General features: G+C 47.6%; 1 protein-coding gene across 1 annotated transcript; it reads right to left on the bottom strand.

Moving 5' to 3' along the window:
- Positions 1-47,687: 47,687 nt before the first annotated feature.
- Positions 47,688-71,708, bottom strand: LOC119401204 (cysteine-rich and transmembrane domain-containing protein 1). The gene is made up of 3 exons (XM_037667891.2): positions 71,529-71,708; positions 54,636-54,905; positions 47,688-48,066 (listed from the first exon to the last, which is right to left on the bottom strand). The coding sequence occupies exons 2-3, from the start codon at positions 54,887-54,889 to the stop codon at positions 47,976-47,978; spliced, it is 345 nt and encodes a 114-aa protein (XP_037523819.1). The 5' UTR covers positions 54,890-54,905; positions 71,529-71,708; the 3' UTR covers positions 47,688-47,975.
- Between the last annotated feature and the right edge of the window lie 381 nt (positions 71,709-72,089).

The following is a 72,089-nucleotide window of genomic DNA, read 5'->3' as shown; positions in this document are numbered from 1 at the left end:
ATGCTGTCGATGTTGGCGAGTTTCTTCGAGAGGCCGATCATGCACAGGTTGAAGAGTACTGATGAGATGACGGCGCCTTGAGGCGTCCCTCGGTGTCCCAATGTGACCTCTTCCGTGTGCAGGTCTCCGATGCGTAGTTTTGCTTTTCGCCCCGACAGGAAGGACCTGACGTAGTCGTAGAATCTGCGTCCCAACACGAGACTTTCGATCGTCGCTAAGATGAATTCGTGCTTGACATTGTCGAAAGCTTTTTCTAGGTCCAGACCGAGGATGGCCTTGGTGTCCCTGGAATATCCGTCCAGAATTTCGTGCTTGATGAGTTTCATCGCATCTTGCGTTGAGAGGCCGGCTCTGAAGCCGACCATGTTGTATGTGTAAACATTGTTGTCTTCGAGGTAGTCGTTTAGCCTGTTCAGGATCGCGTGTTCTGCCACTTTTCCCACGCACGACGTGAGGGCGATCGGTCGCAAGTTGTCGATGCTGGGAGCTTTGCCGGGTTTCGGAATAAGCACCGTGTTGGCAGTCTTCCGTTCTTCCGGCACGTGGCCCCTGCTCCACGCTTCGTTGACAAAGTCGGTGAGCCGTTCGATAGATGTGTCGTCGAGATTTCTTAAGGTTCTGTTTGAGATCCCGTCCGGCCCCGGTGCTGATTTTCGGTTGAGCGCTTGGACGACGCGTCTGACATCGGCTACCGTGAAAGCTTCGTCCATTTCGGGTAGCGGTGGGCCTCCGTACTCGGGGAAGACCACCCTATCCCCTTCTTCTTCGATTGGCATATACTTGGATACCAGTTGGTCAATGACTTGTTCCACCGGTTGGTTTCTGCAGGCTTCGTGAAGCGCTCGGGCTAGGTTATGATTTTGATTGGATCTCGATCGTTTCTCGTCCAGGAGGTGTTTAATGAAGTTCCACGCTTTCCCGTTTCAGAGTTGGCCGTCAATCGATTCGCACAGCTCGTCCCATTGTTGTTTGCAAAGGGTGTCGCAGTGCGCCTCGATTTTTTTGTTTAGGGTGGATATCCTTTTACGGAGTCTCCGGTTGTGTCTTTGCTCCTGCCAGCGTCGAGCGATAGATTCTTTGGCCTCCAACAGGTGCTCCAATCTGCTATCTATCTTTTCGATGTTGAGGTCTGTCTTGACCATCTTGGTGGCCGTCTCGATGTCCCGACGAAAGCTCTTGCACCAGCCTTGAAGGTCATCGGGTACGTCTTCGTCTGTTCGCTTCCTGCGTATACTTCGAAACAAGTCCCAGTCGATGACCGTGAATTCTCGACTTCTGCTGCGCTCGACCGTGACTCGCGTTTCCAGGATGTAGTGGTCGCTGCCAAAATCCATGGCGGTGTTGGTCCATGCGACTTCTTCGATGTTTTTGATGAAGATGAGGTCAGGTGTCGTGTCCCTAGCCGCCGAGTTGCCCGTACGGGCGGGAAAAGCTTTGTCGGTGATCAAGGTCATGTCCAGCTCGTTGGCATCCAGCCAGAGGTCCCGGCCTTTTCTCGTCTCGTACACGTAACCCCATATGCCGTGTGGAGCGTTAAAGTCTCCGGATACGACTAGGGGTCGGGGACCGGCAGTCCGGGAGGCCTTCTCTAAGAGTCCTTTGAACTGTTGTTTTCGGTGTCGGGGGTTGCTGTACAGATTCAACACAAAGATGCTGTTTCTGCGTTGATTCTTGCGTGGCACTTCTAGCAAGATTTCGACCATTGCGTATTCAATGCCGTCGCCCCTGATCTTCAGATCGTGGGAGACGTGCGTTAGCTTTCTGTCGATTAGTGTGCATACGCCCCTGCCTGCGGTCGACCCAGTTACGGCGCTGAAACCCGATAAGGAGGCTGCGCTGACCATTGTTTCCTGTAACGCGATGACTTTTGGTTTGGCCGAAGCCGTCCTGAGGTATTGTTGCAGGGGGGCCCTTTTGCCAGCATATCCCCTGCAATTCCACTGCCAAATGCGAAAGACTTCTTTATCGTTGGCCATCTTGAGTTCTATTTTCTTCTCCACCGCGGGAGGTCAAAGCTGAGCGAAGTAACTGCCCACCCCTCGATGAGGTCACCGATCTTGCTATGATGGAAGGGACGTTCACTCTCGCTGCGCTTGCGGGTACGTCGCCCGTTACGAATACGGGTAGTTCTTCGTAACGCTGCTCGAGCGCGGTGATGCGATTGTTTATTGCTTTGAGTCCTTCTTTTGGGTCGCCAAGTGCCACCTGAATTTGCTGAACGCTGGCCGTGAGGCTGGCTACGATGTCTGCAATCGTCTTGACGCTATCGGCAAGAGTGCCTAACGTTTGCTTCATTTCTTCTATTTGGGATTCCGTGTTTTTGAGTTTGCTTTCTACAGCTCTGCGTTTGGTGGCCATGGGGCCTTCACCAGATGAGGCGGGGGCGGGTTTGTCAGTCAGAGCGCGTGTTTCTTCCCGGCTTTCGCCGCTACGGAGTGCGACGAGAGCTTTCCTAATTTCCGCTAGTTCGTGGGACGTTGCATTAACCGTTTCTTTAAGTTCTGTGTTTTCTCTCTTGAGCTTAGCTATCTCGTCATCTCTATTCTCCTCTGGAGGCAGGTCGCAATGCATAACTCTGTCGTCGTCAAACTCGGTGCTTTTACGAACCGTGTTGGCCCAGGTTAGGGTCGATTGTCTTCCTCCCCTGTCGGCGTTGGCCTCGTCCGAGTGGTGCGGCTTGGAGCCGGCGTTGGCGGTGGTGGGCCTGCATGGCGAAACCGGAGTGTGGCCCGGTTGGCCGGTAGACGTTGCTGCCGCACCTCTTTCCCCCAGGCCATGACCGGTGCCGGGATGGGTTCGCGACCTGGAACGAGAGCCGGGACCGCGCCTGGTTCCGGCGTGGGTTCTGGACTCGAAGCGAGCCCTCGATCTCGATCGGGAGCCCGAGCTTGGTCTTGAGGCGGCGCGGCCACCCTTTCCGCCGCGTCTGGTCCTGGACCTGGAACGGCCCCTGGTCGCCGACGGCTGGTGATGCGGTGGTGGTGATTGACCTGGCCTGGCTCCACATTCTTGTGCGGTGTCTAATTTTGCGGAGAGGTGCTCGTCCATCAGTGGGAAGTCTTGCTCTTGGGTTGCGCGTTCTCTGAGTCTTCGCCTGCGTTTGACGACGTATGGCGTTTGGTACCTTTGCCTACATTCTTTGGCTGCGGTGCGATGCCTTCCACCGCATAGGTCGCATTTTGGCGTGCACGTGTGATTGTCTTCCCCTTGTTGCAGCGGGGCCTTGCAATCTTTGCATATCGCTGCATCCGGTGTTGGACACACGTCCGAGCGATGTCCGATGTTTCCACACACGTGGCACACGTCTATTTTCTTTCTGTAGAGGGTGCTCCTGATTAAGGTTCCTCCGTACGATACGTAGTTGGGAACTCTGTAACTGTCGAACAGCACAATCAGTGTGCTCGTTTTCTTGATCCTCTTCGCATCGAGGGCTAGCGGATTCCTTTCATTGACGATTTTTCGCTCGATGGTCTTGGGATCGTTGTTGAGCGAGATACCTCGGATGACGCCTTTGCAAGTGGCGTTCAGCGCCGCCACGTATGCGCTGACTTCGTATTCTTGGTTCGAGATGGTGATGCTTTCCACGTTGATGTAACGATCGGCGTTTTCCTGGCTGGGAGTGCTAATGACCATGATATTTTGTACTATGTTGGGGCACTGTGATGTGATAAGTGGCCGTGTGTGAAGGGCCAAGTGAACAGTGAAGCGCGGGAAACGCGTTTGAAAGGCGCGCCTCTGAGACCATCGAGGAAGACGACAGGTGGAATCGGCGCGAGACGCGGTGGCGCGAGACGCGGTGGAAGGAGACGGGAAAAAGAAGGGGAAGAAGATAGGCAGACGTGGCCGGCGATCGAAGGACCAGGGCGCGGGAACAGAGACCTGTCGGGTTCTGGACTCAAGGTAGCAGCAGGTTCCCACCTGGGGCCAAACCAGCCGTCCAAGCACCTGTGGCCAAACCAGCCATCCAAGCACCTGGGGCCAAACCAGCCGTCCTCGTACCTGGGGCCGACCCGGGACCACCTCGGGCCTGGCGTGGTTGAAACGTCGCCAGGACGTTCCCGCCAGGCAAGCCACGTGTCTACCCATGCAGAGCCTCGGCCAGCATTCGTGAGCAGCGTGGCAGGAGCCATGCGCGTTCAAGGTCAACGACCCCGGTGGTGAGCAGCGCTGCCGACCGCAGCTAGCAGCGCAGCTACCACGCTACCCAGGCATCGAGTGCCTTCGCTCAACGTCGTTGAGACGTCAGCCCTCTCCCAGGACTTGACCTCCGCTATGCCCCGGTGAACTCACTCATTGCTTCGTTCTATCGTTGACTTTTCGTTAGCACTCTTAGCACTTGTTCTATTTCTTTACTATCATTAGAGTTCCCTCATCCTCTGTAAATACATTAATTTTCTTCATGCATAAACGGCCTCGTTATTGTCCCGATGACTGTTAAGTCATCGTGGTTCTTTTCCCACAAACACGAGCACGTCGTTTAGAGCTCTGTCTCGCCATTACAGCTCGTTACAGGCACATCGTGTCCGCACTTCTTCGGACGCTATCGAAGCCCGCCGCTTCCCAAATGGCTTCAGCCACCGTGGAGGGGCCTACCCTGCCGATGCACAGTCCGCCTCTCGGTCTGACGATTACTTTGATTTCGTCACGAGGTAGCGGTGGCATTTTGCTGTTCTTCAGAACGTTTCGCTTGACTTCTTCAGGGCGACGGCGGTGGAGTGCCGAGTTAGGTACACTTGACCTGGCTGCCGGTGGTTTGGCGCCATACGTAGCACCGGCTTTCTTGCTCTCCGAACGTTTTCTGGTTACGGCAATCCATCCGGGATCTCTGTCGATATCTTCGGGATCAACCGGAGTACCTTCTACTTCACATTCCATCTCTAGAATTGAGGAAACGTGCTCTTCGTTAGCGCGGCGGCGGCAGCGCGCCGCTGTGTCGTGGTCGCGGCTGGGCCTCACGGGGCGTTAGTGTTAGCTCTACTCGCGGCGTGGTCAGCCCCAAAAACCCACGTAATTTAAAAGAGTCCACCCACCGGTGCAATTTCGACGTTCGCAGAGTCCTCACGACGTTAGGAATCCGATGTGACAAGAATTTGTCGCACACAACTTCACAAATCACCAAGAAAAGCAAGAAAAACAGGAGCCGATCGGAGTGCGTCCTCACAGCTCGGTGCCATTTTTCACACCCCCCACGTGTGAAGAAAAAAGCTTTGGACGCGGCGGTGGCAGTTGCTTACTCCTATCGACGTCTATAAACGTTGGGACGCGGTCTTCGTTCAAATCCGATGATTTAGAAAATATATGCCGCTCTGTGCAGTCGCTGCTTCACTCACAGGAGAACTGAATTTATTAATTCCACAAAAAATCTCGGCGCACAAGCGTTTTCTTTTTTTCTTCTGAAAAAAGCTGCTGCCGGCATGAGCGGCTCAGAGGAGGGCGCCTTTTTCTAATTCTGGTTACCGGAATGCAGTATTTTCTCGACCAAAATGCATGCTTTGAGAGCTTATTTTGATTTTTTACTGCACCAGCTGTTCAAGCCAAACATAACTCGGCAAAATTAATCAGGGTAGCTTAATTTCTCTGTGCGAAAATGCTACTTCCAGCGTGGATGAGCTCAGCTCGTCTTCGGTAGGGAAAGGTTTAAAAAGTAAACTGCCCCGCCACGGTAGTCTACTGGTTATGGCGCTCGACTGCCGACCCAAACGTCGCGGGATCGAATCCCGGCCGCGGCGGCTGCATTTTCGATGGAGGCGAAAATGTTTGAGGCCCGTGTACTTAGATTTAGGTGCACGTTAAAGAACTCCAGGTGGTCGAAATTTCCGGAGCCCTCCACTACGGCGCGTCTCTCATAATCATATCGTGGTTTTGGGACGTTAAACCCCAGATATTATTATTATTATTAAAACGTAAACTATAAACTAAACAAAAGCCACGTGCACACCACATTCTTCTTCTTTAGCTCTTCACTCTACTCTGATGGCTCTCCGCAATTTCGCATTCGCCAACCGCTCGCGCGATGTCAGCGCGACGGCATATGCTCGCCAACAGTGCGTCCCACTTCACTGCTGCTAGCGGTTGTTTCCGGGAGTTGGTTGAACTAGAAGACTAGGTTGAACCCGATAGAGTTCCGAACAGTCAGTGTTGCGCGGTAAAATGAATAATGGGCTCAATCTGCACCCGAAAGAGAAACTTGAGGCTAAATATTGTTCGTTTAGGCGGCAATTTTGAAAATAGGCATTTATAGGCACTTATAGGCATATAGGCACGACCGCCAAAAATAGGCATTCATAGGCACTATGAAAACACTATAAAAGCCCTCCTTACCACCTAATTTCTGCTCATATATCAAAATGGCGCGATAGGAGCGTAAGGAACAAAAAAATTCGGCAGATCCCACGCGTTGTGGGAATTGGTTTTATGCGAAGCATTCAGCGAGTAATTCTGTGCTGTATTTTATGGCTTTGAGCCAAGCGTTACGAGGTGCATCGACGTGTTTTTGTAAGTGTAGTAGCTTTGTACACATCGTGGGCTTACCAGGCACGTCGACAACACTAGCGTTTAAAGGGTAACTTATTGTACGACGTAACGACAGCCCTCCTGTTAGAGTACGTACGTCAGTATTATCGAAACTAAGTGCACTTTATGGTGCAATCATGTGAATATCATACGTAACTTTCGTTAATATATTCCTCCGGGGTCGAGCAATGCTTCAATATAGCTTGCTGTATCATAGGAATAAAAATGCGATGTTTATTAGACTGCTATAAAAGCGGAGCCAACACTGGAACCACAGACGTTGATCTGATATGACGCCTGTATCGTAAGAGTACATATGTAGTGTTTATTGCTTTCTTGTAAAATTAGATAGCCAGCACCACAAACACAATTGACGTTGCACCGACATTACGCCTACATAGGCTGTTTTTCCAAACCAGTTTACAGACCAGGCGTGGCTCTCTGAATACCTGATTGTCACGCAGAATGCTTGGGTTCGATTCCTGCTGGGATCCTAATTTTTATTCTTTCCTTTCGGTCGAGCCAACGCTGTCGACGTCCGTTTTTCTTAACGCTCTCGCATTTAAATTACCAATGTCTGTTCTCACCGTTCCTGGGTAGATACAAGCTGTCAATCACCTGTGGTGCATACCTGTGCACTACGGCCCGTGGTAAACGGGTATGTGCCACACGTGTCTGGAAGAAAGGGTTTGACGACGTACGCGACAGGATTTTCAGGTTATTCATGTCATGGCCCGACAGTCATATTCGTCAAATACTCTTACCCTCCCCTGCCAATCTTGATCTACACCAAGTTAAGGAGGCGATCATGAGAGCACCCAGACGTAGGCGGATAGATAGATAGATAGATAGATAGATAGATAGATAGATAGATAGATAGATAGATAGATAGATAGATAGATAGATAGATAGATAGATAGATAGATAGATAGATAGATAGATAGATAGATAGATAGATAGATACGCTCAAAGTGCGAAAGGTTCGCTAAGAAATGCTTCGCATTTAATAGGCATTTGCCTAAAATCCGGTCTCTAGTTATGCCAATATTCAGGTGTAGTGGCCAGAACACGCCAGCATGGCATTGTGTACGAGGCCGAGCACGTTCACAAAGTAGTGCGAAATTATTAACACAGCCACCGACATTTATGGGGAGCCATTGCCAAATTAACAAACGTCTAAAAAAACTCTCAGGGTCCCTTATGCATTCGTCTAAGACGACTCGAAGGCGAAAGCCATCTTCTTTTCTTCTCAGTCGATGTATTGATCCTGCCGCGCCACCCTCCGAAAGCTTCCCGCACCTAACGTGGTTTTCCCGTGCCTCCAGGATCAAAGCGAATTCGAATACAGTATTATTCGTTCGAATATTCGAAGTGCTCGAATATTCGCACAAGCCTATTGCCAACAGTAAGAATCGGGGTTCAATCCGGAATCGAAGCGAGGCACTCTATGTGGCAGTCATTTATTCCACCACAGAGGCACGCCAGGTATTGCGACTGCTTCGGAAAAAGGCCCTTTACAGGCGTCACGTCGGTCGAGGAGTTGCATTAACAGACGTAGTATTGCGAGGCAGAAGTGCAGAAGAAAATCGCAACAGGCGCCACACCCGTGAATTGCGTAACGAGTGGGTGGTTTAAAGATGCCCGCCAGTTACGAAGGGCACAGCCACAATTCATTATCATCATCGCCGTCAGCCACATCACCAGCAAAGTGTACAGCTATGCAGGTGTGCGTATTGCCTTACAGCCGCGTAGTGGGCGCTTCGTTACTTTGCAAAATGGTGAATTAGGGGTAGAGGGCACTTCGCAACTGTACTTGCAATATGCGCCCTAGGAGAGACTACAACGGCCAACGTCACGCGCACAGACGTTCCTTCCCTAACGGCACGGTTGTTGGGGTGTAAACCGAGAAGCGAAGTATTAACAGCGAATAAGAAAGTGACGCGAACAGGGCCTGATAACGCTATCTCGTTCCTCTCTTTAACGCAAGCTTAACTTTCCTCCAAGTTTATGGTCTTGTCCCACGATTTGCTGATTCAGAGAACAGTAACTAATGCTAACCAAAGGGTAAAGCGAGGGAAAAAGGGGTAACAAGTGCACGAGATGGTTAGATGGTATTCCTCAGGTCGCGGGGAAACATCTCGGCGAGCTTAAAAAACTCGTTAAATAGCTCTCACTGGCGCTCGTGTGTTCAAGAATGCGGATTATGAATACGTAAAGAAAACTTGAGTTTTTGAACAAATGAGCCATGGTAGTTTGCTGGTACAGTGTGTAGTAGTTTCTACAATGCTTATGCCGGTGATCCGTGATGAGAAAAAAATGTCTTGGAGTGATTGTTCATATTAGCACGAGTGAACTAAATCGCGAAGCGTGTTTGCGTACATCTCCTGAGTAAATAGAGATGCGCAGTATGGCTATAAAGACAGTGTTTTCATGCTTGAGTGCTGACTCCGCGTATCTGCGCTGTTCTTTCATAATACATGAATACGTGAGTAGTTTTGTTTTTCTTTCTTCTTTTTTTTTCTTTTTGAGAGCCAAATCCACCTTAAGCGGAAGTGAGAAAAACGCAGTGGTTAGCTATTGACAATATTGTCTGACCTGCTTCAACGATTTTTTTGTGTCTCCACCTCATCGAAGCACATCGAACCAACATTGAGGTTGAAATGTGGACTACTACACCCGGCATTCAGGAATAAATGTTGAATTGGACACATTGATATGTAACTTATAGTAATTGAATCATTCTCATTGGAACATTTCATCAGAGCCTGCTTTGAATAGACAATGAAAAGAAGCCAAGTCGCAGCGTATGAACTATTTCACAATGCTTTGCGAGAAAATTAACGACATTAGTGTTCTTTCACCGGTATTGGCCTCGAGGAGTTACGGAGTCGCCCTCTATCGGACGCGCCTCGATTGCGTGCTAGGCAGGATACCGCCGGCGCGCTCCCCATAGGTTTTTGCTGTCGGCGCTCTACAAAAACACCTCGCGGAAGCCCTCCAGGGCATTTCTGTAAGTACTTTCGAAATGAACGGTGTTCTTTAATGTCAAAATAATCATTTTCGACGAACTGAAAGCACAAGATAGCCTACAGTCGCTGTCTCTTTGCAGAAAACCGAGCACCCGCTTCACGCTGTCACCGCGTTGGAGACCCCTGAACCGGCTTCTTGCGTGAAAGGTAGTCACTCGCTGAATGCAAACTGTGTGAAATATCTCGTTAGAGTAGACTGCCTGTATAACCAAACGGAGCATAACAGAAAGAAGCCTCAAGCCAGCGATCGCACTGGTTCGCGACGACTGACGGTGCCTCTGCATGTATGAGCGTCTGCATGTATGTTCGTACCGATGGTTTCGCTTTTGCTACGAGCGCGTTTTGGCACCGCGCTGTGAACTTTAGGCCGCCAAATATGAGAATTTGTGAGTAATCAAACAACTACTGTTGCGCGGACGCTATCAGAGCATTTCAAAAACAATTTCGTTACAACTACGGCTTCGGTGCGCATGGCAACTTTGTGATCTGCCGTCCCGACGATTCAGTGTTTTTTTTTTCTTTTTCGGTCTAAATTCGGGGACGTTTCAATGTCATTTGACAAGTTGTCTCGCACTGCGTTTTGATCTGTGTTCTCAGCGGGCAAATGCCGCTGCTTCTGTTTCTTTGTTCAGTGCATTCGTTTCGTGCTCGCACAAAACGTGAGCAAATGCGACGCCTTTTTTTTTTTAATGCTCCTTAATTATCGATCCCTTTTCATTCCAGTGAACTTGCCGCTCTCTGTCATCAACAAATTCATAGACCAAAGCTTCACCACTTAGAAATTGCTGGTGGAAGGAGAAGCAGTCTACGAGACCGAGCATGTAGTAGCATGCAACGCCAAGGAAAAGAAAGAAAATACAGTAACGTTTGCCGGACTTGTTCTGCAAACGTCGGCTGTGAACTAGGACCCATATGAACTTGAAATAGCGGTGAATAAAATAGAAGTTATTGCAGCAACCAGCAGCCGCAAAACAGAATAGTAATTATTTGGCGAGTACGTCCCAGAAATTTTGGCAGCAGTGTCGTGTCTAACGCCAAGAGGGTGGCATCTTTCCCACGTAAATAATGGCATCTTCGACAATTCGCACCGGTGTGCACCGGGGCGCCCAGGCGCTACGATGATTGGACTAAACGGCGTACCAGGGCGCCCCGGTGCGCACCGGTGCGATTTGTCGAAGATGCCATAAATGAGGCTCCAAGAAAATACATGGGGTTGGCCGGTGGGCCGATCACGGAGGCAATGCAAAATTTATGTATCTTATGAAGCAATGCATGCCTCATCAAATGGGAAAGTTGCCCGTCGGCGTCCCGCGTCGGCGGCGTCAACACGAGTGATGCAAAAAATAATCGTCACGTGATGGTGTCACCATATGACGTCATCATGACGTCACAGATCGCCAAAATAGTAGCGTCATTATGACGTCACATAATGTGACGTCACATGATGACGTATTCACACGTCATGGTCGCTTTGCATTGCCTCCGTGATCGGTCACGGAGGCCGTGCAAAACCGCGTTAGGCGCAGAACGCTTTTGGAGGGGGGCGCGGGAGAATCAGTACATCGACTGACAAGAAGAAGATGGCTTTCGCCTTCTAGTCATCTGTAACGAATGCATGAGGGACCCTGTGCGTTTTTTTTAATTTAACGTATCTAAAACAATGACTTCCGCATCTGCAGCCGGTTTTGTGGACGCTGAGCTCGGGGCCGACGATCAAGAGGTCGCATTGGAGGGTTCTGAGATGGCATCGCACGTGGTAAAAGGTAGAGCTTTTACCATCCTGTGGCAGATAAGCATCGTTTGCCGGCGGGAAGCGCGCGCGAGCCATCGTCTCAGTATGCGCTGTCTGCTACTCACCGAACATCGCAGGCCCGACGCGGTAACAAAAGTCTTCGTCGCGGAAGTGCTTGTTGCACACAAGACTCGTAGCGGATGGCTACTTGCCGGTTCTTAGCTTTACAACCCATGCTTCACGCTGTTTCTTGTCCCGCGGTTACCAGTGCAGGCTGACACTGGGCTCCTTTGCGTAAGCGCGGCACTGCGGCACCGAGCGGTAGAGCCCCATGTTCGTCGCCTTCGGAGGCAGCCACTCTATTACAATGGTTTCAATTGAGTAGAAAATGAGAAAGACTTCCGAATTTGAACAGACCGCAGCGCATGTGGGACTTGAAACTCGCTTTCAAAGCACGCGGCAGTGCGCCACAAGCAGCCGACGCGGCCGCTGAGACCACGTGATCCTGCCAAGCACGTCACGCCGACGGTGGCGCCGGCGTTTCCAGTGGTGGGCCTCGAGGCCAATACCGTCCATTGTTGGAATGAGAAGGGTCATTGGTAGTACCGATAGTCATAGATATCGCCAATAGTCAATGGCGAGAGCATGTGTTTTCTTTAGGCATTTGTAGCGTGACAGGGCTGGGCGTCAGTACAAAGCACCAGAAAGTGCCACGCTGCACTTTCGGAAGTGCTTATTTTTGCCATCAGGCGTACTATGTTGATATTTCAATCACAAGAGCACCGTTTAGATTTTTCCTCGTGAGCGCACTTGTGAATTCGTACGTCCTTTGCGGGTTTATGCGGCGCAGCTTAGTAAAACATCTTCGTGCGGACCTGACCTAATCTTCTTCGTCGCCATCGTCGTTCATTTTAAGTTCACAGCATTGGAACAATTGCACACTAGCAAGGTAGCCGATCAAACTTGAAACGTACTGGTGGCGGCTGCTGTTGGTTGTTTTGACACGAGCTGTTCTGGTTAAAAGTGAATCTGACTCCCTTCGATTCAAACAAGTCCAGGATTCGACTCATTTTTGTTTCGAAACTGACCTTTTGAGTAGGCGTTTGAATTGTTTATTGACCAATCTTTACTAGAACTGTCTTTTTTTTTTTAGACTGAAAAAAAAAACCTGTCCGCCGCGGTGGTATAGCCGTTACGGTGCTCGGCTGCTGACCCGAAGGTCGCGGGTTCGATCCCGGCCGCGGCGGTCGCATTTCGATGGAGGCGAAATGGTAGACCCGTGTACTTAGATTTAGGTGCACGTTAAAGAACACCGGATGGTCGAAATTTCCGGAGCCCTCCACTACGGCGTCTCTCATAATCATATCGTGGTTTTGGGACGTAAAACCCCAGATATTATTATTAATTGAAAAAAACCTAAATGTGCCCCACTGCACCATCAAATTTAGGCCACTTCAGGTTTATGGCTTAGGTTAATTTTCAACAGAAAACTTCAGGGCGCTTCAGTTTCACCTTCGGTAGAACGCGATAGCGTGATCAGGCCCCGTTCGCATAGTCTTCTGATTCGCTTGCCAGCCTCCGCTTCTCAGTGGAGACGTCAACTATGTCGCGACGAAAGGAATGTCGGTGGGCGTAACACTGGCCGTTTGAAACTCTCCTAGAATGCCCGCCTACTGCAAGTACAGCTGCGAAGTGCCCACTACGCCATAATTCTTCCTTTTGCGAATCAGCAAAGTGCCCACTACGCGTCCATAAGGCAATACGCGCAGGTGCACGCTTTGTTGATGTTGTTACTGATGATGATGATGATTAATTATGTCGGGGAGCTTTGTAACGTGTGGGCCTTTAAATCACCCACTCGTTGCGCAGTTCGAATGGTGTGACGCCTGGTGTGATTCTACCCTTTCGCCACGAAATACTGCATGCGTTACCGGGAATCCTCGCACTGCATTACGCCTCTATAGGGTTTCTTTCCGAAGCAGTTTCAATCACTGGCGTCGCTTTCTGGTAAAACCACCTGAATGCCACGCAGAAGGCCCGAGTTTGAATGGCACTCGAGCCGAAGATTTTTATTATTTATTTATTTGCATCAATCTCGATGTTTCGCTTACGGACAACGCCGATTTTTTGCTCAAAACCAACGACGCCGCCGCCGACGTCGACACCGACGCCGACATCGGAATTTCTGCTATATGGGCTATTTAGTGCTATCGCGTTACAACCTCCTCGTGTGTACCAACCTGACCTAAAACTTATTTTTACGTTTTGTAGAGGCAGTACCTTACACAAGAAATAATTTAATATGGAAGCTGCGAGAGACGAAGCTGCATTGCAGCTTAAGCGTGCGTTGACCAAACTACACGTCTGCACCACAAGTGCGGACAGTCGGGCTTGTTGATCGTACATACTTCAAGGAACAGCGCAAAAAACGACAGGACATACAGAAGAAGACAAACACAGCGCTAACTCGAGTTGTTGAGAATCAGCGCTGTGTGCGTCACCTTCTGTATTTTTTTCTTTAGAGTTAGTGCTGCGTGTGTCTTCTTCTGTATGTCCACTCGTTCCTTGCGCTGTTCCTTGATATCCGAACCATGTACGACGGCACACGCGCCTGTCGTCAAGACGCGCGCCACGCGCGTGCTCGCTCGCTCTTTCTCGGAGCGAGCACTGTCCAAGACTGCAGAGGCAAGGCACCAAATCACACACGTTATGCTTAAAAAGCCATGGGCTGCCAAGGGTTGCCATGCTGTATTAGTATATTGCAACTAATGGGTGTACGCTTTTTTCGCAAAGAATGTACGACTTCGTTCAGCAAGTATAACTGTGGTGGATCATCCCTTGGTTTTTGTTTGTTACGCTTGCAAAAGGCTATTTCACCTCCACTTTTCTTTGTACTATACGTGTCATAGATTAATGACTAAACCAAGTGCGCAGAGATGCCGCTTAAACTGCTACATCTAGTGGTTCCATGCTACATGGTTACTGAACAGTGAATGTTATTTATACGGGTGCTTCACGCTCGCGTAAACGGACTTCGTTCATTGCCTTCCAGTACACCCTCTTCCACCTAGTAGCAGCAGCATGTTACATTTGTGGTGGAGTCTCCACTATTGGAAATTCATCCGTCATCGACGGGGTAACTCACACGAGATTTTATTCGGATTTCAAGGCTCGTATGTTGATGCGTTGTTATGAAAGAACAACGACATTTTAATGGCAAGAACAATATTTACTTCACGGCACTGATATTTTGATAGGTGAAAACAGGAGCTAAACTTTTAGCATTATGCTTAATAGTGACTGGTTGCATGTTCGCAGAATATTCAAACAAAAAATTTCACCAGCCGTGGTGGCTTGACGGCTGTGGCGTTGCGCTGCCAAGCGGGAGGACAACGGAATCGGCTCCTAGCCGAAGCGACGCATATCGATGTTGGCGAAATAAAAAAAAAAAAAAAATACCCGGGTACCTAGATTTAGGGGTGCGTTCTAGAAGCACACAGGTTCAAAATTAATCCGTAGTCCCTCCTCCCTAGCACGGTGTGCCTCACAATCATATCGTGGTTTTGGCACGTAAAAGCCTAGAATTATATTTTAAATGTTTTTGCTCGCTACGAACTCGTGGTCAGAGCTTTTTGCCAAGTAATTTGTAACATTACCCGTACCATTACGTTTCATATTGACTGCAACATTGACAAAATAAATAAAACTAAAAAATTGCCATATGTACTATTATATCCGGTGCGTGCGTATAGATAGTCGCTTTCCGTTTCACACTGCACGCCTATGCGTCAAATGCGTCAAATGTCGCACTTTTAATTGATTTCGTCTTTTCCCTTTTTGGTCTCACAGATCATCGCGATAGTCTGCGGAGTATTTCATTTGGTCCATTTCATCTATTCCATGATCAAGAGCTGAGACCGGGTGGAGAGCGGGTCACATGGGCAAGATTACATGTGCTGTGACATTGCATGAACTAAGCTGTGACGAAATGAAATTGGGCCTGGTGACACGCTAAGCAGGGGCCTAATAAATTTTCTACATGCTTCTAAACGCAGTCGACAAATATAACGTCAAAGGTCACCTGAGTCTTTTTATTTGTTTTTTTTTTTACACGAATGTGTTTTATGCCGGGGTCCGCAAAGACTACACTGACGTATTTGCGTTACGGAAATGACGTAGGTGAAATGCACACGATCAGATGCCAAAGGAAAACTAGAAGAAAAAGTTCCGTTGGCGGGAGTCGAACACACGACCTTTGTTGATGTTGAATTGCTAAATTACTGGATTACTAAAAACTGGAATTTACTTGCTGAAATCGGCTTCTCCGTGCATTTTTCTCAGCAAGTGGCGCGTCTGCTGAATGACCGCGGACCCCATGCAGCGTAATCGTGCATAACAATGGCCGCTTGCCTTTATCTTACTTCTTGTAGACACCTTAGAATTCCGTTATTCCTTGATATTCGAAGAGAAGCGAATAGTGGACAACTTCAATATGGTGTGCCTATGCGCACCATATTGAATGTCCGAGTAGCCGATCTCGGCGACAGCGGAGGCAATGACGAAGAGCTAAGATAGTCCAAGAATTCGAAAAGCCGAGGGAAATTTTCCACTCGCGAATTAAACAAAAGGGATTCTATTCTATTCACTTGCGTCTTTATAAAATACAGCCTATGGCATTTCAAACTAGCACGTTCGTTGCTTATCACAGGAACAGCATTTGTTATTGCATGTGTATATACGTCCCGCGACGATGGGGCTTTGCCTCTCCACCCCACCAAAAATAATCTTCCTCCAAGCATGTAATATTCAATGGAAACAAGCCGACATGTTATTAGAACAGGATGACATGTTTTCCATCCCTCTAGTCTGTCTCTGTGCGTAGAGTTTGTCAAAGTAATGTTTTCGCAGCACGCCTGAGCGACATGAAAGGCTAAATAAATAAAAAAGCGTCACTTTGGAACATGCATTCGTATTACTTTTGACTCCTGTACCGAAGCATAGTTTGTTGGCGACAGTGCTGAAGCCCATTTATGGCGAGTATCCTCTAAAATGGACGGCCCATGAATCGGTAAGCAGGAGCAAGTGGCTTACGAAAAATTGTTACGCTCAGACGAGGGGCATAAAATGAAGACGGGGCAGTCGGGCAAATTTCAAAATTCACAAACTATGCAGCAACATAGGAGAGAATAAAGGTGCGAATAGCAAAAATTCGTCGATAGTCAGTTTCGCCGCAACTGAGTAACGAATAAAGCCACGCAATGTATCGCGGAAATTGTATTGTTTCATTTAAAAAAAAAGTCACAGTTTCTCCGCAACGGCGAAGCAATGAATGCGATAGCAACAAATTGGAATGTAACGCGAAGAACGGAAAGCAGCTCGAAATTTCCAGCGCGTCGCTCAAGCGCAAAGGATGCTCGAAAAGAACACACACAGGATGAGCGCGAACTAACAACTCTCACAGTTGTTACTTCTTTCTGTTTGAACATTGCGCTCCTTTCACAAACGCGGCCGCTGCAGCGAGCGAAGTGACTTTCGTACGCTCTGCAACTTCAGCGAGGACATCACGGGTAAAGCACAAGACATACAACCCCTCCCCTCCCCCGAGATAAGCGCGCGCGCAGGCGACCACGCCCTGTAGGGCGAAGAGCACTGGAGGCGCGCGCGCATCGCATCGAGCAGGGCAACGACCTTTAAAGCGCACCCCTCGCGCACTTCGCGCCATCTCGCTAGTGACTAAGAAAGCACGCTGAAGTAAATGGTGTATATAAACAGCTCGCCTTCAGCATGCTAAAAGACATACTTCTCGTGGCCTAGCCGTCTAACGCCGCGCGCTGCGGAGCGAGAGGTCGCCCGTTCGATTCCGAACTTCGAAAAAAATGTTTCTGATATTTTTCTTTGTGGCTTTTATATATCTACGTATACATATACGCGACAAGACGTCGAGGGCGCAGGACGACAGCGACTGCATAAATCAGCTGAGAGTGCCCATATCATTGCTATCACAATAATACAACACAGTACAACACACACTCCTATGGATGCAGCCTAGCTCATGGCAGTGTCCGAGTACCTATAACTTAAGTTAATGGACACGACGTCTTGTAATGTAGAAATCGTTACCCCTAACGTGTCTCAATGTAGGTCGCATTCGGATTTTACTCGATAGGGCTGACGTCGCTGCAGCGAGATATAAATTTTTAATATATATATATATATATATATATATATATATATATATATATATATATATATATATATATATATATATATATATATATATATACCAGTCTATATTGCAGCATTGGGAAATCAAGGTCCGTTTTCACAAAAGCGTCTTGTTGCTCGTTACAGAGGACTGAAGTCAATTCGTACGCTGTACATGTCATTAGCGAAGCCAGTTTGCCAATACAATGAGCGCTCGCTTATAAAAGGACAGCTTTGTAAATGCTGCTCTATATATTCATATGTAAAAACTGTTGTGATGATGTCCGCCTATGGTTATGAAACTGAATCGATTGACCATTTTTCATTTCACGTTCTCGCAGACATCCAAATGGAGAAAGAATGTTGGAAGCTTCGCTTTGCCAGATCCGACTATAGCTTCAGCATTCCGGTCATATTACTTGAGGACTCGGGCCTATATAGGCGTTATCCCCACTGTAGTACTTTTGGCGCTGTATTTGATTTTTTTTCTTGAAGCAAGACGATTACAGCTTTTTCTTCATTTCTGGTTTTTTATTCTTGTTTTCTTATCACTGATCATTTCAATATAAGTAATTTATTCTGAAATCATTTATTATTGCAGCCCTTCATATACAGCTTTAACACATTCGATTTAACGTGTATGATTCTCGGTTTGTTTTGTTTCTTTCTTTCGTCTTTCTCCTCTGTATTTTTCCTTTGTCCCCTTCGAGCTTCCTCGTTGATCTGTGCCCCGTGGTACATTCCATAGATGAGGATCGCCGTCGTCATCATTAATGTCATTATTATTATCATCACCACCACCACGTCCACGGACGACACCACCAACATCATCATCACTTCAGGAACTCTCTAATACAATCAAGGAGTATTTGGGGCGTCTTTCTACCACACAACAACAATCGTCATCTATCTCGCGTGCTTTCCTTGCGTTGTCATCGCGCGCCCAGCATTTCACGGTCACGAACGGCGCGTGGCTATCAGCGTGACATAGCACTCTGGTTAGGAAAGTAGCGAGCACACAGAAGGTAAACGCAAGCACGGCAGATGACGATTGTTGTTATGAGGCAGAAAGACGCCCGAAGTACTCGCGTTTGCCCTAGGGTGAAAGGTCACGTTCAGAAGAACGATCAATGAACAGGCATACTACACAAGATACAAAAAAAAATGTTCGTGAGACCTTTGTAACAATATCTTCACATCGAGTATTGGTGGGCGCTTCTTAAGCCGCTATGGCATGCAAACTGATCTGACCCGCCGCGGTGGTCGAGGGGTTATGGTGCTCGACTGAAGACACGAAGGTCGCAGGATCGAATACCGGCAGCGGCGGCCGCTTTTTGATGGAGGTTGAATGGTAGAGGACGGTGTACTTAAATGTATGAGCACGTTAAAGAAACCCAGGTGGTGGAAATTTCCGGAGCCCTCTACTACGGCGTCCCTCATAATCATACCGTGGTTTTGGGATGTAAAACCTGAAGAATTATTGTTATTAATTACCATGTGAACTGTGAATTTGTTTTCTGATATGATAAATGATTGTTCCCTGATACTTTTTTTTCGCATAGGTTAAACCTGAGCTCGACTACACCGACGTAGCTTAATATTTATGTGTTCTTGAACGGAAATATTTAAGGCCGACTACATATGCTTCGAGAACCGAGGTCGCCGTCGCCTTCTGCAGACGCCTATTTGTTTGAGCCTAAATGGCCAAGCCCTGAGCACTGTATCCACTATCCGTGTGCTCGGAGTCGAACTGGACGCATCTGGCTCCGCGAGTGCATGGGTTCGCTCTGCTCGTCGAAAGAGTGCTAATACCCTTCATTTCATTCGACGTATTTCTCAAAAAACCGGAGGTGCTTGCTCTCGAATAGCCCGTGTTTTAGTGCGGTCGATCCTGCAACCTCGGCTTGTTTATGAAGCTCAGTTTCAACGCCTGACATTGAGAGATTGGGACTTGCTCGCAACCGCCAACCGAGATGCCATGAGGGCGATCACATGCCTTCCTCGGATAACACCTATCACGACCCTCCAGGCGGAAGCGCAGCTCAATACCATCGACGAAATCGTACACCAGCGTCGAATGGCTCGCCACCTAAAAAGTCAAGCTGTCCCTGCGGCGGCGGTTCTAGCTCACTACTATAATTCAACACTGCCACAGCCTGCCGCACCCTTGCCAGAAATTCCACCAAGGCTCAAGGCACAGGCCAGCGACAACCGACCACTGACTCGCCTGCGACAATCCAACCGACAAGTGGAACAGGAAGCCGTCGTAACTACCATCGATGACTCACTAGCGGTATACGTAGATGCAGCTATCGATAGCTGCGTTTGGCACACCAGCCTCGTATGCCCCACGCTACCTGAAACGCAGCATACATGCTCCTATGTTACAGAGGCACCATTCCCATCAGTGTTGGCGGAGCTCGCAGCTATACGGGACGGCTTAGCATTAATTATACCCGAGAAGGATTGCTTGTCACTTTATAGGCTGCTTGTCTATACGGACTCCACGCAGGCAGTTCGAGAGTTGCGAAACGTGACCAGCTCCCTCGATATAGCTTCCGAAGTGCACCGACTAATTCACTCGTGCGCCTGCCCTGTCCGCGTATTGTGGACCCGTCGGTCTACAAAGGCTCAAATGGCCGCAGATGCCGCTTGCCATCCAGTGGAAGTTCAACACCCGCTGCCTCTACTTCGTTTGTCCCCAAAGGACAGCTTGCTCCTGCACAAAGAAACCCTCCGGCGCTCCACGCGTGCACTCATTCCTCCGCGTGGATCAGACCTTCCCGGCGGCTTAACCCGCCGAGAGTAGGTTGCGCTCAGGAGGATTCGTGTGGGCGCCGCGTTGACTCCTGCCATCCGGGCTGCATGGACATCCGGTGCACAGCCTACCCCAACGACATGCCCCTTCTGCGTTGCTCCAGCCACAGAGGCAACGATGGATCACCTACTTGGGACCTGTCCGGGCCTTCACAAGGCTCATACCCGCCACCTATGAGGCCTTGACTACCGCCCCGCGGTCGACCACCTGACTTAACGCGCTGGACGCACGGGCCTTTGCATCGACCGCTCCTGGCCTTTATCCGCGAAACTGAACTCTTTATTTAACTTATGCCGTAGGGCATACTGACGTCAATAAAAAAAACGAGCTTGCTTTCCTGTGGTGGGGTTGAGCTACTAGCTACATGTACTACCTGTAGTCAAGTGCAACTTTAGATGGCAGCAGAGCTTCCACCTCAGAGGTGGATGCACACAAGACTGCACAACTAAGCACGCTCTAGAAGGACGACATTATCAGGACAGCGAGTGCCTCCGCCGTCGGAGGACATCGCTCAGTATATGAGCGGGACGATTTCCTTAGCTGCCGAGGCAATCGGTGGCCGCGCTTCGTTCATCTGGGCGAGCCCTTTCCTGCCTTCTCAAGTTGTATCCGACTATAAAAACTTGAAAAGCGCCCGCCCAAGCGCGCGCGCGCGTGTGTGTGTGTGTGTGTGTGTGTGTGTGTGTGTGTGTGTGTGTGTGTGTGTGTGTGTGTGTGTGTGTGTGTGTGTGTGTGTGTGTGTGTGTGTGTGTGTGTGTGTGTGTGTGTGTGTGTGTGTGTGTGTGTGTGTGTGTGTGTGTGTGTGTGTGTGTGTGTGTGTGTGTGTGTGTGCGCGCGGGGCGGGGGGGGAGTGTTGAGCGAGCGCGCGCGCAGTTTCAACGCGCCATTCAGATATGTGAAGTAGCAAAACTCCAGAAAGAGCACTCAATAGACTTCGTTTCTTTGAAGGCGCTTCCTCTCTGTTAGCATTGCATGCACCACATCTCTAATGTTAACGCAAACGCGTAAGCTGCGACAATATTTAAAGCAAGTTAGCTGGAGTATAGGTTGGGCGTCTGGGTGTGTACACAGCCGGCACACTTTTCGAGTTTTCCGAACTATGCGACTGCCTTCCCGTCTGATGCAAGAAGTACGGGCGTATGCATTGTAGAAGAATGATGTGTGTTGCTCCGAAGTGATTCTTAGTGAAGAATGTACGGGCATTGTCGTTAAACAAAGCCAGGACCCTTGTTCTACTTCCAAACTTCGAAATAAGTCAATACAGTGGGTAACTTTTGACGAAAATACACGCTGTTTGAACAGGGCCCGCATCTCGTTAACGGAGCGTTCGACTTATAGTTCTTACAAGCGGTGGAAGCGAAGTGCACAGCAAACCTTCTAGCCTCATTCGGGCGAATCGTGCAACGCACATTTATGCTCTAATGATGCTAGTTAGATAAAAGCGGCTCCTCTATTTACCGCTGTACGTCTGGTATCTCAAAACAATGCTACGTATACGAAAGCACATGCACTACGCGGACAAAAACAAGAGCAATTTGTTCATGGCACCTAGACCACCACGCACTTCTTTCTGCGCGAACTTTAAACAGTACCTCGGGCATGAGTTACCGTTTACAATTTAAATGAAGAGATTTTAAAAAGACGCGCTAAGCATCAAAATCTATGTCTGAAGGCTTATTGTCTAGTGAGCATATTTCATCCTAACATTGCTTCTTGATCAACGCGGAACGCATAACTACACGCTCGGGTACATTGAAGACTCAGTCGCTTTTGTCTGATAGCTAATTCATGAATATACGGGCCGGTGCCTACAAAAAGGTGCACAATGTCGCTTGGCTGTCAAAGTTAGTAGTGTAGTGGTTCCTGATGAAGGAAAAGGCGCTAACTTCCTTCTCCCAGGTTCGGGGCACGGCTAAGCGCCCAAAGTTAGTCATGCAGTCTGACCTCGTCATATCGCCTTATATACTCGTTTATTACAATTACACGCACCCGCGCACACGCACGTACCTACTTTATAGATCGGGGGCCGAATCCACAAAACTTCATTTCGTAAGTGGTCTTTGCCATTGTCTACTGCATGCATTCGCTAGTGATGTGCCAAGCTTCAAGATTAGCTGAAATTTTCTGGTACTAACAATGCTAGCGCAAGTGCTTTTAAATGCGAAGCATTTCTTAGCGAACCTTTCGCACTTTGAGCGTTTCTATCTACGTATCTATCTATCTATCTATCTAGCCGCCTACGTCTGGGTGCTCTCACGGTCGCCTCCTTAACTTGGTGTAGACCAAAATTGGCATGGGAGGGTAAGAGGATTTGACGAATATGATTGTCGGGTCATGACAAGAATAACGTGATAATTCTGTCGCGTACGTCGTGAAATCCTTTCCACTAGACATGTGTGGCACATACCCGTTTGCTACGGGCCGCGGTGTACGGGTATGCGCCACAGGTGATTGACAGTTTATATCTACCCAGGATCGGCGAGAACAGACATTGGTAACTTAAATGCTAGAGTGTTAAAGAAAACCTACATCGGCAGCGTTGACTCGACCGAATGGAAAAAATGAAAATTAGGATCCCAGCAGGAATCGAACCCAAGCATTCTGCGTAGCAATCAGGTATTCTACCACTGAGCCACGCCAGGTCTATAGACAGGTTTGGAAAAACAGCCTACGCAGGCGTAATATCCGTGCACCGTCACTTGTGGTTGTGGTGCTTGCTATCTAATTTTACAAGAAAGCAATTAACACTACACGATACTCCTACGGTACTCCTACGATACCGACGTAATATCAGATTAACGTCTGTGGTTCTAGTGTTGGGTCCGCTTTTATAGCAGTCTAGTAAGCATTACGTTTTTATTCCTATGATTCAGCAAGCTATATTGAAGCATTGCTCGACCCCGTAGGAATACATTAACGAAAGCTACATATGATATCCACATCACCGCACCATAAAGTGCACTTCGTCCGCCAGAACGACGCAGTGTAATCTTCATTTCGTACGAGGCTGGGCGATGGCCTCATGCTGACCGAGCATGATGCCAGATTGATTGACAGCCGCTTTGTAGACTAGACTACGTAGGCCATATACGCCCAGGTAATTTACGAATACGACAAGCACCATCCACTGATGTTGGTCTACGCAGCACTATCCAGGCCTATACCAGCCTCGACGGCCTATACCTCACCAACGCGAAGGGTGGCCTCAGGTTCCGGCATGTCGCTGGCTTTGTCGACAGACAGTTTGTCGACGAAATGACCGAGGCATCCACGAATTCCAACAGCTCTAGTATACCACATACCTCACTACACATGTTCCCCTCGTCACCATCATCACGACAGGATCCTATAACAAGTCATGACCAGCTGCTGGTGCTCTCTGATGATGCTGATTATGCCCTTGTTCAAGAACTGTCAAGAACTTCTTCCACACATGCACACGGGTTCGTGAAACGTGCGTGCGTTCTCGGGACACGTATAAGCACTACATATCAGCTTACCGCTTCTGGTTTAGGTAATACCCACGTTGCCATTGGCAGTGTTACCTAACCGTAAACAACTGATTATATAACACATATGCGGCTCTTCAACATATATGTGTGCGTATAAAATTTATACAAATCTTTAGCGTCATTTTGTAACGTGTCGATCAGTAAAAAAAAATTACGCCACAGTCACCTTCCCGCCATATGCTTCGCATAACATCGACTCCCACGGTACGTGGTATCCGCCGAATATTTTGCGAATACGTGCCCTGCAATGCATGCGAGAACGTTCTCTCTCTCTCGTTCGCTCTCTCACACACAATGCACATCTACATTACGAGCGCGCGCGTGCTTGCGTGCGTATGTTGGTGTGTTCCCCACGAAGCGAACATATATATACGTAAAGCTCCCGATCACACAAGCATTATCATCACGTTCTTTTTCTGCACGCCAGCTTGCACAGTCCAGCCAATGCAGTTCGCTTTGTACGCCTCCGCAACCTTACCAAAAATCTGGTCGCCCCAGATGATAATAATATCTGGGGTTTAACGTCCCAAAACCAAGATATGATTATGAGAGACGCCGTAGTGAAGGGCTCCGGAAATTTCGACCACCTGGGGTTCTTTAACGTGCACCTAAATCTAAGTACACGGGCCTCAAACATTTTCGCCTTCATCGAAAATGCAGCCGCCGCAGCCGGGATTCGATCCCGCGACCTTCGGGTCAGTAGTCGAGCGCCATAACCACTAGACCACCGTGGCGGGGGGTCGCCCCAGATGGCTAATGAGCACTTGCACAGGGTCCTACATCTCGACGCCGCTAGATCTGACGTCTGACGTTGACCTCCAATTATTTTCATTTCCCCTCAACTGCCGATGGCCTCAAAGACCATTACGGGCTATTTTATTTTCTTCGTTGTAAATATTATTATTATTATTATTATTATTATTATTATTATTATTATTATTATTATTATTATTATTATTATTATTATTATGTTGTTGTTGTTGTTGTTGTTGTTGTTGTTGTTGTTGTTGTTGTTGTTGTTGTTGTTGTTGTTGTTGTTGTTGTTGTTGTTGTTGTTGTTGTTGTTGTTGTTGTTGTTGTTGCACAATGACAGCTGTTACGAGATCACTCCATTACTTTCATGTCCGCCGCTGGCACCAGCGTCCATCACAAAAATATCCGGAAGCCATATGCAACAAGTGTATAAAGAAATATACACCAGCCACGCTGCATGCAGAACGTGCACTTTCGATTATCTAATCAATTTTGTCAATTTAAATGAAAGCATACAAAGCTACAGTTGACATCTACGTAATACTAAGCTTGCTTAGTTTGGTGGAGAATTCTCCTTGTGAATCATGAAAAATTTCCCGTGGACAAGTTTTGTGACGTGTTTCAAATCGATGCAGAGTGCCGCGCATAGTGCTGCTTGTTGTAAACTCAAGCTGGCGTCAATGTGGTTCACTAGAGCCTACTTTACCCAGTGGGCATGTACCCCTGGCATATGTCCACGGCAACGGCCAAATCACAGTCGCAGATTTTACATCTCAACCGCTTTTCTTCTTTAACATTGGCTTACGTTACGCTCTACAACTTATCTATAAACCAGCACAAAGCTGAAATCATTGGCAGCTGTGAGAAGAGAAAAGTGGGACATGAAAGCGAAAAAAAAAACGCGCATCTCAACTACAAACTACAGGAAGCGCCTCCGCCACAGACAAATATGACATTACGTAGTTACCGTTGCCACTGATATAAAACCAGGTATATGCAGGGGCGTAAGCCAAGGGGGAGGGGGGGTTCAGACCCCCCCCCCCCGAAATTTTTCAGTTTTGCTTGCGTATATATACACGCACACATACAAACGCACGCACGAACATACAAAAAGTATGGTTGAACCCCCCCCCCCCCTCGAAAAAAATTTCTGGCTACGCCCCTGGGTATATGGTTGATATGAATTGTATGCATCGACCAAAAGTCGCGTAGGTCCTTTCAAGCGTTATGCATATAAAGTTCCAACGAAAGCAGTTTGCTTTCAGCCATTTTATTTACATTCGTTCTGGCTCCTTCTACGTCTTCCTCTAGCCTCCTCTTTTCCGTCTTCTCCAACCAGTTCTTTTGGAGCACTACATACTCCCAGGCTCCTGTTTCCATCTCTCTGGAGATGGTATGGAAGTATATTTGAGAGAGACGCCTCTTCGATCTTGCCGCGAGGTTCCTGGTAATGTACTGTCTTCAGTATGCCTTGTTGTTTCGCGATCTTCGTGACGAAGTAGGGACCCGTAAACGGAGACTTCGAGTCGAGACCTTTGCGCACAAGAATCATGCTTCCAGGCTGCACATCGGGTATCTCTGATCGATGACGCTTATCGAAGTTCCTTTTTACCGTTTGGCGATATCGTTGTTTCTTTTCTTCTGCCATAGGATTTTCCTTGAGAACGATCTTGTCAACCAAACCAAGCTCTTGATCAGCAGGCAACCAGCTTGATTTCCCGAAAGCTGCAAAGTTGGGGCTGCATCCAAGTCGTGCAGTATAGGAGCGATTGTGATGGGATACAGCCGCCTCCAGAGCACACTTCCACCCGCCTTTGTACACATCAAATGGTGTAACGAATGCCGTAAACTTCTTTGTGTCTTCCCTCAGAGGTACCTGCCAATATCCTTTACACAAGTCTATTATGGAGAACCATTCACACCCGCCGGTCTCATCAATTATCTCATCGATTCTTGGCATTGGGAAAGGAAACAGATCTGTCCGCTGGTTGATGAGTCTGTAATCTGTGCATAACCGGAACGATCCATCCTCTTTGGACACGATCGTAACTGGTGACGCAAACCAGTTACGATCGAATGATGCCCGCGGTCGAATGATGCCCGCGTCTAGCATGCCTTGAAGCTCCTGTCTTAACCAAGTCTTCTCGTGACTCAAGGCATATGGCTTCTTTCTTACGACGTTTTTGTCGCGTAGTTCGAAGGGAACTTCGATTGCTGTGGTAGCTGTGGGATAAGTGCCAACAAAAATGAGCTCCGCGTACGTCGACAGGACTTCGTCGGCGAACTTTACAATTTTAGGATGCGTTCCTCAAATATGGGAGCAACTTTCGACATTGTCAGTTGTTATGACATCGTTCCACAGTATGTTTATCTTCAGAAGTTTCATGTCGGGTCGGGACAGAAGAAAATCAAAATTAACACCCGACATTACGATGCTTTTCACCCGTACTGACCGGCCTCTGAAGCGAACTTCTACCTCGGTCCATTTCGTGAACTCCCTGCAAGTTCCGTCCTAGCTACACACCCTGATTGGTTTTCCTGGACAGATGTCTTCTTTAGGTACCATCTCCTCAATAATCAGGCTCACTGAAGCACCCGTGTCGATCAGCGCTGAAATGTTGGAGCCATTGACGACCATATCAGCGAATAGAATGTTTGGGCTTACAATAAAAACGGTCTCTTGCTCCACTAAATGCATCTGCAAACAATTATGCGACAATTCTCCAAGTGATGTGTCAGTCTCATAAATTCATAATGAAACAGCGCAAAAGACGAGCACACAGAAAGACTAGACAACACAAGCGCTGAACTGACAACTGAATGCTTTATTCAAGCGAAACATAGAAAGGGAGAAGAAGAAAGAACAAAAAATGCGCACGCAACCTATGCACATGACAAAGGATTACTCTAGTACCATCATTATGTCTTCTCCAAGTACGTTAACTCGCAATCAAGTAAAGAAATCGACGCTGCGCTGACACACGTGTCACCGTTTTTGCAGATAGCGAAGGCTTCAGCTATCTCTCTTATGCGAGAATCCGTGTGTCTAAATATGGTGGTCGTGCGGCAGAATTCTGGGGTGCAACCCCAGAATTTGTCTGCCCACTGTGCCGCCTGTGGTTGCACCCCAGAATTCTGCCGCACGACCACCATATTTAGACACACGGATTCTCGCATAAGAGAGATAGCTGAAGCCTTCGCTATCTGCAAAAACGGTGACACGTGTGTCAGCGCAGCGTCGATTTCTTTACTTGATTGCGAGTTAACGTACTTGGAGAAGACATAATGATGGTACTAGAGTAATCCTTTGTCATGTGCATAGGTTGCGTGCGCATTTTTTGTTCTTTCTTCTTCTCCCTTTCTATGTTTCGCTTGAATAAAGCATTCAGTTGTCAGTTCAGCGCTTGTGTTGTCTAGTCTTTCTGTGTGCTCGTCTTTTGCGCTGTTTCATTATGAACGCAAACCAACTAGCCCAACTCTCCCTTTTGCTGCAGTCTCATAAAATTGATGTGATGGCTGATCTGTCACGCAATTCGCGTGCGGGAAAACACCTTTTCTAGAGGATCCTGCTTCATTTGGTTGCGGTGGTGGATCTTTCAACCCGATTGCATCTGTAGAGTCAGAGCTAATGTACTTCAAACCATGAAGCAGCTCCTCAGACGTTACAGGTGCCTTGAGTTCCATTTGCCTTCGACTTCATTTCTTCATTCCCTGTATAATGAGTGGTACGATGCATGATTCTGGAAGGTTTGGATCAGCGTTATACAGCAATTGTTGTTTTACGAAGAAATAGCCGACTACGTTCTCACTGTTTTGTTCATGCTTGAGGGCTTTATCCCATAATTCTACTGCATTCTTTCTGAAGGCACTGACACAGCTGTCCTTCCATGACTGCCATGAATCTTCTTTGTGTTGGGCAAAACGCAAGTCAAACCATTGTTTGGCATTTCCAGAAAGGCATGCTCGCATATTTCGTATTTTGTCGCAGTCCGTGTGCCAATGATTCTGCTCATATGCACACTCGAATGCGTTCAACCAATAATCTACACCGGAACTGCCGTCAAAGATGTCGGGGTTTACTTTCATGTGACGAGTCCTGTCTGATGCCAGAACCGCCAAGAGTGCTTGCTGGTGCTGTAGTTGCTGCTTTTGCAACCAAGTGAACTGAGAAAGAACGTTCGACCAGCTTGACGTATCTGTAATTGCATCAGAATGGCTCGGCGGTTGCTCCTTAATGGTGTTTTGCTTTTTCCAGGCTTCGAACTCCGAAAAAGGTACATTTACCTTCACAGTACCTCTGGCGATGACATCGCTGATTGGCTCTTTGGCAGTGGTGGCGACGGACTCGATTCGGCCAGGTGTTGTCATCTCTTCTGGCGCCGCAACGAAGTTCTCGCCGTCTAGCTCGTAGCCTGCGATCAGTGGCTCGCCGTCCCGCTGTGTGAGGTATAAAGTCACCCACATCTTTCGGATCCTGTCAAAGGCTGCGCCAAATATAAAGTTCCAACGAAAGCAGTTTGCTTTCAGCCATTTTATTTACATTCGTTCTGGCTCCTTCTACGTCTTCCTCTAGCCTCTTTTCCGTCTTCTCCAACCAGTTCTTTTGGATCACTACAATGCAAATAAGGTTACTTTCTCGCACTTTTTTATCGAAAGCTCAATTACACCGCGCATTATCGAATGTTTTGCTCGGGTTAATACCGCACGAAACAGTGTAAAACTTATCACGTTTAACATTGCACCAGCTATCACGCAACGGCTTCGTTTCGTGGGCTGAAACTGCAGACTTATTTTTCTATCTTAATCATGTCTGCTATTTTATTCACTATGCTTGCCTCTCTATGTTCATGCTGTTCTGGAACTCGTTAGCTAAATCTTCCTTTTTTTATCGTCACGGAAACAGCATATATTTTTTGACGAGTAAACACACTAGGCCATTCAAAAGTTTTTTTTTCCTGTTATTTTTAACGACTCGACCGGTCTACTAGAGTTTGCAGGCTACGTATGAGTTCCTCGTCAGCCTCTACGTTGTATTCCCGAGCCGTTTACTTATTGCCACAGTAGATTAAAAAATGGCTGTTTGTGTCCACAGCAGATAACAGCTTGCAACGCGGCTTGCAGTGTCCGTCTTTGCAAGGGGCCTTACAACACTTTTTCACCATAGTAAGAAAACGCTGCCGATCGGTAGTCGAGGCTCCTGAGAACATGTGAGCCCAGTATTATAGCGTAGCTCGCGGCCTGGAACTTACAATTAATTCTCAAAGTCAGCTAGAAATCGCCCCCTCTTCTCTTGACAAATTATGGCATAAACCCAGATGAGCGCACCATAAACACAAAGTCCACGGCCATTGGCTGATTTGAGCATCGTGAGCTGCATAGTTAAAGCGGCCGCCGCGGGATGCCGCGACGTGCCCGCGCGCTCGCTCGCGATCGCACTCAAAGCCGCGCGATCGAAGAAAAAAAAGGAAAAAGCGCTCATGGTCACGACGTGCGCTGACGGACGGACGTAGCATTGGCTTCTTTCAGCGAGCTCGCTGGTACGAAAGGAGAGAGAGGGCTTAAAGCGTGCGACAAATCCCTGTAACTTCGCTCGCACTCCACTGCCTCTAAACATTTTTGCGGCAGACTATTCACGAGGCAATGAACTCATTTAATGAAGCCATTTGATGATTACTTGGGAAAGTGTCGCAGGGCCCCTTTAAGTGCATAGCACATTAGGGGTCCGGCTTGTCGTCCAGTGTGTCATGTCGCATGGTCACGCTCAAAATCGAGTGATCAATACAGGCCTAAAACAAGGCTAGCAATGCTCAAAACCTGGTTAACATAAGCTAACAAGGTCTAATAATTAACAGAAATAATCGAGAAGTAACCGCAATAATTAACTTTAATTGCTAAAAACGCTTCGGGAACATGTGTCTAAAAGCCGCCCTGTGCAAGAGAGGGCGCCACCACCTCGACAAGTGCGCGATTGCTCCTCCCATCGGTGCACCTCCGGTGCCTTCGTCGCCACATCTGAATGGGGAAATGGTACTAGCTGCAGAAGACAAGCATCTCAACTGCCGTAACAAGCAGGAAGTCGATAGAGCGCAGCAAAAAGTAGCGCGCTCGCACCCCGAGTTTGCGAATATCCCTAACAAGATCCTACTCGTGCCGGGGAAACCCTACATGTTTACTTCGAACATTGACGTCATCGATGGTTTGGTAAACGGAGCAGTGCGAACTCTACGAATAGGAATCGCTGGGTGCTCGTGCTACGCACTTCCTCAGGTTTCACAGTAGTCGAGCTGCATTCAGCGCAGGATTTAGAACTACAGCAATCGCTACACAAGAACGACATTTTTAACACAAAAGTGTTTTATGCCAGGGTCCACCAAGACTTCATTGACATGAAAGAACGTGAGCTTGGACATGTTGGTAATCCATCTTAACCCCTATAGCGCACCGAAGGGACAGGAACACAAAGAAACGACGTGGACGCAGCGCTAACTTCCCAACAAATGATTTATTTACGAATAAGACACATGAAAATATAGGAAAAACCAAGCAACGCACGCAGGCGCATAAGTACGATATTATTAATTATCATGACACATGTGAAAGACGTGTAGCCAACGATAACATGAGAGTACAAAAATGTATTTTTACAAGATTACCAGGCCATGTGGACGCAACCATCCTCCTAAGGGCACCCTTCCTATCACCTTTAAAAAATCAAATTCCTTTCTTGTCAGCTCGATTGACGGCGCGCTCACACACATGTCCCCCAAACTCGCGATCTTCGCCGCCTCGATGATTTCCCGTGTTTTCTGCGCTGTGCTTCGCCCTATGACACTGCACTGTGAATGCATGGGGACGCACCCACAGTTTCTGCAATGAATAGCGAGATGGCCCGCACTTTCAGTGCGCACGTTATTTGCGTGCTCACGCAGCGCTAACTTCCATCAACAGCTAATGATGCCTGTTGGAGCATCATTAGAGCTTCCAACAGGCCTGTTGTTGGAAGTTAGCGCAGCGTCCACGTCGTTTCTTTGTGTTCCTGTCCCTTCAGTGCGCTGCAGCTGTTAAGATGGTTCACTGACATTATTTCCGTCACGGAAGTGACGTCGGTAAAATGTACATGAAGATATAACAAAGACGAACCAGACGAAAAGGTTTCCTTGATTTGGATGACCTGGGAATCCACGACATATCGGTCCGCGACGACAGGTTCCCGGCGCTCTACCCACTGCACCACCTATACACATGCACGAGGCTTTACAAGCGCCCTTATATCCCCCGCACCTCCCTCTCGCAGTGATGTTGGCTCAGTGAGTGTTTTGGTGCAGGGAGAGAGACGCCAGCGGAAAGCGGAACGCCTTCCCGCGTTCACGGCTGCAGCTACGAACTCAGCCTCTCGCGTTCCGTAAGTGCTGTGTCGTATATTCATCAGCACAGGCGTAGGTTACCTTATTACTGGTTAGCGCACGCCTTGGCGTTTGCCTCGTATGATGACGACGCTTTGAATCAGTGCATATCGAGTACCAGCGTTCATTACGTGTTTTTAATGCCAGCTTTCCGCAGGATTCATCCTGTGCTGTTCCCGGGTGTATGTTAACTACTTCAGCTACAACGCCCCGCCACGGTGGTCTAGTGATTATGGCACTCGACTGCTGACCCGAAGGTCGCGGGATCGAATCCCGGCCTCGGCGGTTGCATTTTCGGTGGAGGCGATGAGGGCCGTGTACTTAGATTTAGGTGCACGTTAAAGAACCCCAGGTGGTCGAAATTTGCGGAGCCCTCCACTACGGCGTCTCTCATAATCATATCGTGGTTTTGGGACGTTAAACCCCAGATATTATTATTATCATTACTTGAGCTACCACAAGGGTTAAGTTAATATCATGGACGTTCGTCCGGGATGGAGGTGTGCCACTAGACGTCAACGTGGGCGCATCCACGTCCAACGGGGCTATAGCCGCCAAACACTAATATACATTGTGGAAGCTCTCATACATCAATGTACAATAAACAGTCAACTGCCGCTCAAACCGATATTTCTGCCTCCCTGTCATTGTACTCTCTCTCTCTCTCTCTTTCCCCGGGCGTCTTAACTCTGTGCCATCCCGCACTTTCTACGCTCGGTGATGGAGACAGATACACAGGTGGTTGAAAGGAGACCTACACTGGGCATACACGTCGTTCAGGCCCGTCAATGCGAAGCGTGAGACGGGCAAAGAGTACGATACGCTCTGCGATACGGATCAGAACGCAAACTGTACCGTCTGTGAGGCATCCAGCGCACGGTTTTATGCAGGCCCCTACCATGATATGCTTCGAAATGATTCTACCAAAATGCGGTAAGTCACAGTCTTCGTCACGTAAGCTCTCCAGTGAGGACAGCAACACGTGTCACCTAGTATGTCCAGCGTGCTCGCAGAAACAAGTAGTCCATACTAGCATGCGGGGCGCCTCAATGCTGAAACACTTGAAACAATATAAAATTGCACTGAGCAGTGAGTGTAGGACACCGAAAGAAAATAATGTGCGGTTTCTACCCGAGCCTTAATGGCCACGCGGTAGTGTGATCCTGTTTAGCCAGGTTGGACTATTGCGCTGACCCCGTGCAGGAGGCGCCGCCGCGGTGGCTCAATGGTTCCGGTGCTCGGCTGCTGACCCGTAAGCCGCGGCTTCGATTCCAGCCGCGGTTGGTCGCATTTCGATAGAGGCGAAATGCTTGAGGCCCGTGTACTGTGCGATGTCAATGCACGTTAATGAACCCTAGGTGGTCGAAATTACCCGGAGTGCTCCACGTCGGCGTCTCTCATAGCCTCAGTCGATTTTCCACGTTAGAGGGACACTAAAGAGAAAAACTATTTATCTCGTATTAGTATATTACTCTTTCACGACGCCAAAAACACGCTTGCTGCAAGAAGGCGCTTGGTGAGCGAGAAAACGCGGAAAAAGAAAGCGCGGGTGACGTCGCAACCTTGAAGTTTCCGCACCAGTCACCGTGACGTCATAGATTTTGACGGCGTGTACTAGGGCCTACGTAGTTCTTAATCGGTAAAAAAGAAGCACATTGTCTTCTGAGGGAGCCAGAGACTTAACATGCCAAGTTTCAGGAAATGTTGTTGAGCCAATGTAGCCAAAATACGAGAAAAATAAACAAAAAAACGTTGAAATGCGTGACGTCTCCATCAGAGATTTCGGCGGGAAATTTAAAAGTAAAACTTCTAACATTTATTTTCTCATCTATTAACAAACCTATGGTGGTCAAATTAACGACACTATAGTTTTCACGGTATAATTTATCAGTCTAAACTAATTTATTGTTTCACTTTAGATTCCCTTCAAACCTCATGAACCAACCGCGAAGAGTCGATGGATCAGTAGGGCTCTCACGTCTCTTTTTTTTTTTGTGACGCTTGTGAGGTAGCACCTCTATATACTGAAAATGACAGGCAATGGCTTGTTTTATATGTCGAGGAGAGTTCTTTGTCGGCCTGCAGTCTAAAGCACCGGTAGCAAGCCTGTCAGCTACCAGCTGTCTTCTATCGCTGTGCTCTGTACGCCAACTTGTGAAGGGGGCCATGGAAGCGTTGTTGGTGATACGCTGTCACCAGTGAATGTGCTTCCGCAACACGCGTACAGCGCTCGCTGCCGATCCGGGTAATTCTCAGCCGGCAGTCCAGGTTGTCGTGTGAAAACAGCAGGGGCGTTTCGCGCTCGACAAGTACATTGTAAGTGGGTTTTGCCGGGCACAATAGGTCATATATATGCAGTGCTCTGCCGACATGCTCTATATCTGGAATAAAAGTTTTTGGTAACATGGCGGTGGCTGTTGCGAGAACCAGCTGCTGACGCAGTAAAAGAGTTACGAGAGCGAGTAGTCGCTGATTTCTGCCAACTTTTCTTGCGGCTATGTGAACTTTTTCTTTCATTCCTCTTATTTTCTTTTACTCTTCTTATTCTTTTTTTTTTTGCACTTTGAGCCACCTCGTTGAATCGGAAGTTGTGAAAGCCCGAAACAAAAGTCGTTAATAATTATCTTTCCTGTTTCATGGAATCTCGAAAATATCGCGAGTTTTTCTACAGAATACTGATTCGGAGAAATCTTTCTTCTGAAATTTATATCGCCGACGCGCTTGTCAAGCTGACGCAAGCCGTGCTCAGTTCGCCTGTTAATCTGTACTCAATAAATTTGACTAAGCGAAATTTTAGTCACTATGACAAGCACATCAGTGGCACAGGTTAATAATATATTGGGGTTTAACGTCCCAAAACCACGATGTGATTACGAGGGACGCCGTAGTGGAGGGCTCCGGAAATTTCGACCACCTAGGGTTCTTTAAAGGAGTACTGACACGATTTCGAAGTGCAGCAAAACGGGCGTTTTTGGTTTCCTTGGCATGTAGTGTTAACGCTCTCCCCACACCGCATCCGGGAAACACGTATAAATATTTAAGTTTGATTTTAAAGTTTTCATCTCCCAGCATCTGCAAGGCAGCTTCACCGCATGGAGAGCCCTATGACGTTTCAAGTCAGCTTACTTGGTTTGCGAAATCTGGGTTCTGCATGCAGCCTAAATCACAGAAATCGCTGTCGGAGGCACTGGACGACAGTTCACTCATCATGAACCACGTTCGACTGACAGCAAAGGACAGCAGTTGCATACTTCGTGGGTTGCAGTCTGCCCGTGACGTCACGGGCCGACTTGACACGTCACTATGAAGCCGCCCTCTCGAAACCGAAACCGAAACTGCTGGTTGAAAGAAGCGGTATTTAAAGTATATGCAATGCATCCCCAGGCACCACGACACTCTTTTTAGGGTTCTCGACACCCGTGCTTTCATTTAGAGCAACAACCTGAAAAAATTTTTAATTCATGTCAGTACTCCTTTAACGTGCACCTAAGCCTAAGTACACGGGCCTCAAACATTTTCCCCTCCATCGATAATGTAGCTGCCGCGGCCGGGATTCGATCCCGCGACCTTCGGGTCAGCAGTCAAGCGCCATAACCACTAGACCACCGCGGCGGGGCAGTGGCATTGGTTGTACGAGACAAACATTTGTAATACATCGTCTTCATGTTTACGCTGCTCATGTTTCATAGCACAGGTCTACGTGTAGTAGTCACTTGCTTACTCTGTTGGCATTTTGCATAAAATTGCAGTACGCCCATTCGAGTACGCAAACAAACAGAACGCTTCTCGTGTGCGACAATGGTCTGCGAAGCTGGGAAGCGAGAACAGCATGCAAGAGGTGCACATACGCATCCACTACACCAGCACGCGATTAAGTATTGATTTCGGACCGATAACTAGAGAGCATGACGTAATTTATGTAACAAGACCGCACATAATTACGTAACAAGACCTCACATAATAAACAGACGATGCTCTTCATGTCGCCATTTCTAACTTCTTCTTTATTCTCCCCAGTCCCCCTGGCCTGAATTCTGTCGTCTTCTTCCTCAACTGCTTGAGCTTGCTTCACTCCCCCCACCCTTGTTTTCATCCCTCCTGGGATGATATTTGAAAACATTAGCTATAGACGCCGATTCGACGGTTCCATTGGGACCTATATACCAGATCGTCTTTAACTGTCCCTGCTGGCTTGCTGTCTTGACAACAGAAAATGGCCCTGTGTGATTCGCACCCGAGTTCGGCAATCCTTTTCTCACCAGCACGAAGTCTCCCACCTCCTTGGGCGCTATGGTTATCGGCGATGCATATGGTGATACGGACTGACGGATAATGCCTGCCTCCAGCATCTTCCCAAGCTCTTCCTTCAGCCATGCTTTCTTTTCCCTGGTGAGGTTGTATGGTTTCCTCCGTACAACCGTTGTGTCATGCAGTTTGAATGGAACTTCAAACTTTGTTGTCCCTGGAGGATAGCCTCCTCTGCAGAATAATTCTGGATATATTGTAGGGATGTCATCGGATTTTGTCACAATGCGAATCTTGTCTCTCTTTCTCACTTGTTGCACATCTTGGCTCACTGACACAGTGTCATCCCAGTGAATGTTTAGCTTCAGCAATTTCATGTCTGGACGAGAGAGTAGAAAGTCATACTCGATGCCTTCTATCACCAGTGCCAGTATTTCTACAGATTGTGACTGGTATTTCAGACGTATCCTTACCCATTCGCATTGTTCTTTTTCACGGCCGTCATAGCCCCGTACAATGACAGTTCTGCCTCTTAAATATGTCCTCGGGTTTTGCTTTGCTTCTTTTCATAACTGAAACTGAAGCTCCGCTGTCTACAAGTGCTCGCATAGCTCGACCGTTCACTTCAAGTTGTATGTGCAGTAAACTCGATGACACAAGTTGGACGGTCTCATGCGTTGTATGTATGAGTTTAGAATTATTTTGCTCTCCAACGCTGCATTCATCTTTCGAGGCCCTATTCTTCTGTACGAGAGAGGCGCTTCTACTAAAGTCAGAGGTGACGCCTCTAAAATCCGACGGGCACTTTTCACCCAAGTGGCTAACGCTTGTCGTCTCTGAAATATTTTGTTTACTTTGGAAGCCTCTTTCAGCCCAGGAACGCGATAATAGCTTGAGTAGTTGGAGAAGCGCTTCGGGCGTTTTCGGACAGTGTATTAAAACCTGTCGTTGCAAATCTATAGGTAAGCCGTGAATGATAAGAGCAATAAGTGACGAGGTCGACAATCCAGGTTCAGCTATGCGAATAAGTCGCTGTTTTTCAAGAAAATACTCGAGTGGCATTCCGGACTCAAAGCGGCAGAATATTGCCTCATGCCACCGCTCAAAGGGATTCCTGTTGAAAGTTGCAAGGAAACTTTCTTTCCATTTACACCAAGGTTCAGGCTCCTGTTTGCAAAATCTCCATTCGTGCCACTTTCTTGGTATCCCGTGAAGGAACTGTCGCATATTCATCACCAAGTCTTCATCAGACAGCCATCCATTGCTCCTGGCAGCTTGTTCATAGAAAGCTATCCACGCTTCTGGATTGTCGGACGCGTCGTCGAATATGTCTGGCTGGATTAGTCGCGATGATAGCTTTGCCCGCTTCGTCAAGTCTGCGACGAGAGTCTCAATGACAACGTTTTGCTGCACAATTTTCTGCTGTTGACATGCAATGGCTCTCCGTACTGTCGTAAACTCGTCGTTAGACGGCGATGGACAGGTCGTGAAATTCCTCTCTAGTAGTGTTAGCACCAGCTCGTTGAACCTTCTTAGAGGAATGTTGACTTTCATGAAATCTCGCTTCAAAAGTTCCTCTGAAGACAGGGAGGCTTCGGTCAAAATGAGGTTTAGAAGCTCACCTGTAGTCACATATTCGGGAAGCTCCACGGCCACGTCGTCCTCGACTTGATATTTCTTGAATACCGCAGAGTCGCTGCGGTTGTCCACAAAGAAGGTCACCCACATGATGTCTCTTGTCGTCGGCTGCGCCAAATTACGTAACAAGACCTCACATAATAAACAGACGATGCTCTTCATGTCGCCATTTCTAACTTCTTCTTTATTCTCCCCAGTCCCCCTGGCCTGAATTCTCTCGTCTTCTTCCTCAACTGCTTGAGCTTGCTTCAATTTATAGAGAAAAATAAGAGTTTTAAGACGTACCAGTCGTTTTTTCTTCCAAAATACGGTGTCACGTGGGCGGGCTTTCTTTTTTCATTTGAATCGATCTCTGAAAAGCTAATACACAGCGAAAAACGTGAACACTCATGCTTATACGTCTACTGCGCCCCATTGCGTCTGAGCTTGATCCGATGGGTGCGGCGAGCGACACGACATAGTCTAGCGCATCGACCACTCGCAGATCATTCTGGCGTCCTCTGGGATCTACCTCTAAAACAGCAGGCGATTTATACACTGCACGGTTTTACAGTTACAGAGTGTTCGTTACTAGGGAACACGCGTAACACGTGCTGTCGCCCTTGCGCTTCCGGCGGGGTCGCAGCATGTTGAACAAAGCTTAGACTAGCAGCTTTTAAAGGGAGGAAAAGGGTGACAGGAAGTGCACTTCCCTTTCGAACCGGGCGGAAGCGGCAACCCCGTGGTTGCGCCCCGGGTAAACATCGGATCGCATGCGTCGGCGACGAGCGTGATCAGCGCACAGCGCTGCGGCACGCCAGAAAACTTGGTCGTTAGGAAACCCGTCGTCACACACGCTGGTGTCCTCGCCGTGAGAAAAGGGAGTACAATACGAGTGCGAGAACTCTCGCCGTGGCTGATCAAAGCCCTCGGAGTGAGCGGATATGTCAGTATCACACGACCACGCCTCCAGCGCTAAATTTAGCGCCAAGCACAAGCCGCAATTGGGAAGCGCGTTACAATCGATGACAGTGCCTGTTGGCAGCGCTTTACGCACAAAGTATATAGTTCCTTGAGACACTGTCGCTTTTTTTCTCTCTTTTTTTTTTCCTTTTCGTACAGCAGGAGGCTATGCAGCAGTAGTATCCTCGCGCTATACAACTTTCTAAGCACTGTAGTGTCCTAGACGTTTCATTTGAATGCAAGCTCGGGGTACGAAAGTGGAGCCAGAAACCGAAGTTCGGCACTTGTGCTAAGCGAAAACTTCGCTATAAGTGTCTTCAAATGCTGTTTGTCCCACAAATTCCTCGCTGGTCTGCGAGCTATAGAGGGCCACTTTCGGATAGGACATGTATCACGAAGCAAAGACGTTAGTCACAAAAAAAAAGAAAAGAGAAAGGGGGAAGGGGGAGAAGGGTGCCTTTTTTTTCCCCGTGTGACATTCCATAAAGACCTAATTAGTAGCTGCATTTTGTTCTAGACATGTAGTTTAATGATGGAAAAAAACCTTACACAGACTTCCAAATTTTGATCACAACAATGACAGGTGCCTTTCGTGTGCCCCACTATACACAAAGTGGCTTGACCCCCCCCCCCTACCCCCCCAAGTTCGTCGACGCCGGCTGTGCGCACCCCACTCCCGGCCAATTGGGAAACCTGAGCCTCTGTGATATCAAAGGTACAAAATGTACTACAGGGCTTTTGGTAATTCTCCATTTATAAACTAATCACTACTGTGTATCTTCCGTCGTAGCTCCATTGGTAGAGAGCATCGGACACGTAATTTGAAGGTTGTGGGTCTTGATCCCTGCGACGGAAAGGGTGTTTTTCGTCCACATTTATTGATTTAAATTTACCTCATAATTACTACGCTACAGTTAAAAACAACAAGTAATGTCATCTATGCTTTCCTTGGCTTAATTATCTGTTTGATTCATTAGGTTGTGCCCAACAATGAGAGAAGCCCCTCGAAAAATTCCCCTTCTTTCGTTTTCATAGTAACTTTGGCATTCTCCTGTGTACTTTTTTAAGGTATGAATGTTCAGCTATCTGGCTGATTGTGGTCTTTTTGCTTCATGATTGTTTTGTTTTTTTTTAGTAGTTTATGCGCGTTCGCGCTAGAAAAGTATTTTTTGTACTTGGCCTCTGTATTTATACTAGGTGTGTTTACTGCTCATCCCTCTGTGTAGTGCGCTCATATCTTCAAGGCACGTTAATAAATAAATTAGTAAATCCATTGCCATCTTGACGAACACGAGAACCATGGTCGAAATTCTGGCTCCGGTAACATTCTCGTGTCGACAACTGTGAGTTATAACTTCAAGCCGGAAGTTCTTGTTGTGCACATCGATTATGTAAACTTTCTGAACGCTGTAATATTCGCCAATAAATGGAGTTAGTTTACTTACAATTATTGGGACTTGTAGCTTGTGTCGCGACGTGTGAGCCATTCGCGGGAACTCTTCAGTGTTCTTGTAAAGCTTTGTTCTTCCCAGAGTGCTCCTCTTTTCGTTACACGTAGAACTAAAGGAGTAGCCGGCGCCTCCACGCGGCGACAACATCTCTTTACATACATAAATGAAAATTTGCTGTTGCAATTATTGCTGCCCGGGTGGTAAAATTTAGGCATTTCGCAAAATAGCATCATTATTGTTATATTTTAATGTTCTCCTGCAACTTTAATGTTCTCCTGTAACGACACATGAAAGTCTTGCCACATCATGCGCAGTCGTTGTAAAAACACTGTCGGCATACACCTGCCTGCTCTTATTTTTTCTACAAGAACACTACTTTATCTAGCGAAAGAAAAATGAAGAAAACCCTATTCAACAAAGTTACAAATTAGGGAAAGCATACAAGTAGGAAAGTGCGATTCGCTGATAAGATATGGGTTCACTGGCAAAACAGATTCGGCATTTTTACAAGCTGCTGGCACCTCAAGAAACTCCCATAGAACCATCGTTATTTTCCATAATGACATAGCATTCGCGAGCTTTTTCCTGCTCGGTGTGTGTCCGCTCTTCTGTTGTGTTTTTTTTTTTTTTTGTCGTTGTGTTTTCTGTCGTTTGCTAATTTCTTTCCTCTTCCCTTCCTTCATCTTCCTCTCCCATTTCCTCTCCCGAAAGAGTCCGCAGGCTTTGTGCCCATCGCTGTGGTAGTTATCAGCCTGCTCCCTAATTACAGGGCTCCCTCATTGGTCTGTTTAATTTCGTGGCCTAGAAACTTTCCGTTGTACGCAGCCCCGCAATGTGAGCAAAAACATCGCGCCGCTTTCAAACACTTCGGTAAACGAAAGAAAAATTTGTAAAACTTAATCATTGGATTGAGATCTTATGAAGACAGTGTTGCCTTTTTTTAGTGTTTTCGATGTTTCCGCGTTGTATTTAACAGATCTGTTGTAATACTGTTTTTTTTTTAACTTTCTTCCACCGTTTGTTTCCTTGTGAAAACCGGATGTGAATTAAGAAACCGTGAATTATGAGACGGGAAGTAGAAACCGGAAGTGAAACTAAGGCCGGGAGTGCGTAACCAGAAGTGCAGTTATGCTAAACGGCAGCAGCGTGGATTTTGTTGTCATGTTTGTTTACATTCTGTTTTTCTTGATTGAATACACAGCGCCTTGTTTTTCTTGAAATTTATTTCGGTCAGAAATCGCACATGGAAATCGCAGAAAGCGCACATGAGGCTTCTTCATGTGCCGTTACAGAATCTTTGTGGAAGCGGCCTAGGAAGACATCCTCTTCAATATGTTATCGCACTCGAAATAAACTTTTGCGACTTCGGCATCCTGTGTACTGTATACCTTAACTACCATGTACCTTTATTGCCCAACCTTAAAACAGCCTATCGTTACTCCCTGCGTTGAAGATGACAGGTCCCAATTAATTTTGTCTTCTCTCAATTTTATTCTATACCATGTCGGGCACATTTTGTGACAGCCTGCATTCAGTACCCCGCAGAGCTTGTTATAACCACGCCTGTGTCTGAACACGGCCGGTCTCGAGCCCGCTGCTGCTGTGACCGTGAACTGCCAAGACACGCCAGCGCGTTGCGGCACTCGTTTGACAGTTGCTTTTTATCTGCATCGTGGATGTTTGGCGAATGCTTTTTATTGCATTTTTTTACATACCGATGTGCTGCACCCTTCATGAACGTATATGCAAGAAAGTTTCTGTGGTAGCGCGCTGCATCCCATTCTATAAATACTATATACACGAAATCGGCTGTGCTCTTGTCTCATTCCAAGAGTTTTCAGCTGATGAAATTATTATCGCATCCCTTTATTTTCTTTCACAACACTGAAAGTGGGTAGCCTGGTCACGGGCTCAGAGTCCTCGGGTCAAGCCACTTCGTTCTCCTCGTCTTCGCTCGCTTGTCCAAAAGCTGATATACAATAGAAGTATTGAGATCAAGCTGGCTAGCAGGCATATCACGAAAGGACTTGCTTGTCAACGGCAACTCAGGTTCGTTGACTTAATGCAGTAGCGAATTAAACAAGTAGGCTAGCAGTCTGCAGGAAAGTCTATAAATCAAGAATGTCTATAACCGGAGATCTTCCGCCAATTCTTTCCTGGTTGCTCACCATCGTACTAGACACCGTTCATGGCGAAGCCCCAGAATCAACTAGCAAAACAGGGTCTGCGATAGCACATGACCACCTGCAATATCATAACAGCAGAATCTAAATAAGCCAGCTGAAGCACTCGCACGTGTTGCGCTGCAGCGTGCAGAGCAGCCAGAAGCGCCGCAGCAGATACAAGAGAACACAGGCATATATGCCTCGCTTCCAACATATGTTACCACATGGCAGGTCGCGACCGTCGGTTGTCAGCTGTGCGTTGGTCATGCTGCAACAATGAAAGGACAGCTGCAGGAGTGAATATCTGCATTAAAAGGAATCTGGTGCTATTACGAGAAAGTAACACGAATTATCATGTTGCGGAGGTATTTCTGACGCAGCGAAATGGAGGCATCAAGACAGCCACTTGCTGCCTCTATTTCGTTGCGTCTCACCTCCCATGGTTTTTAAAGCGCGAGTGCACGTTATATAGCTCACAGCAGCACGCAGCTCTTATGTGTCCAACGTGCAATCGACGCTTCACGAAAAAAGCGGTCGGCGCGGGCAAAGAGCCCTATGCTCAGGCCGTATTATAAGCGTGAGACGCGCGCTCCAAATCGGCTTCTGCTTTGCGATCAGACAACTTGCCGCTGGCAGGGACCGAACCTGCGACCTTCAGATTACGCACCCGATGCTCTTACCAACTGAGCTACAGCGGCGGTCGTCCCCTCGTCAACTTATCGGGTATGTATGTGTATGCAAACCCTGGGAGTGTTAGTCAGCGCCGCTCTTAGCCATGACGGCGAGTGTGGAGCACTCTTTTTGCCAGATGGCGTCACGTAGCACGTGAACCTTTAACGAGCGGACCGCTGACCAATAAGCCGTCGCATACTACCTGAAGGCATCAACTCTGCCGGAATGACACCCTCGCTATGAATGAATGGAGGAAGGGAACTTTCGAGGGCTCGTTTCTTTGTTTGACACAGCCCTAATGGAAACCATTAAGAAAAGCAGAGCATCGGGCGCGTAATCCGAAGGTCGCAGGTTCGGTCCCTACCAGCGGCAAGTTGTCTTTTCATCCACTTTACTTTCTTCACATCTTTATCAGAATTATTACGAGACACTTAAAACAGTGCAATTAAATCTCCCTATACCATCGTTGGGTTCATTATCTGCTGGTTTTCATTAAGGTCAATGTTTCACATCGTAATGCGATACCAACTAGCCCACCCAGCTATCCTGTTACAATGCTAGTGGTTATGGTGCTCGACTGCTGACCCGAAGGTTGTGGGATCGAATCCCGGCCGCGGCGGCCGTATTTCGATGGAGGCGAAATGCTAGAGACCCGTGCGTTTAGATTTAGGTGCACCTTAAAGAACACGAGATGGTCAATATTTCCGGAGCCCTCCACTACGGCGTCCCTCGTAATCATATCGTGGCTTTGGGGCGTAAACCTCAACAATTATTATTATTCACGTTATTATAGCTGTTATAGTTATTATAGCGTGGTTTATAAAAATGAGAAGAAATAAAACTACCTCGGCAGCTTCACGTGACAGCCTACCTGGCCTTGGAGCCTCCCATGTCCGGACGACCTGGGAGGCTTCAAGTCCGGGGCGCCCTCGGGCCGCCCTCGCGGATTCTTCACGCACGCAGGCGTGGATTAGCGGCAGATACAATGCCGCGATAGCATTTTGGGTGGCGCTTCGTCATATAAATTTCGAAGGACCGAAAAACATATTTCTCCATTTTACGAACTTCCCGGTTTAACGAAGAGACTTGGAATTTTGATAGCTTTTGCAATTATGTCATTTTTACAATTCAACTCATGTGTATAAGCTTTATTTTGCTTGCCTAACAATTAGTGATGCAGAACTATCGGTAAATTGACTATCGATAGTATCGATAGATTTTTTGAAACTATCGATAGTGTCAACAAACTATCGATAGTGCTACTATCGACAAACTATCGATAGTGCAATCGGTAGTGCCATCGTTAATATTACTATAGCGATATTACTATATTACTGCCACGCGTGTTTATTGCTTTGTTTTGACGTATTCGGGTTTCACCCACAAAGACTGTTAGCAACGTTTGACGCAGACCGCGCCGTAATTTGTGAGAAGCTTCACAATTGTTTGAGATCATTCTGTTAAGATTACGCGCCGGACGCGAATAGTCAAGTTTTACTCGAGAGCTTACGCGAACACCAGCCATAACGCTGGAAGGTTTGATGACTGATGTATAAAGGACGACGCGTTCCTCCGATGATCAGATTACTCAACAGCTGACGACTGCTCCCGCCGCTATCAGTGCGCAGCATGTATCGCTTGTATTTTGAGTTTTGATTTTCTGGACACAAGTTCGCCCAAATAAAGAGCTCCGTATTTCCCAGTCTTGCTGCAGCATTCTTCACCGTCACAACCACATGACAATACTATCGATAGTGCTATGAATAATGATGCGGTTGCTGGCCGGCCATATTGCCAAAATATTTTGTGATAGCCTACTACCAGCTTTGCTTAACTTATGAGCAACTTTTGGCAGAGAAATTAACTATTTCCGCAGTCAAAATGGCGGAATATGTCCGTCAATAAATTCGTATCCAAAAGCAACCAGTTACACCTTACAATTAACTTCTGGGTATTTTTTTTTTGAAATCATAAAATGCAATACACTTTGAAGCCGCGCAGTCCTACCACATGTAAAGGCTTCCTTTCCGCTACAGCTGAACAGTTTGACAGTATGATCATGTTTCAGCAAAGCACTCTGGTGAAGAACGCAATGATGACAACTTTCTTGCCCTTCAGCCTGCTCCTCCGGCTCCACTATGTACCACGCGTGCCGAAAACCAAGTTTATTCTGCAGTGAGTTCGCGCTGTTGATTTTATACTATCGACAGTACCATCGAATTTTAACGCGATAGCGTTAGAGAGCTCGTGTCGCAGAAATTCCGCCGTCGGCGTCGGCACCGTTGGTTGTGAGCGAAAAATCGTCCGTGAGCGAAAAATCGAGAAAGAAGCAAATAAAATAAAGAATTCGGTCCCCTTGAGGATCGAACCCGGGCCGTTCGCGTGGAAAGCAGGTGTCCTACCACAGAGCCACGATGTTACTTGCAGCTGTTTCGGAAAAAAACACTACATAAATGCCATGTAGTGGAAGGAGTCTCCTTAACGCATTTTGTTCGACAGGTGTCACGACGAAAACGAGCCCATTCGGCGTTTTGTAGGCGCATTTGGGAGGCCATCAAACTAAGTCGAAAAAGGCCGGGATAGTGCAGCCATCGCCGCTAAAAACACACACGAACTTTCAAACAACTCTAAAAATGGACAACTATGTCCATCGAGCGGAAAACATATCAACAAGCAAACAGCAAACGCTAGATTATGCGCTGCCATCTGTGAGGCATTGTGAGACTCTTCATGGCCTCCGAGATGGCGAGCGCGCGGCGTATATCTTGGAGGCCATGCGACTCTTGCTTTAGATCAAAAACATGTACCATTCGCGCGCGCGCGCGCGTGTGTGTGTCTGTCTGTGTGCGTCTGTGTGTAACAATACACATTAATAAGTATGCACTTAGTGGTTGAAGTGCGCACTAGGGGCCGGATTTCGCTATTGCGTTCAATGCTTAAAGGCCAAGCTTAAGGGTCCGCCAATTTTTTACTATCGATAGCGCTATCGATAGTATTTTTCACCATCGATAGTTCGATAGTAACTCAGCTATCGATAGTACCATCGATAGTTCTGCATCACTACGAACAATACCATTCTTGCTTGTGAGGGCGGCATGGGTACGAGCCAACTATTCTTATGTTCTCTTTTATCTATTTAACCTTTCCTCTGGCATAGGGTAACCAAGCAGAAGTACCTCTTGGTAACCTCCTTGCTTTCCGGTGCATTCTCTTCTTCGATCAACGAAGTAAATTCGATGCGATGAGAACGGGACCGGGTGCGGTATGCGGCACTTCCGGCACCCGACCTGCCAGTGTTTAATATTCAGGTCACGAATGAATCTCACAGGTCTAACTTTAAGACACGGTCACACTTGAGACAACCATGGCATTCGGTATATAAGATATATATATATTTTTTTTTTTAAATCCACCTACAGCGGCCCCTTCAGTGCTTCGCAGCGGGATTATGTTCTCGACGCACACTGGTATATGAGACGTCGTGTGAGGGGACTAGTGCAGTAATATTTCTCCCTTCCACGTGCGTTAAGTTATAGGGCGAGAGTTTCGCTTGCCTCCTTCTCATATTTCCAGTTAGTAAGAAAAAAAAACTGTGCACACAAAAGGAAATCTGACCATAGCGAGATCACTCCACTACTGCCACCGATTTATCTCTGTACGGCCTTTTTCATAACGCACCTTAAGGGAGCGAAATGCGGCAGCGTAAAATTCCGTAGCGTAGAGTGTCGAGTGTTTGGTTCTGCGACAGGTCTACAGCCAGCGGCTTCAATGTCTGAGCTCGATAAGCAAGTTTTTAGAACAGGAACAAGCCTCGTGACATTTGTCCATGTGTCTTTTTTCGTACTATGTACGCGAGTCATTTAGAATTCCGCCTCTAATTCCGAATACACCAAGGCTCTACATTTTACCTCTGACAGAGAAAGATTTCGTTGGGTTTGAACAATTTTATTTCGAATGGCTTCGACTGCTCAGTCTGGTGACGCGGTGATTCATTCTCTTCATGCAGAGCTAATCGCGACTTCTGTGCGATTCTTCCGGGGCAACTTCGCCAAGACTTCACAGTTTCGCGTATTTCTCCGAGAAAGAAAATCCTAGAGACAAAATAACGCGGAATCGCATCGATAAGACCCAGAACAATAATGAACAACCGGTCCCAATTTTTCTCAGTCAGCGCACCGATAACAGATTCTCAACTGCGATAAATTATTCAGCAAGGCAACATAATCCCTCTCATTCCCTCTCTGCGCAACTGCCGCCTAGCCGTCATCCACAGTCTCCGGGACATGAATCCCGGCTACGTGCCTTTAAGAATCAGAAAATGGGAGCAGCAAGCGCACAAGGAAGGAAACCAATTTCCCTTTAGGGCAATCGCTTACTGCGTTGCTGGGGGTCGAAGACAGATGACAACGCAGCGGCACGTACCAGCGTCTCTTCATATAACACTGAGCAACCAATCACACAGGTCGCTGTTGGTAAGTCTGTCTTTGCTTCACGATTAAAGAAACGATACTTTAGTGCAAAGACGCAGCGTTAGACACTAGGTATACAGAAAAGCTTCGAATTTCATAAGAACTTTTAGTTCTTCTCCGACGCCCTAATTACGATTTACCTTTTTGATCACAGCTGACTGTCGTCAGTTACCTGCACATGAGAAGCCCTTTCTTGATTCCTTTTGAAGACAGCACACCGTGCATTAAAAGTCTCTCTCTCTCTCCCGTGGAAGTTTTGTGTGTCAAGTGGGCTGTCTGCGGATTTATACCTTCGCAAGAGCCATGCATTAATGATGCCATTGCTTTGTAAGCACCGTCGTCATCTCGAAATGTAGGAGAACGCGGAACACAATGTTTTGTAACCCGTGCCGCGATGAAAAGCGTATGCACATGAAGATACGCCCCGCCTCAGTCCTGGCAGCACAGGCAGCACAGACCCATGCACAGGGCACACAAGCAGCAGTCCTTTGCGCAACTGTCCTCTTTCTCCTTCACAATCCTGCAAAGAAAAGGAGCGCGCGACTTGTAAAGTTCACCAAAATACTTCGAGGACGCTTGAGCTTCGCCTTCAAGAGTAGAACGCGATAGCGTAATCTGCAACCACTTCCCTGTGCTTGCCACGCTTCGCTTCTCGGTGGACAACTAAACCGCGCCGCGAGGAAAGGAACGTCTCTGCGCGTAGAATTGGCAGCTTTGAACTCTCCTAGAATGCCTACTGCAAATCATTTTGGGAATTTTGCCTGAGCGCTTTGTAATGGTTGGACCTTCACATCGCCCACTCGTTGCTCAATTCGAATGGTGTGGCGCCTGGCACGATTCTACGCTTCTGCCACGCAATATTAATTTTTTTAGCGCGACTCCTTGCACTAATTGACGCCTGTATAAGGTTTCTTTTTTATTTCCTGAAGCAGTTTCAAGCACTGACGTGACTCCACCTGACTACCACGCCGAAGACCTGGGTGCAATTCCGGCTCGAGCCCCTGGTATGTATTATTTGCATCAGTGCCGATTTTTTTGCTCACTGACAACGCCCATTTCTCGCTCACAACACTTAAACACTGTAATTTCTGCAAAGCAAGCTCTTCCACGTTGTCGCGTTGAAATTCACATTTCCTTTAGCTAACGCTAAGGTGAGCACAGGCGAAAGAAAGCCTACGCTCGCGAGACTCTCACTGCGTTACTTTGACGTTTGCAGTCGATTGCTGCCGCGGTGGTACAGGGATTACGGTGGTCGCCTGCTGACCCGAAAGGCGCGGGTTCGATCCTGGCCGCGGCGGTCGCATTTCAATGGAGGTGAAATGCTAGAGACCCGTGCACGCTAAGGAGCACCAGGGGGTCGAAATTTCCAGTGCCCTTCACTACGCCGTGCCTCTTAATCATATCGTTGTTTCGGCACATAAAACCGCAGAAATTATACTATTTCAGTCGGTTGCACTGTTACTTCCTATTCCTTGTTCTCACTCGGTCACCTAGACATCAACGCTGGTTGCGCATGCTGAGACTTGATTGCCGAAGTCTTAACTCACATTTATTCACCTTTAATTGGCTTTAATTGGCTTTAATTCTCTTTAACATTTGATTCACGGTTACTTCACATTTGGTTCACTTGCATACACCCCTACTCCTCTAATTCACTTTAATTCACATTTGATTTCCCCTTATTTAACTTTAATTAACATGTAATTCACCTTATTTCACCTTTGATTCGCTTATGCACTAATTATCACATCCTATCATCATTATCATATAATATTCACAGACAGTTTCTGGCGTCCGCTCTAGCGCACCTTGACAATAGACCAGTGTCTGTTGGAAGCATTCTTACATGTCGTCAACAGAAGACATCGCAGCTGAAGGCGACGAAGTACTGAGGTTTTTAAAAGAAACGGACTTGGGCAAAGACTTGTGACAGTGATGTCGCGTACCACACGAGAGTGACGGACTGTGACTGACTGTGTGTGTGCTGTGTTATGCGCTGTCTTTCTCTCTCTCTCTCTCCTTCCTCTCCATCTCTCAATCTCCCCCATCCTGTTCCCATGTGGAGGGTAGCAAACCGGTTGTCCTAAACTGGTTAACCTCCCTGCGTTTCCTTCTCTAATATTTATTTCCTTCTGACTACATTAAGACCCCCTCCCCCTCCCAACCTGCACACCTGCTGCTTTCTGTAAATCACCATATATATATCATCCTTCAGATTCAATATATACACTCTAAGAAAAAAAAGAGTCAAAAGAGGGTCACGGCCGCGTGACTCTCTTCGGGTGTCCATTTGACCCCTTTTGGAAGGTACAGGCAGAGAAAGAGAGTTCGCAATTCGGCTGGAGTCACGGGACTCTCCTGAAGCGCGTTTCGATTGGCGGCGGCGCCGTATACGCCATACATATCGCGCGCTTGCCCTTTGGCGCCGTTGTGGCGCGTTGGCTCGACGACGGAGGCGAGGCAACGCGCCACAACGGCGCCGGGGCGGCGTGCCGCTTCTGTTTTCCTCTCTGTCTCCTCGTCTATTGGAATGCGTTGCGTGTTGGTTGCGCGGGTTGTGTGTCTGTTCATGCGCGTCTTCGGTGGTGTTGGTGTTGACGCCGGCTCCGTGCACGAAGTGACGCGGTGACGCTTGGAGGACGGAATATTCCTGGAGCTGCGGACAGGAACAACGGGCGCCAGTTAACGGTGAGTGTACTGCTTCGTAGGTACTAATTATACAGCTTTAGCTGGGCGTCTGCAGCAGCTCTGCGGAAGTTATCTGCCAGCCATTTCCAACAGCAGCCTGTGTCCGCAGGGCTGTTGCGGATGCCCAACTAAAGCTGTCAGTTAACGAGTTGCCACCGCATGCGCGTTGCTGTGCAAGCTCCCTTATAGTGAGCGATGCAAAAAATTATCAAGGGTCATTTTTTGCTGATCGCACGTTGTGTCTGCGCTACTGAATGTGCAAGATGTCGTTTTGAGATGCACTTTAGTCTACTTCATAACATTTCCATCGACCTTGAGTGTGTAGCGTGCTTCGGCGCGTGGGAACGTGAAAAAAAAATGCCTCTGTACAGAACGCTCAGACGCACTATATATAATGGTTTTTGTTGGCTTAAAGACGGTAGTTTGAGGTGCAGATATAGTACGGTGCTTCCAGAACGTACGCGGTAGTCATTCAAGTTGGACACGCTTCACCGGTAAAGTGAAAAAGCTCTAGACTTTCGACGGCGCGCGTTGGTGCAGCCGCGGCCGTGCACTCTTCCCTCGTTTCTGTTTGCTGTTTTCGTGATTTGCATACACTGCGATGACGTTGGGCGTTATTACAGAATCGAGTGAGTGTGCGTGATTGTGGGAGCTATGTGCGGTAATTCTAAAATGTGACATATCTGATCTCGACGTCAAAAAACTTGGTTCCTGAGCATGCCTGTTTGCATTTGTTGTTTTGTTGTTAGCCTTTATTATGTCTGTGTTAAACACTTATTGTGTAGGTTTGCAAACCTTTACTGCAATTTCATTTTCTCATCATAATATCACGTTCTGCTTTTCAGATACCGTTTTTCATGGTGCTCACGCTGGACAGGAGCGACAAACTAGCAAGCCACAAGTCTGATGCCTCAAGCCGCCACCACTTTTTGATTTATTTTTAATCAGAAGGAATAAATATGGAAACATGATGGCGATTTCTGCTGTTCATTTATCACCATATGACACTGTACACATCACAGTCACACATTTTGGTTGGCTATACTCATAGAAGCATGTAAATGAGGAATACCCAAACTTCTTAATTGGAAATCACAGACCATCATTTCGCGCTTTCTATATAACTTTGCTGGAAAATATGTGTTGTTTTGACGAGTTTGAATAAAATAATGCTAAAACTGAACTATTCTTTTTTTACAGTCGCTGGGCAGAACGGCAAGTATTATTGGACTTGCTTAAAATGAATACTCCACTATTTTCAATAGTAGTCGCGCAAAAGTAGAGCAAGGATCAAATGAGTAGCTTAAAATACTTGTGGAGTCGCTTGATGCTTCGGTGTGGGTCCCTTGACCACCCTAGAAGCGTTACCGGCAAGCGTCGTCTGACTCCCTATAAGTGGTAACGTGATCCTCCCGATAAGAGTCTTTGCACTCTTCCTAGAGGGTCAGGAGACTCTCCTAGAGCGAGCCGACCCTGACCCACGAAGAGAGTCACCGTGACTATTTAAAGAGAGTCGTATACGTGGCAAGTCAGAACTCTCCGAAAAGAGTCACGCATACTCTTTTTTTTCTTAGAGTGTACGGGTTCGACTGTATACATCTATATACTGCTTCACTTTACGCTTTATTCAACTTTATTTACTCTTACTTCACGCATTTTATTCGCCTATAATTCACCTCAATTCACATTTCTTTCTTGTCTCCTTCGTCTTAGTTCATGCCTTCCCCTTAGCACAGTGTTGCACTATTTTATAAGTCAAACCACTCGGAGTCGGGCCGGTGACGGAAGCATGAATGAGGTGTGCTCACTCGCGTTGATCGCACAAGTGTTTTGGATGCAGAGGTCGAGACGTCTCTGTCCTATAGTAGACTATTTGGTCTCGATGACCGCTTAATTGCTGCATTGCTTTGAGTCAGGTATAATCGCCAGCATCTTCGCCTCGCACTCTATGTCGACATGTGTACGGCACATGTGTAGTATTCTATCCCGAAAACATTTACGGCTGTTACTAAACTTGGAAGCATACCAGACGCGTGTTTGGAAATTATATACTTGATAAACTTTATCAAAGCTGTGAGGCTGTGCTACGTAACGTCGAATGGCGATAGTTGTAATTTATGCAACTTTACTTACTTTACTCATGGGCTTAACACAATTGCGCAAAATTAAATACTGCGTCGTTTACGTGCCAAAACCATGATATGATTATAATGCGCGCGGTAGCTGGGGACTCGGGATTAATTTTGTTCCCCAGGAGTTCCTTAACGTGCCCATAGTTGTAATTACACGTATGTTCGAATCTCGCCTTTGCCGAAATACGGCCGCCGCGGTCAGGAATCAAGAATCAAACCAACGTCCTCGCGCTAAGCAACCCCTTTGCCGCCAGTCTGCCACGACGGGTAGACACACTTAAAGAAAATTTCGCCACGTAACAGCAATGCCGACGTTCCTTAAAAGAATCTTTATACGGCTAACACGTTGAGCGCAAGCTCTCTTTCATTTGGTGAGTGATGGGCCTCAATTCAAAAGGCATACACTTTTTTTCTAAGTCTTTAAATCCTTCGCCGTCTCGTCAACACACAAAAAGCAGACGTCTTCAGCGTGAACCTTTCTATCCCCGAATAACCGACGGCTCAATACTGGTCTTCCACAAGAGCCTATACACGCGTGTAAAACATGACCAAAAGCATGGCCATGGCCAGCATTGCCATCTCTACGTTCATTGGCCGGAAAGAAATTCAAAATGTTGTAAATTAGATTCCCTCACAGCGCAATCAGTGTGCAGAAAAACATTTACTATAATTACGGCGCATCATTGTGCGGTTGTCTGCAAAGTGGATGAAGGATGACTAATGAAACAAAAAATCCTCATCCACCCATTCGTGTCCCGAAGCTGTGAAGGAAATCTATACGGATTTGTCAGAAATAAAGCGTTGCAAGTTGAGAGGGAAAAAAATATATGTCCTGGATTTGAAATACAAAGCGCATAGAAAGAAAATCCGGATACGGTTTTTCATCGTAGCGTTTATGCAACGTTTGTGCAAGGGCGGATGACCCTTTTATTTTGCGCTTGAATTGTTTGATAAAGAAATCATGCAAGCATATAAACAATGTTTTACATCGTTTCACTGCTTGGGAGCAATACAAAAATAATCTATCATGAAACAAATACGTCATTACATAAAATATCGGTTACGAAATATTAAACCCTGCGCGGCAATTTTGCCGCTGTAATGAACAAAAAAAATTATCTAGCGTGAACGAATGCTATTATTTGAGCAGGCTGTTTTCCAGAGATACTAATGGCTCATTAAGCTTTATGGACTTCAAGTGGGCTCCCAAAGCGTGGCTCAGGGCAAAATGCAATTGGGAAGTAGCATTTTCATCACGGCCGCTTCCTCCTCTGCCCAAATGAGCTGCTTATTTCTTTCTCTTGTTTTCGTCGAGTACCAGAAGACCTTTTTAACCTAACAATATCATTACAAGCTGCGCGTCCAAGTCATTTACCGCGTGGTTGTTTGCCAAAATATTTTTATTGATCGTTTAACGTTATTTGATGAATAATTCCTATGTTTTACCAAACATTCTGGTTCATTTTGCTGTGAACAAAAGACACACTTCAGTGTTCACCTCGACACACAGAAATCACGCGTGCTTGTTACAGTTACACGTGGGGATAGTTCCTACCATAGTCGTGAATTCCCTCGCATTTCGTTTGACACCGAGGTTTGGTTGTATCATGCATAATTTTGCACGTTACGTTATACGAGAATGTTCGCGGAGAAGCTGTAAAATGCGACGTCGCGATGACTAAGTGTGGCAGTGGCTCCGCCGTGCTATTGGTATTACAGGAGAAGTTACACATGCTTTCGAAGTCCCTCTAAACACTACCACACTATTTCCACTCGTAAAATCGTAAAAGTGTCATGTTTGGAGAGTATGACGTATGACGGCTAAAGAAAAGCAAAATATATTTATAAGTGTAGCAGGGCGAGAAAGGGCGATATATATATATATATATATATATATATATATATATATATATATATATATATATATATATATATATATATATATATATATAAAGTTTTGTTCTACAATAACGAGCAGGACATATAATGTTAGTAGTACACCTTCAAGAGTAGCAGGAGTAGGCATAAGAAATGCCCATTCTAACTGTGCGTTATTTGTGTGGATCAGTTTCCGAGCTAAATTAACAAAACGCCAGAAACATCGCCGAATAGAACTCATCAAACGGCAGAGTGAATGGTTGTGGGAAAGTGGGTTTCTATCGAATATTACGAGCGTCTTTCAGAAATGAGGCACATATTCATGGCTTTGTGTATGCTCCCCAAATCCCTTTCGTAGCGGCGTCCCAACTGCTGTTTGGAAAACACGTACACGGTTGCCGGCGGCGCCGGCGGCGCGTAGTAGCCGCCAGGCTGCTGCTGCGTTGGATATAAGTGCTGGGGAGCGGGAGCCGGCGGTGGTTGGTACGTGCCGCCGACTGGCGCCGATGCTGCGAAGTAGGGCTCCGCTACAGGTGCCGGCGGATAACCGGGGTAGCCGGGGGGCGGCGCCTGTTGCGGAGGCGCGAATCCTGGCGCTGGCGGAGGTTGGTACTGGTGCTGCGCCTGCGGATATCCGTAGCTCATGTTGCCCAGAGGTTAGCTGCGTTCGAATAGTCGATTAAACAAAAAAATGTTTCAGGATCCACATTTGCTCCTTGGGGTTTACCGTATCGCGGACGCGGAGCGTTTCAGAAGTTGCCTAAACACAACATATATTTTAGTGACTCTAAATGGCTGCACCGCTGTCTCGCTTGGCGTTCACATTTAAAATTCCGCTTAAATTATGCAATTCACGGTTTGTTTGGTTTAACACCACGTTTCACTGCAGCACTATATCATGATTTTATCAGCGAAAAGATAAGAAATTAATAAATCGTACGCATGTTGATTTATCGAATGTGCCTATGGAAATCAAGTAGCATGCAGTAAATGAAACGTCACAGAATGTAATAGCGTGTTATTTGTTGGTGCTGCTGCTGTTTGGCAGAAATGAGAAATGTAGGAACAACAGGTTGCGATTGAAAGTGAGGGGGCAGGGGACTTGAGTCACCTTTAAACGAACTACCTTATCTAATGCGTGGAAAGAGAAGTATACAGCTAGAGCACAGGGTGTCCAAGCTGCGGTCAATTTTCAACCAGGTTAAAAAGCACCGGAAATCCATGCTGTGCGATTTACCTTGCCCGTCAGTAGGACAGATAGAGAATAAACGTCTTTGAGGGTGCTGAGCTCTGGCCGCATCCTGGGCCATCTCGACGAGCATTAGTTGACCCTCGAAGTTGAAGCTGTCCAAGGCTCCCTTCCAAAAAACTACGTATCTTCACATGGCTATTTCCGGACATGCAGGACATGGATATCGCCTTATTAAGGTGAAGGTTTTGTCCTTATGTCAGTTGGCGAGTGCTCAGATGTGCGTTCATATTGTGGTAGACAACCATTCTGCTATTTCACTTTCAGCTGCTCTATCTGATTATAAATTAGGAAGGTGCCATTGGGCCCAATTGGAATCTTGTCGATTCAGGGGTTCGTTACAGCCAGAGCCTTAAGCACAGAGGTGGGCCATCGTCTTATTCCCGTGCTCTTGCTTCTCATAAGTGAGTGTTTTTGCCAAGTTTCTAAACTTACCGACAACATTCTTAAGATGTGAGATATAAGGCGCTAGAGCCTCCACGCTAAGACGAAAATTCAGGGGAAGATTCCACACCACTTCAGCCAAACCTTTTGCAAGAAGTTTTCTTTCTTGACTGCCGCTGTACTACGAATCCGTTAACCTGATCTGAATCGGTTTACCGAATGAGTGCGGTGCCGCCGGGACGATTTTTTTTGTTTTTCAGAAGATGCACAGCACTCGAGGGGGGGGGGGGGATGGGGCGGGGGGGGGGGTGATGAGGCACGTGTTCAATGTACCTCGGTAGTTGCTTGAAATCGCTTCGCCTGAGCTCTAGCTGTCAAAACTGGTAGAGGTGGCACGGCTGCAAGAGAAGACGTTGAGATGCAAGGACGCGGACAGTGGGTGACAGACTCGTGCAAAACCTTGCTGCCGGCATATATAGCTGTATGTGGCACCCTAGCTGTCCTGAGGCCTTTCCAGTGCCGCGACGTTGAAGGCGATATTAAAGTTAACCGGTAAAGTACGTGGTTCACCATCGGTACCGAGTGTAACTAGGAAAGTAATTCTTGGGCGCAAAACAGGAACAAAGACGAAATAAAAGACGCAGACAAGCGCGCACTCGCAACCGAATTTTATTATTATGATGCTTCGCTTCATATAAACCTGCAAGCATGCGCACAATACTACAACAAAAGAGCTTTCATGATACGAACCAAGCCTAATCACGTCCTATCAGCTAAAGAGCGCATCATAGCAAAGATTGCACGTGTGAGCCTTTGCTGAATGACGCACACTTTTTACGAAGAAGCAGAGACAAGGTGGCTGGGGAACTAGCAGAGGCTCTATGTACGGTACATCAAAAAGTTTGGAGACGAATGTATCAGCGTTCCCTCATTGTCTCTTTTTGAAAATGAGTGCGCTTTTCTAGCTGATAGGATGTGATTAAGCGTGGTTCATACCTTGTAAGCTCTCTTGTTGCGGTATTGTGTGCATGCTTGAGGGTTTATGAAGCGAAGCATCGGAATAGTAAAATTCGGATGTGAGTCTGCGCTTGTCCGTGTCTTTTCTTTTGACCGCGTTCCTGTTTTGCGCCTAAGAATTACTTTCACAGCTATGCACCAACAAGCCCGACAACTGACGTTACCATTGCCGAGTGTAACATCAGCGTCGAAGAATGGTGACTGCTCAAGCCTGCTCGAGCCATTCTTCGCACCACATTAAGTGCGGTTCGAGCGATGAAACGATGCTGTCTGCAGCCCGTTGGCAGGACATCTCGTGAGTCGAGTATACCACCAAGGAATTGCACCTACGTAGTACATCGGTGTCTTTAACCACCTCAGCGGACAAGTCTCTTTATCGTTTATTGCTCTTTCCTGGGCTGCGGCGAAGAGCGACGTGGATGAAGATGAAGGCCCGAACTAGTTCTGTCACCTATGTTATTTATTGTACTAATGTTAATCATGTTGATCATGTTGTTTATGTTACTCGACCATGTGTTACTGTCTACATAGCTTTTTTTTTTCTTTTAAATATGTTGCTTCGCCGAGCACTGATTACACAGGGGTCAAAGCCTCAGTCAGGCGCATGCTCGCGCCTTTAGCCCTCACCCCTTTGGTTTTCTGTAAGAAAACTATGAAACGTGTGAATAAAAAACTCACAAAAGCCTCTTACGCTAGACCAGATCGTAAGACAACTTCAACCAATGGTGCTCGACTGCTGACCCGAAGGTCGCGGGACCGAATCCCGGACGCGGCGGCAGCATGTTCGATGGAGGTGAAAATGCTTGAGGCCCGTGTACTTGGATTTAAGTGCACGGTAAAGAACCCCAGGTGGTCGAAATTTCCGAAGCCCGCCACTACGGCATCCCTCATAATCATATCGTGGTTTTGGGACGTTAAACACCAACAGTTATTGGAATTTCAACCAACCCTGATGCTGGGCGCATCATTAACGAATGCGGCCACCCAATGGCAAAGTAGACTTACAAATGAACAGCTTTGTGAATCCGGCTCCAGACTAATAACGGGCAAAGTCTGCATGATGCTGTTTATTTTTCGCACGAATGTTGGCACAAATAATTGCTAGGTTATTCTCGCACAAATGAAGCACCGTACTTATTTGCGCACCTGGACACAGCAAACTGTATTTGTCAATACAAGTATATCGGCTTCCACGTTGCAGCAGCGCACCATACTCTCCTGCTGTAGTACATGTTCATTACGTTGTTTACCACGGGTCAGCGTATTCCTATCACCAATCCAATAGTCGCTACGGAATACTCGCAGAACTACTTACAACTGTATACTGCAGCGCTGCCGAAAGGACATGCCCTACTGCGTACCAAAAGCTGTACCTATAACGGCAAATCGACTATGATGCGCTGTGACTTCTTCGCTAGAACGGTTTCCCTGATTATTACTACACGTATTTAAATATTTCCTACAATTATAGGGCCTTCCTAACCGTTAAATAAAGGGGAGAGAGGGGTGGGAGGCGTCACGCTCTGTTTTTGTGTTTTCACCACACTGTGTCGCATCCTCCTATTTGCGTGAAACAATAGTTTTGTATCGTGCGGGGAAACCCACGTTCGTCCGGTGACTGATAGCCGAGGTCGCAGTGTGACGCATGGTGAAGAAAATGCACATGTAGAAGTGCCATTCAGGATATGAGCGGGCCGCACAGCCACCTCAATACTGTACTCTGATAAGATAAACAACGACATTGCACGTGCATCCGAAATAATGTTCGATTACGGGGAACAAGAACGGGTGCCGCCCAGTAGTGTTAGTCAGCGAAGTTAGGGGCCAGTGACAAACAGTTCCCACGAACGACAAATTATTGAAATCCGGCCCACATGCTCTTACATCATGCAGTACTTCAGTTTATTCAGCGTATTACGGCATCGCGTGCAGTGTCACATCTACGTGATGGCGCCTTTGCAGCGTATTGTCAGTTTAAAGCTTCAACGGAGGTTTGTGATTTCGGCCCTGCTCTGCGCATTTACGAAATACTTATATATATTTATATAACTTCAGTGATGTGTGTCACATTTATACACAGCGTCAAACACGTGATATGCCGATATAAGTCGCATGTTTTGTGGCCTTGATGTGACTAAATACTATATAAATTCCTCTTGAGAGTGCCATTCTACACACCATCCAATCACAGTTTAAGCAGGAATTTGAATTGTTTATTATTTTTCTGTATGTTGATTATAGCTGCACAGTGCTAGTTTTTTTTATTTTTGTTATTATTATTATTAGCCTTACAGCAGCTGCTCGTTATTATCAGCGTTATTGTAATATAGGCAGCTTCCACGAGGATAACGCATGTTCACTAGTTTTATGCATTGCATACGTAGTAGGTCGGTGTTTTGGCAATTTATAGGGACGTACTTATGTTGTCTTACCAGTATGGAGCCCGTAGGTCTGACAGGAAGATCTCGGCTGAGTTAGTAACATTTCGTTAGACGCGTTTAGCGCATGTGTCTGTACTGCAATTTGCCGATAATTCAGTCGAAGACTTCTTTTTCGCGAGGATGTTCGATTCTTTGTTCGCACATGCGCGCATATTTTCACATGCCACTAGACCTCATCATGTCTCACTGCCGCTGCGTCTTCCTGACTACACGTGGATAGAGAATGTGAAAGAAAAAGAAAGACAGACAGGTCAAGCAGAACGAACATCCGATTTGCTACCCGACACTCAGAGGGGGGTGAAAACAGGAGACAAATGGGAACAAAGCAACGGCGCATGCAGCTAACGTGTCGGAAAACAGGGGCAGCCGTTCGTCCTCGTATGCGTATTACACACGTGGAAAGCGGCCGCTAGCAGCACAGGCGTGACACCGATCCCGATAAGCAGGGGTATGTACGCCCACAATCGCAAACGAAGCCTTCGCACGATAGCCTGCGCTCTCCGTCCGCACGAGGCTGCATGCCTTTACTTCTGCTTCGACGATCGTAATGCAAAAGTCTTGCTCATCGCGTATTATCGTGCTTGGCAGTACGTAGTACGCGCCCCTGAATGTGGGAGAGAAACTTCGCTTTGTGACAAGTTTAATGCGCCAGCGCACGAAATGACTTTTCAAATTTGCGTCATCTCAGGCTTAAAGGGGTCATGAACCACTTTTCCAAGTAATGATCTAATGGCCTCAGTATCGGAATGTACTGCCTCCCGAATAGATTGCCGCAAAAATTTCTCGAATCCGTCAAGAATCAGCGGAGTTACGGGGGTTTGGCGCACGCTCCCAGCGCTTTCTCTCTTTTCTCGTGCCGACGAGCGTACTGGAGGCTAGACAGGGAGGGATGGCATGGGGGAAAGATGTTACGCCAGCGCGCGTCATGAAACGCGATCGCTCTCCCGCTGTGATTCGCTTGCGCGAGTGCGGCTACCGTGTACTGAGGAGTGCGGCGCCGGCAAGTGGCGGCACCCCGCGGCAAGACGCGCATCTGATCCGAACGCCGCTCTCGATTTACGTCGGCTATCGGCCAATAAGCATGCTATGTCTCTTGCGACGTACAGCGGACAGACGCCCCGCCCACCGACGAGAGTGAGAACCGGCCTCTGTTTGAAAAGAGGGTGCCTGGGGAAACGGCAACTTCGCGCTCCGCTTGTGGCCTTTACGCGGCGCGCACGACTGTAATATTTGGCAGAGCAGTTCATAGCCGTGTCAGCTTTCCGCAGGATGTGTTTTTTCAATCAGCCCAAGGGGTGCTTCATGACCCCTTTAACGCGCGCATACACCCCTTTGCCTATCGAACCCCCCCCCTCCTTTGCATCCCGTCCACACGTCTTGCAGTGATGTTTTCACGGCGAGATAATTCCGCAGTTGAGAGTTAAGATTATGTAAAACACAAAGAAGGAAAAAAACCGTACAAGGATATAAATTCCTGCGCTTATTCAGTCAAATCTATGTCGCCCGTACGTGCACCCTTAAAGGGGTCATGAACCACTTTTCCAAGTAATGATCTAATGGCCTCAGTATCGGAGTGTACTGCCTCCCGAATCGATTGCCGCAAAAATTTCTCGAATCCGTCAAGAATCAGCGGAGTTACAGGGGTTTGGCGCACGCTCCCAGCGCTTTCTCTCTTTTCTCGTGCCGGCGAGCGCACTGGAAGCTAGACAGGGAGGGATGGCATGGGGCAAAGAAGTTACGCCAGCGCGCGTCATGAAACGCGATCGCTCTCCCGCTGTGATTCGCTTGCGCGAGTGCGGCTACCGTTACTGAGGAGTGCGGCGCCGGCAAGGGGCGGCACCCCGCGGCAAGAAGCGCATCTGATCCGAACGCCGCTCTCGATTTACGTCGGCTATCGGCCAATAAGCATGCTATGGGTCTTGCGACGTACAGCGGACCGACGCCCCGCCCACCGACGAGAGTGAGAACCGGCCTCTGTTTGAAAAGAGGGTGCCTGGGGAAACGGCAACTTCGCGCTCCGCTTGTGGCCATTACGCGGCGCGCAAGACTGTAATATTTGGCAGAGCAGTTCATAGCCGTGTCAGCTTTCCGCAGGATGTGTTTTTTCAATCAGCCCAAGGGGTGCTTCATGACCCCTTTAATCATGCGCAAGATTACCGCTAAGGGCGCCTTCGCAGTGGCGCATCGCGTGTAAACAAGCACAGACGACCGTGATTTGGTTACCGTGAAACAGACAATCAGCTCTCATATGGCAACTTGAATGCAGCACGCCCGGCATGCCATGTTCGCAACCATGCATCGTGCGCTACGCAACACTTGACCAGGGACTTCAGGCTGAGAAATAGCAATGGGAATCCAACATACGCATGCTGCTTCAGCGCTCTGCTTTTCGGCTAAAATGGCTGTCGCTCGTCGACAAGAGTCACGATGACATTCGATGAACAGCTGTTCTTGGCACGGAATGTTGGGGCCATTTAAATAGCTCACAAGTAAGGGTAGGCCGAGTAATGTACGCTGATGGAGTGATTAGTTAATTGGTGTTGACATCAACAATGACGTGTTGGCGCGCAAAACCTGGCACTATAGCACCACTGTATGCGTGAATCTCTAATTTTATGGGTTTGCAAGTGCTGCGAAAGAGTTGATTATTCGCCTTTACCGCCAACCTGATCTCTCTTGTGGTATAGCAACCCACAATTCTTTAACGGAACACTAGTCACATTCGCGAATACTCTACTCCGGTCTCATAGGAGCGCCTATACCTTTAACATGCTTACGCTTGAACCTTTATAGGATTAAACTTTCGCGGAACGCAGGTTGCTGTACCTCGAGGGAAACATGCAGATGACAATGAATCACCCCGTATTTACGCAACACGGAAACGTAACGGCGAGCAGCGATGCGGGACCGAGCACCCATCAAGGGCAGCCGGGTACCTTAAACCCGCATCATGGCCAACGCTAATCAAGGGATAGTAATATGGCAGTGGAATTGCCGCGGCTTCGCCGGCAAAAAGGCAGTTCTACAGCAACACATCAGGCATTCAACAAGAAAACCAGACGTAATTTTACTCCAAGAAACGCTTACAAACGCGGTTACTTTAACAGGCTACAAAGCGCACAGCAGCAAAATCGAGGGAAGGGGTCTATGCACGCTCGTAAGGAAGCGTCTCACATTCGTTGACCACGAACTAAGCGGCGTCCAGATGGAACACGCTCTCATCGAATTAGTGCCGACTAAGCGGAGGAAAGAAAGCATATTCCTACTGAACGTCTATAGCAGCCCGTCGAAACAGCGCCAACGATTTCGGGCGTTGCTTCAGAAGACGCTCAAGATTGCCGGGTCCCGGACGCTTATTGCAGGAGGTGATTTCAATGCGGCAGACACGGCGTGGGGTTACGGATACAGCACGGCCAAGGGAAGACAACTCGGGCAAGACGCGCAGGAACTAGACTTCACGTTAATTACGGATCCAGCGCACCCGACGAGAATAGGCAACTCCACCACTAGGGACACGACTCCGGACCTGACGTTCGTCAGAAATGCCGGGGTGGCAGCCATCACGTGGAAAAACACGTCCGCCGACCTGGCGAGTGACCACATGATAATAGAAATCCATGTCCCGACGCCGGACAAAGCGCAGGGCAGTAAACGCAAATTTGATTGGACCGACTGGGAAGATTTCAGAAAGAAACGAGGGCAACAAGTGCCTACAGAAGATAAGATCACGGACATCGAAGCATGGACCTGCTCACTGGTCGCGGACACAAAAGCGTCAACCAAGACAATCGAAACTGAGGTCGAAACAGACAGGATGGACAGCCGCCTGGCGCATCTCATCGAGGCGAAGAATTCAATCCTGGCCAGATGGAGGGGACAGAGATTCAATCGGAGACTCAGAAAGAAAATAGCGGAGATCAACCGCAACATCGAGGAACACTGCCGCACGCTCACCCTCCAGCAATGGGACGAGTTATGTAATGCAGTGGACGGGCAGCTACACAACGGGAAAGCGTGGAACCTGCTCAAGTACCTGCTGGACGAAACGAAGACTAAGTCCCACCAGACGGACTGTCTTGCACGTCTCTTACATAAGGAGCTCGACAAGCATGGTAAAAATGCGGTGGCAGCCCGTTTACGGGCGAAGTACGTGCCGCACACTTCGTCCGTGCAACACCGCCCGTATGAGGGTGACGCGAACGAGGAATTGGATAAGGACTTTAGCGTAGAAGAGATCAGGACGGCACTGCACAATCTCAACAGCAGATCGGCGCCGGGCCCCGACCGGGTGTCAAATCGCGCCCTGAAGAATCTCGACGACCGATCCGTGGAACAGTTGACGGAATACATCAACGACTGCTGGCAGCGCGGTAGCCTCCCGCAACAGTGGAAAACTGCGAGAATGATCCTTATCCCAAAACCGGGTAAAGCGCCGAGCCTCGACAACCTTCGCCCCATATCACTAACGTCGTGTGTCGGCAAGACCATGGAGCACGCTCTGCTTAAGGGGTATTCAGACGGGGGAGAAATGCTCGGGGGGTAAAGGCGGAGCCTAGTGACGTCAACTCGCGAGGAGAAGTCGCCACAAATGCCCCCCACTCACACGGACGGGGCGAACGGAGGGGGAGACCAGTGTTACCAGACTACTCCTGTGGCTTGTACCGCCCGTTTCACCAGCTGCTGACGACGATGACCCCAGCTACAGATGACCCCAACTGCAGACTGGACACCCACTGCCGCTCTCTGCAGGAGCAAGTGCAACAATGTGGCCAAACAAGAGCCAGAAATTCCGCCACATCCCCCACCGCCGGGGGATTGTTTGTCCTTTCGGGGAAAACGTCCCCGTCTCCTCCGAGGAGGCGCGGGGGGGTCACGCCCACTCGCTAATCCGTGACGTCGCGGTCACGTGATCCGCAACCCCCCCGTCTCCCCCGAGCATTCCTCCCCCGTCTGAATACCCCTTTAACCGCTGGCAAGCCCATCTAGAGCAGAAAGAGGCATATCCACCGTCGATCATAGGATTCCGCCCACAGCTATCCACACAAGACGCAATGATACAGCTGAAACACCACGTGCTCGATGGCAAGACGAGGGGGACCAGAGCAATTCTTGGCCTCGACCTCGAGAGCGCGTTCGATAAGATCGCGCACTCGGCGATATTACACCAGGTATCACGGCTAAACCTCGGTTTACGCGCTTACAACTACGTTAGAGATTTCTTGACGGACAGACGGGCCGTTCTAGTGGCGGGAGACCTCGAGCTAGCAGAGCAGACGTTGGGAAGCACCGGCACCCCGCAAGGATCGGTCATCTCGCCCACGCTCTTTAACCTGGTCATGATCGGGCTCGCGGAAAAAACTGCAAAAACTGGAAGACGTCCGGCACACAATATACGCTGACGATATTACCATCTGGGTGCACCAAGGCAGCGACGGCCACATCGAAACGGCGCTACAACTAGCAATCGACACTATAGAGGACCATCTCGTGGGAACAGGGCTACGATGCTCCCCGAAAAAGTCTGAACTCCTACTTTACCGCCCCACGCAAAGGGGTAGACCACTCGGGGGCGGTGGGAGGGCGGCGACAATTAGGCAAGAATATGAAGAGATCAGGCTGCACACGAGCACCGGAGCAACCATCCCGATAGTAAAGAGCATAAGGGTCCTTGGCATGATAATTGAGGCCAACGGCGTCAACGGCGAAACGATTGCTAAGTTAAAGCACAAGACGACTAACGCCATGAGACTCCTCAAGAGGGTTACTAGCAGAAGAAGCGGAATGAGAGAAGAAGGTCTCATACGACTTATACACTCTTTCGTCATGTGCCACATTGCGTACGTCGCGGCATTCCACAACTGGTACAAGGCAGAAGAAGCCAAGATCGACGTCCTCATCCTCAGGGTGTACAAGATAGCTCTGGGGCTACCCGAGTCTACCAGCACTCACCTGTTGCTTCAACTTGGCCTTCACAACACACTCAGCGAAATCGCCGAGGCGCAGCGCACTTCACAACTAGAAAGACTATCGAGCACGAGAGCGGGACGCCTGATCATGGAAAGTCTCGGCATTCGTTACCACACACAACAAGGCCAGAAAGCCGCCGTTCCAGACACGATCAGGCAAACGCTAAGGGTTGACCCAATTCCACGGAACGTTCACCCGGAGCACAACCAAGGCAGAAGAGTGGCCAGGGCCAGAGTTCTCCTCCACACTTACGGAGACGAAATGGGGGCGCGGTTCGTTGACGCCGCTGAATACGCAGAACGCTCACGATTCGCGGTCGCGGTCGTCGATTGGAAAGGCCAAACGAGAATATCGGCAAGTATACCGTGCGAGCACGCACAAGAAGCGGAGGAAGTGGCGGTGGCGCTCGCACTCACGGATACGACGTGCACGACGGTCATCTGCGACTCGAGACAAGCAATCAGAAACTTCGCCAAAGGATGGATCTCGCGACGAGCGGCCCGAATCCTACGCAATAGCCAACTCCATCGAGTGGTAGATTGTCAAACCAGGCTCATCTGGTTTCCGGCTCACATGGGAGAGGTATCAGAGACTCAACGCAACCTAAACGAGGACGGCACACGCCAAGGCGCGCGAGCTCACAAACCGCACCGGCGACCGTCGTCTATGGGGCAACACCAAAGACCGCTTGACCAGCTATAATGAAATTACCAAGGCCTTCTGCCTGGCCCGCCGAACCTTTCCTCAGCCCAGCGACAAGCTGAACAGGACGCAGGCGGCGGCCCTCAGACAACTGCAGACGCACACGTACCCCAACCCCGCACAGTGTAACAGGCTCTACCCGAGTACATACCCGACAAATATATGCAAGATCTGCCACACTGAGGTCGCCACATTAAATCACATGCTCTGGGACTGTGACAAAAATCCGGAAGGTGCTAACTCCGGAACCCTTCCGCCGTGGTGGGCCGCTGCCTTGCGCAGCCCCAGCCTCGGCGACCAACTTTGGGCTGTCCAGCAGGCCCGCGAGGCGGCGGTGAGGCAAGGCCTCGACGTCCCCACGTGGGAGACCTAAAGCCCAGTCGGCGAAAGCTCTGCCGGACCATCAATAAAGTTGTTACCAACCAAAACGTGTTAAAATGCCTCGACCATGGCTAGTGCAAATAGTTGATAGATACACGCCTTCGATCACCATTGCTCACGATAAATACACTCCCCTTTATTAGCTACTAATTTCAGTTATACCTGTAGCTCGTCTCTGATCAGACTATCCTGGCTAGCGGAATATACTGACAATCTGCCTCCCACCCCCCGACTTAATCGCGATTTAGGGAGTACATACTGCATTTTGTCAGGTCTAACATATGAGGCGGAAACCTGAAGAATAACAAAACCCGAAAAGCTCAGGACCACCCATCGCGCAATGGAACGAAAAATGATAAGCGTAACTCTAACGGACAGGAAGACAGCAGAGTGGATCAGAGAAAAAAGCGGGGGTAGCCGATATTCTAGCAGATATCAACAAGAAAAAAATTAACGTGGGCAGGTCACCACTTCAGAAAGACATAACGAATGGTCAGTTAGAACGTCGGATTGGATACCAAGCGATAGGAAGCGCAACAGAGGATGTCAGAGTGTTAGGTGGAGCGACGAAATTAAGAAATTTTGAGACATAAAATGGAACCAGCTCGAGCAGGACGAGGTGGATTGGAGATCACTGGGAGAGGCCTTCGTCCTGTACTGAGCATAATATAGGCTGTTTATGATGATAATGCGGAATTCTCGTTATAAAAATTGATATCAAGGTGCTATCGTGAACTCATCCAGCTCGAGCAAACATGTACGATGTTCTACTCAAATCGATGCTAATATATATATATATATATATATATATATATATATATATATATATATATATATATATATATATATATATATATATATATATATATGTAGTCAAGTAGATCCGCCGTGAGAAGTCACAACGATGTTTATTTCTTTCAGCCAGAGTCTGGCCTTCATCAGGAATGAGGGTACAGTTTGTTGGTGCTCAGCTTTATACAATCTTAAAGGAGAGAGGATACGCGGCGGAAAAAAAAGAAAAAGAAAAAGAAAGCCCAGTGAGAACATGAGGTAGACCCCCCCCCTTTTTTTTTCCGCTATGGGCCGCTATGGGCACCAAAATGGCACCTAATTATGCCAACATATTTATGGGAAAGCTAGAATCCGAATTTCTTGCACAAAGTTCCTTGAAACCACTGTTATACAGAAGATACATAGACGACATCTTTCTTATTTGGACCCAGAGCGAGGATGAACTTCTCAACTTTATCGACACTTACAACGCTGTACATCCAAACATACACTTCACACACACCTACTCGCAAGCAACCGTAAATTTTCTTGACGTTACCGTGACGATAGAACAAGACAAACTTTCTACAACCCTATACCGCAAACCAACGGACCGACAACAATACCTCCATTACCAAAGCGATCGCCCGCGCCACTGTAAAAACAGTATTCCATACAGCCAGGCTCACCGGTTTAAGCGAATCTGCTCAAAAGACGCTGATTTTGACACGAACTCACAGAGGTTAAAACTTATGCTCGATAAACAAAAATACCCCCCACATGTAATTGATGACGCCGTTCAAAAAGCTAGAAAACTCAAGCGTCATGACTTACTTATGAAGCGGCCACCGCAACAAGACCTGCAACGGACAAACCTCTGCTTAACTTACAGCACGAACTTCCCCAATGTAAACAAAATCCTTAAACGACATTACAACATTCTGGAACAAAGTGAACGTCTGAAACGCGCATTTCCATCCGCCCCTGGCGTCGTTTACGGACGACCACGCAACCTCAAAGACACGCTTGTGCACTCTCAGATCAATACTTCACCCCCTAATAATTCATGCCGACCTTGTTTAAAGTCACGATGTCTTGTATGTAAAGCGATGCGAGAAACAAACAAGGCAACCAGCACACACTCCAAGTTTTCGATTAACGTACGAGGAAACCTAACATGCGATTCCTCTAATGTGGTATACCTACTCGAATGCAACGTGTGCAGTATGCAGTACATCGGACAAACAGAAACACCATTTAGGATTCGTTTCAATAATCACAGAGCCCATGCGAAATCAGCCCCAAGTCTACCTCTATCAAAACATGTCAACCTTCCCGACCATGCATTCGACAAACTATCAGTAACACTCTTAGAAACGGGATTTAAATCAAACCGAGAACGTGAACGACGAAAGTCATACCTCATCCACCGATTTAACACCCTCGAAAGAGGAATAAATGAGAATCCGGGTGCACTTGCAGCAATTAAAGCGTTAGAAAACAATAACGGCAATAATAACAATAATAACTGAAGAGTTCACGGCACTGCAGCTGCGACGGTCACTGGACAACTGAAAATACTTCCAAGTGTAACTACTCTTTCTAAGTACAGCTGTCATCTGTTTCTGTTTCTATCTTACTAACCAATCAATTGTGCCAAGCATGACATGTCCGACAGCACCCTTGTGCACAATCAGGAGCCCCCGACTGCGGAATCCAGGAGCGGGCCAAAATTGACATTGCGCCCGCTTGCTAGCCCTTGCGGCAATACGCGGTGGCCCCCCCTCTCGGGGACGAGACGTCCACGTGGCACTGAGTAGTTAAAGGCTTAACTTCTTAAAAAAGCTCCTTTTTTTCCCCACACCGCACCGGGGACGAGACGTCCACGTGGCACTGAGTAGTTAAAGGCTTAACTTCTTTAAAAAGCTCCTTTCTTCCCCACACCGCACCGCCGGAGCCACGCGGCGCTGCCTGGTAGGGAACAATACGTTAATGGAGGGAAGGATATGCAGGCCGCGGACATCTTAAAAGTGATCGTCGGAGGGGTGGAAGGGGGCGGCCGGAAAAAAAAGGGGGGGGGGTCTACCCCATGTTCTCACTGGGCTTTTTTTTTTTCTTTTTCTTTTTTTTTCCGCGTATCCTCTCTCCTTTAAGATTGTATAAAGCTGAGCACCAACAAACTGTACCCTCATTCCTGATGAAGGCCAGACTCTGGCTGAAACGTCGAAATAAACAACGTTGTGACTTCTCACGGAGGATCTACTTGACTACTTGCAACGCTACGGCCACTCCACCACCATGCCCATATACAGGGTGTTTCAAGAAATGTGTCCAACCTTCTCAAAAAATCAGGAAAATACGATATTTGCTCGGGGCCTTCAGAATTGCTTTTTCTGTAGCGGCAGGAATCTTAAGGTAGTTAAGGACATCATTTAGGACAGTAATTAAGAAAGTTACGTTAATTAACTTTTTAATTAGTGGAGTTAGACGATTGTGTCAAATGGGAGCTTTGAAGTTCTTCATGCGAGGAACCCATCCGAGCTTTGAGATTTCGAAAAAGCGTCCTCTAGTAATTGTTGTGGCGTAATGAAATTCAACAAAATACAACGGCTTTCAACAGCGAAAGCCATCGAATTCGGTTGAATTTCATTACTTCGTAATTATTTTTAGAGGCCGCTTTTTCGAAATCTCAATGTTGGGATGGGTTTCTGGCACGAAGAACTTCAATTCCCCTATTTGACAGTCACCTAACTCCAGTAATTAAAAAGTTAATTAACCTAACTTTCTTAATTACTGTCTCAAGTCATGTCTCTAACCATCTTAAGATGCCTAGCGCTACAGAAAAAGTCATTCACTCATTTTAGACGTCTCAGAAGAATATGGCAGTTGCTTTCTTCCATGTTTCTGTTTAGGCTTCGCCATTGAATTTGGTTGAATTTCATAACTTCGTAATTATTACTAGATGCCACATTTTCGAAATCTCAAAGTTGGGTTGGGTTTCTGGCATGAAGAACTTCAATTCTCCCATTTGACACAACCACCTAACTCCACTAATTAAAAAGTTAATTAATTTAACTTTCTTAATTACAGTCCCTAATAATTTCTTTAAACACCTTAAAATCCCTGCCACTACAGAAAAACCAATTCTGAAGGCAGCAATCAAATATCTTATTTTCCTGATTTTTTTAGAAGGCTGGACACATTTCTTGAAACACCCTGTATATATATATATATATATATATATATATATATATATATATATATATATATATATATATATATATATATATATATATATATATATATATATATTCATTCTCTGACGAAGGCCGTGCCACGGCCGAAACGTTAGGCATAAAATATTGCTTCCTCGTACGTGCACCGTCTTGTTTTCCTATACGTACCGGACCCACTGAACTTTCCCATTGAATATATATATATATATATATATATATATATATATATATTGTGTGTGTGCTGCTGGTCATGGTTATGCGCGTGTGCACACAAGTACGCCCCCACTTGTTTTTTACCTGTCTGTACGACGATAGATACAGACATCTTTTGGCATAACGCTGTAAATTGCCTACATTTTTTGGAAGTCTACTGCCCGTTAAAGGCTTCCTTTAGACCGCAAGGCAGGCTACAGGCTGTTCTTCGTTTTTCCACATATCTTTTTATCGACCCCTCAAACGCCCCCCATATTATGGGGGTAAAAGTTCAAAATTTATTCGTTAATATATGCGCATACACTTCACGCCACAGCGATCTCACAAGAACACGCCATCTTTAATGTATGTTCCAGATGCTCTTTCGTGTTAGGCATCGTGAGCGACAAAAAGTCATCTTGGCTCGCTTCTACCCGATAGGTCATTCGAGACAAAAGTGACCAATCGACGACCTCGAAGTGAATAATACAACAAATGTTAGGGTTTCCGTGTAGTGCCGGTTAATACCGTACCGTTTGCGCTACGGAATTACCGTTTAGCGTGTTAGCGTATACCGCGATCTGAAAACGTGCCAGCTGCGCGAGTTAACGCGATGAGATTATGATAATTAGTTAGTGATACACTTCCTCCAGACTAAAAAATTCTACGTCCGGACCATGGCGGTATGGTACTGCCGAAAACTATCGCACGATAAACCAGTACTGTTAAAGAAACCCTGTTCACGGCTCCTCGGGACTTAGCAGCGCGGCACAGAACGTGAAAGTGCTTTGATGTCGGCGTCAACGGCGCTATAGTGGCTTCCTGTACATTCAGCCGACGTTAAAAAATGTGACATCACAATATACAATATACTACGCTCGAACTATGCCAGGCGTTCCGGCGTTCATTTTCTCGACTCGCGCACGGTCGCTGCATATACATACCTTTCTACGACGGATGCGCAGACAGCACTGTGAGAACCGAGTGTGATAGGGGAAGTCCACGTCGACCTTCCAAAGTCAACTGTAGCCCTATCGCGCTATCGGCGTTGTCACGACAGCCACCAGTGGCATACGTTGTTGTTCCGTTGCTGTGGTATCACAGCGACTGCGAGAGTGCGTGCTCGCTCTGAAGTGCAGCCAGCCCTTTTTCTTTTATCTTTATTTTTTCTCCCATGAACGAGAAACAGATGGCTAACGACGACCTCTCGCCGGTCTAAACACAGGGAGACTGGCAGGCGTGACGTATCCATTTGAAACAATCAGTAATCTTGCTGAATGATTCATTCAGTGCCTATTCACCACCACGACATGACTGATTTCCCTTTAGTCAATCTATTAGCCGGATTTAACGCCCAAATGCAGCTCCGGCGTTATCACAGATGCCGAAATGCAGCTCGCGCTCCGGAATAATTTTGACCACCTGCAAGCTTCCTTAATGCGTATCGAAATTTTTTGCATTCCGCTCCCGTGGAAACGCGGCCTCTGTGGCCGGTAATCGACCCC

Source organism: Rhipicephalus sanguineus, chromosome 1, assembly GCF_013339695.2.
Source record: "Rhipicephalus sanguineus isolate Rsan-2018 chromosome 1, BIME_Rsan_1.4, whole genome shotgun sequence".
In the NCBI taxonomy this organism is placed as follows: Eukaryota; Metazoa; Arthropoda; class Arachnida; order Ixodida; family Ixodidae; genus Rhipicephalus; species Rhipicephalus sanguineus.
The sequence above is the reverse complement of the archived record's forward strand: the minus strand, read 5'-3'. Positions and strand labels throughout refer to the sequence as shown.

Coding starts and splice junctions, on each gene's coding strand:
- LOC119401204 (XM_037667891.2), bottom strand. CDS start 54,889: ATGAGCTACGGATATCCGCAGGCGCAGCACCAGTACCAACCTCCGCCA. Junction 48,067..54,635: donor CCGGCGCCGCCGGCAACCGT/GTACGTGTTTTC, acceptor TTTTCTTTGCAG/GATTGTGAAGGAGAAAGAGG.